The sequence below is a fragment of the Girardinichthys multiradiatus genome, chromosome 3 (assembly GCF_021462225.1).
Source record: "Girardinichthys multiradiatus isolate DD_20200921_A chromosome 3, DD_fGirMul_XY1, whole genome shotgun sequence".
NCBI classification, from domain to species: Eukaryota; Metazoa; Chordata; class Actinopteri; order Cyprinodontiformes; family Goodeidae; genus Girardinichthys; species Girardinichthys multiradiatus.
The window spans coordinates 45,878,102-45,936,193 of NC_061796.1; the positions used below are offsets into that span (position 1 = coordinate 45,878,102).

The 58,092-nt window shown below is 42.4% G+C and overlaps 4 protein-coding genes and 1 long non-coding RNA gene across 11 annotated transcripts in view; 4 read left to right on the forward strand and 1 right to left on the reverse strand.

Moving 5' to 3' along the window:
• The window catches only part of LOC124866287 (interleukin-2 receptor subunit beta-like), a 5,072-nt gene extending 3,348 nt beyond the window's left edge, over positions 1-1,724 (forward strand). Inside the window, exon 9 of the mRNA XM_047362001.1 lies at positions 313-1,724. Coding sequence (XP_047217957.1) covers positions 313-843 — 531 coding nt within the window. The 3' untranslated portion in view covers positions 844-1,724. The remainder of the gene's footprint in view (positions 1-312) is intronic.
• A 10,854-nt stretch (positions 1,725-12,578) lies between these two features.
• LOC124865121 lies at positions 12,579-15,441 on the forward strand. Its single transcript, XM_047360096.1, has 4 exons — positions 12,579-13,264; positions 13,973-14,284; positions 14,388-14,478; positions 14,839-15,441. The coding sequence occupies exons 1-4, from the start codon at positions 12,892-12,894 to the stop codon at positions 15,254-15,256; spliced, it is 1,194 nt and encodes a 397-aa protein (XP_047216052.1). The 5' UTR covers positions 12,579-12,891; the 3' UTR covers positions 15,257-15,441.
• Positions 15,442-18,837: 3,396 nt separating this feature from the next.
• On the reverse strand, positions 18,838-34,018 carry LOC124865531. 2 transcript variants are annotated; one of them, XR_007037621.1, is made up of 4 exons: positions 33,765-34,018; positions 33,173-33,264; positions 22,179-22,246; positions 18,838-19,281 (listed from the first exon to the last, which is right to left on the reverse strand). It is a non-coding gene; the product is annotated as an uncharacterized LOC124865531 (long non-coding RNA). The 2 variants fall into 2 exon arrangements; XR_007037620.1 differs by lacking the exon at positions 18,838-19,281 and having other exon boundaries at positions 21,030-22,246.
• Positions 20,937-28,383, forward strand: LOC124865530 (protein rapunzel-like). The gene is made up of 2 exons (XM_047360686.1): positions 20,937-21,023; positions 26,573-28,383. Exon 2 carries the CDS (start codon positions 26,585-26,587, stop codon positions 27,266-27,268), a length of 684 nt encoding a protein of 227 aa, XP_047216642.1. The 5' UTR covers positions 20,937-21,023; positions 26,573-26,584; the 3' UTR covers positions 27,269-28,383.
• On the forward strand, positions 32,912-43,708 carry LOC124865529 (protein rapunzel-like). 6 transcript variants are annotated; one of them, XR_007037619.1, is made up of 6 exons: positions 32,912-33,049; positions 34,045-34,137; positions 39,569-40,089; positions 40,194-40,928; positions 41,050-41,122; positions 43,106-43,708. XR_007037619.1 is itself a non-coding variant. In XM_047360683.1 (5 exons), the coding sequence occupies exons 1-4, from the start codon at positions 33,023-33,025 to the stop codon at positions 40,885-40,887; spliced, it is 1,335 nt and encodes a 444-aa protein (XP_047216639.1). In that variant the 5' UTR covers positions 32,912-33,022; the 3' UTR covers positions 40,888-40,928; positions 41,050-43,708. The 6 variants fall into 6 exon arrangements, 3 of the variants coding, with proteins under 3 accessions (XP_047216639.1, XP_047216638.1, XP_047216640.1); XR_007037618.1 differs by having other exon boundaries at positions 40,194-43,391; positions 43,470-43,708; XR_007037617.1 differs by having other exon boundaries at positions 40,194-41,122.
• The last annotated feature ends 14,384 nt before the right edge of the window (positions 43,709-58,092 follow it).

Genomic DNA, 58,092 nt, shown 5'->3' on the forward strand with positions numbered 1-58,092 from the left:
ATGATTACCTGAGGTGAATGGGGTTAGAGACACTTCTGACCTCTACTGTGAATGTACACATTTTAGTTTGTCTTATTGGCTGCTACTTTCATTAAATGCTGTTCTTTTTCTGACCTTTACTGAAGTTCTTCAGTCCAAACTGAATGTTGGTAACTTCTAGGGTTCTATAAAGACAGTGTTCTTTTATTTACCTTTGAGAATAAAGTGGGACTTTTGACAGGCGCGCTACATTAGCTCAGATGAGCAAACAGAACAATCTTCATCACTTAAAGAGAGCTTATCACACTCATGTCTCTTTTGTTGACTTTCTAGGAATGGCTTTCACCTCACCACAAGCATGTCCTGACGTACAAAACTGAGGAGGACCTGATAGCCAATGCTGTGACTATTGTGCCAAAAGCCAGCCCAAAAGATTTAGAGGAGAACCAAGTCTTCCTTACCACTCCTGCAATACAACTGACCTTCCCCCCGAGTCTCACCTCCTATGTTGGCTTACCAGGGATGGACAAGCCTCCTATCCCGGGGGTCTGTCCAGGAGAAACTCCATACACTCAGCTCCCCTTCTCCATATGGGGTTTCAGCATCCAGGAAGTAGAGGTTGTTTCCTCTGAACCAAATGATTTCCTAGAGATCAGCCATTCTGATTCTGGTTGCAACTGCGAGGACCTGACCCAGAGCCCGCAGTGCAGTTTACCATGCAGTCCAGTCAGTGAGATCCCGACACCCAGTCACCGTAGCGATTACTGCATCCTAAATAAGACAGCCGAGGGAGTTGTTCCTGTCTTACTGTCCAAAGATCATGCCAGAGATGTTCTGTCCGGTTCCCTGAAGTCAGAGGGCTGAGAAATTGTTCTGTTTGTTCATTTAGAGGGAAATGGTTTTCATCTGCACTGCGCATTGGCTCAATGCATATAAACAAACCTGCCATGTTTTTTGTCGCTGGTGAAATGTATCAGTCGAAGCCCTCAAATCAGAGGCTGAATTACTTTAACTAATTAAAGCAAAATTACTTTCTGTTTGTCGTAGACCTGCAGGGTATCTGTGAACTATCTGGGTTGTATGCAACCTTTTCCTGGGGCACAAAACAGGGAAACCCTTTATGCACATGTTGAAGCCTCTGTGATACAAGTTATTTATAAGAATGTTTGAACATTTGTAGGTTCGGCGCTGGGCAAAGGATTGCTTTTGTTTCTGCATTTTTTTTAATTCAACTCAAGATAAACCATTTAAAGGATAAAAAGCTTTCCCCAATATAATAAGAGCTTATAGTCAACAACAGCCCTAGGATTGTTTTGATGTTTTGTGATGCATTATTTTCAGTATCTTTCCGCCACTGTTATATTTTTGTAACGTTTATTTGTGCCATTCAGTGCAATTGTTGGGTTTACACTGACCCCATTTAAGTTTCAATTTCATGTCAGCCAGTCCCATGTCAGTCAGAGAAGTCTCAACAACACAGATAAAGAAAGGTGTTGGAATTTTTCTCTGTTTTATATTTGATATAAAAAGGCTGAGATAAGATGATGTACTAAAAAATCTCTGGTGCTTCATGTTTAACTTTTAAATTCAGAGAGAAAATAGTTTCTGACTCATCTTTTTTTCCATGAATTTATTTGCACAGATTCCTGGTCTTCTTAAAAACGGGGGATGTAGTAGTTGAATTATGCCTCACTTAATTTCAATAAGGGACTTTAAACTTTGAACTGCAAAGCATCACTGAAAATGTCTTCATCTTTACAGTATATCATGTTGCTTCTATCAGGTACTTTCAAATAAATTTACTGAATTTATCTGTAGCTAAACAGTTATATGTCTGTTTGCAGCGTATGCCCATTTGAATCACCTGTTTAAATAAAGATTCAATTAGATTCAATTTTAAGATTTAATCTATTCTTACTCTTGTTTACAGCAGAAATAGGGGAATGATGGCTGCTGAAATTAAGGAGAAGCAATAACCCCATATATCTCCATTATGCTCATTTTCATGTACCAAAAAATAGCCTAATATTCAGTAAAGTATGGAAGAACAATTTTTCTTCTCTTCTTTTATGGCATTTTCTGCAGATTTCAGCACCATCAGCCAGGCTTTTCAAATCAGTTCAGGTTCTCATAGAGCAACTTCGAAACTATCCATCAAAGACCGAAAAAGCAAATAGTTGGAATTTAAATTAAAATTAAAACAATATAGTTCACTTCTGTACAGACATATTTGGATTATTAGTGAAGGTAAACTGGCAATTTGTGAGCAAATGGATCAATCTGCATCAAGTCTTCACTTCGACCCATTCTTCTGCTCTTAGCAGGCACCAGGTGGTGGCTGGAGTTAGAGAGGAGAACGTTGTTTTATGGGAAAATACCTTAAACAGAACCAAAACAGTCAACATCTGCATCAACCCGTTGAAGGTAATGAGAACCGAATTAGGCACAAAGAAACACTGCTGGTATTAGAAAAACAATAATAAAGGTTCTCTTACTCTGAGTAGTTTTAGATTTTATTTATTTGTCTGTGTAACACCTGCCCTCCATCATTTGATGACCTTGCAAAACACATCATCACAAAGTATTAAATACATACGGATTCTCGGTTCCACTAAACTAAAAGATTCATCATGCACTTGTGCTGCATGTGTGCATATACACACACACATGCAAATCTTGAGTCATTTCTCATATAGTGAACTAAACTTCCATTGTCCCCACAGGGCACAAGTGTCAGACTGCAACTTTTAGACATGTCTCTGCCTCATGACACCTGAATCACATGATTATTCAAGTGGTTTTGAACTTGGGACACATCCACATGTTGCAAGAGTATGTTCCTTAACGACTGGAGTTTGAGTTTAAGCGTGGAATTGCCCCCCCTGCAGTGTAGTACTTCTGCTGACCAAAGCAACACTTATGAGTTTGTCCCATATCTGAGTTTAGAGGAGAAATGGAACCCATTGGTTTTTGTGGAGGAGAAGCTGAACTGTGAACATGGAGGTAATACTTTGAACCCAGAGGTGTGAGCACTGACAGTTGGGATGAATTTGCCGTCTGTTGCACAGATCTGAAAGGCTGCCTTCTTGAGAATCTATTAGTTTACCACTAATCATCACAATTTCAGAGATTGCAGATTTGTGGAACTGTTCTGTTAAACACTAAAATTATCCATTTCAATCATATTTTGGAACATAAACACAGCAATTATTGATGCCCTCATGAAATCCTGCAGAAAATATGTACTTTATATATCAGTTTATTATTCAAGTTGGTTTTAAGTTTTCTATCAAAGAAAACCCAGTAGATTGCATTGAGTCAGTGACTTGCAGCATTCAGTCCTCCTGGGTGAGCATGTAACTACAGTGGACAGAACTTGCTTTATGCCGTTGATTTTGCAGCAATCCCTCATACTGAGCAAGCATGTGTGACTGTGGAAAAAAAAACTCCCCTTGAACAGGAAGAAAGATATATGAAAAAGACTTTAACTTTAACAGGTAGATAAAATGATTTTAACTCTAACATGATTCCCAAAGGGCTATAAGCTGAAAACTAATTATTTTTAGCACACATTGGACAATTTACCATAATAGTGAAATTAAATCAAGACTTATTAAAATATAGTGCAAGAAAAGTGAAAGTAAGATGAAGCTGCTAGGTGTGAACATGGGCAGGATGTTGTCACCACAGGACGAACTTTCATGCTCAGCTGTAACGGAAAAAAAAAAAATAGTTCAAAGTCACAAGAATCAGCTGGAAAACCAGGTTACGTTTTAATCCTGCGGTAGGATTTATAAAAAAACTGTTTTTTATAAATAAAAGGGTGAAGGGTTGGCGTCAAACCCCACAACTAATTTTTCTGCCTTTTTATCTATTTATCAGGTGGCACCCACATAAGTTTCCCCAACGTGTGGTGAAGTAGAGGCTTTTCCCCACCAACATGTGCACACCAACACGTTTTAGGGAGAGTCAAGGACTTTGGATTAACACAGACATTGCATTGGAAACATGTTAGGGTTTCACATTTCCAGTCAAGATTTAATTTATTATTCATTATAACATTAGGAATTAAATGAAAGCTCAGCAAATAAACATTGCTGACTATATCTCTATCTGCAAGATAAAATCAAGGCGCAAAGAGCAAAGGCATGACACTGTCTCTGCAGAGACATTATGACGTTGATGAAGCTATTATCAGTCCCCTAATTTCTGTCCCCAAGTGCAGTAACATTTCCAAATGAGATTGCAGGTGGTACTATTTTCTTCCCACACAGATTCAGCTATTAGTCACACATGCCTGAACGATGATAAATGTGCCCCATAACATGAAGAATAACCTGGGGGGGAAAGGTAAGCTGTAGTGACTGTTGCTGTTTGCAAAGCTGCACTGAGGGCTTGATGCAACCTTCAATTATGGATTTTCACACACCAGTTCATTGGTTGGGTACAGAATCATAGGTGTTGATTTGCATGGACCATCTTTTACAATGGAAAACAATATTCTATTAGCAGCAGCAAATACAAGCAGAGCTTTATTAATCATTTCGAAACTATGATAAACTGATTCTTCCAATTCCTGTTTGTATGATATTCTGACAGCGATTGGTGCACTATGTTAAATATTTCATTGTACATAAACAATCAATATCATTCAGATGGATCATCAGTCAGTCTAATGATCCATCTGAAAATTAGTCTAAATTGTGTCCGACGGGTGAAATCTTCATTTATCACATCAAACAACTTCATCCCACATTTAAAGAAGTTAGAAAATCTTGTATTGATCCCATATTAAGATTTGTTCATTTTCACTAAAATAATTAATCCAAGAGTACATTTATTGTTAAATACACTGAGATGTATTTCCTTATGATTTAAATACCAAGAACTGCAAAGTAAACCGATGGAAAAAAGAGGCTTACACTAATTCCACAGTCTACTTCTACAGGAGAACATTTTCTAAATAAGAAATAAAATTTTAAATTATAGCACTGTTGCCTTGCAGCAAGAAGGTTTTGGGTTCGATTCCCGGCCGGGGGTCTTTCTGCATGGAGTTTGCATGTTCTCCCCGTGCATGCGTGGGTTCTCACCGGGTACTCCGGCTTCCTCCAACAGTCCAAAGACATGCCTGTTAGGTTAATTGGTAACTCTAAATCCCCCTTAGGTGTATGAATGTGTGCATGGTTGTTTGTGTGTTGCCCTGTGATGGACTGGCAACCTGTCCAGGGTGTAATCCGCCTCCCGCCCATAGACTGCTGGAGATAGGCACCAGCTCCCCCGTGACCCACTATGGAATAAGCGGTAGAAAATGACTGACTGACTGACTTTTAAATTATCTAACCAAGCTAGCTAGTCTCTCTCAGAGGTTTAATAGGTTAAGGAATTTTACAGTCTAATTTGGATTTCTAACATGTTATATAAATTTGAGGGAAAGCAGTTTTGCAGATGAGAAACAAAGAAAAGAAATCTAAAGTTTCCAAACATCCTTGACACATCAAAATCTGCCTTAGCAGAAAAAGCTGAACAGCTTACTGTGGATATTGTCTCACCTTTCAGTGAACCAGACATAGTTCTGGGCCAGCGATTCTCCCTGTCCTGTTTTCCACTTTAGCTGACATCCCTGCACAACAGCCCAGACTAGGATGCAGGACACTGTGGCTGGTTTGTTAGATGTTTGTTTGGTTTCCCATTTTAGATCAGTCCAGAACTGAATTAGACATGGATATAAAACATCCATGATGAAAGCAATGTGAGCACACTGTAAACTTCACACAGAGACTAGATGAAAGTAACAAAGTTTGCAGTTTCATTACAAATCTTTTTTACAAATAATTGTGGCAACTTGATCAGGCTTAGTTCTGACTTGGTTGGGTGTCTTATTGCTGATCTTGATCAACCATCAGAATAGAGACGCACAGTAATATGTTGGAGAAAACAAAACACAGCATATCAACACAAACCCTTTTTACCATGGGTGAAATATGGCAGTGGAAGGCTGATGATTTGATGTTTTGCAGCCAGAGGACCAGAGCACCTTGTAGTCAGCGAGTCGACCTTGAACTCCTCTGTATACCAAAGTTTTCTAAAGTCAAATATGGTGGTTCCTTGAATCTCCACCCCACATTTCTAATAGCAGTTGTCCTGATTTTTCTCTTCTCACTGCACAAATAGTTGTGTCAAATTTTGTCATATAAGCTCAAATTTGAGCTGCATACTTCCATATCACTGCTGTCTTCATTGTTTGCATTTGCTCACAGCACTGATCCCAAGTTCAAGGTCCCCAGTACTCCATTTTCTGTTTTAGGCTCTTGACGTGAGACATGGAAATGACTATTAGCCTACCATGGTGATCAATGACACCAAAAACCCAACAAAAGGAGATGTGTAAAAACTGCCATCCTTGGACTTTAAATATTTTTAGAACCTAGCAAAGAGCTGGCCAGCTTCATAATGGAAGTATGGATACATAAGATCAAAACACTAATTTTAACCTAAATAAAAGACTTGGAAAATGAATAATTACAAACTAGTAAATGAACATTCATTCAACGACCATAATTAAACAGATTAAACACCTACGACTGAGCAGGAAGCTTAATTGGTTGTTAGATTTTATGGCCTAATTCTAAATTATAATACCTAACTTTGCTCTAAGATGAAAAAGTAGAGACAGAGATAAAATGAAAGTGTTAGAATGTTTGTAATCAGTACCAGACAGTTGCCACAAAATAGAATGCCTTACTTGAGGTCCAACTCGTAGCTGTTTCAGGTCTAATGGAAGCAGACTGGGGCTCTTTGGACATGCAGTTCCAGTACCTGTCTTTTTCCTGCCACCTGTCTGGTAGATGGTGGAATTTCAGCACAATGTCAAGGTTGGCGGGTGGTGCTGTTCCTTTGGGTACAGGACGTGGGATTTTGGAATGGTCCCAGCTTTGAATTAAAAAGGAACTGGGTGGCAAGTATAATGGAGAATGCAACAGTACTCACATTCAAGGTTTGACAGATTTAGCAATCATTATTTGAATTTACTGTTAATTTATCTTATTTAACCATTATTCACCAGGTAAGACGATTGAGTAATTAACTGCTGACTTTTTTAAACTTTCCTGGATTTCTAAATAAAAAACAATATTGACCTATTGACCTTAAAGCTTTTGCTCAGCCTCGTATCTGAGAATCTTTCACATCCTCTTTCTTTTTCTCTTTCCTTTTTTTCATATCTTCTATTAATATTTCTCCTATTTTAGCTTCCCTTCATTGGCTCCCTGTTAAATTTAGAATAGAATTTAAAATTCTCCTCCTCACATATAAAGCCCTTAATGATCTAGCTCCATCATACATCAGAGATCTGATTGTTCCATATGTTCCTAACAGGGCACTTCGTTCTCAGACTGCAGGTTTACTGGTGGTTCCTAGAGTCTCTAGAAGTAGAATGGGAGGCAGATACTTTAGTTATCAGGCTCCTCTCCTGTGGAACCAGCTCCCAGTTTTAGCCCGTGAGGCAGACACCCTGTCTACTTTTAAGGCTAGGCTTAAAACTTTCCTTTTTGATAAAGCTTATAGTTAGAGTGGCTTAATTTACCAGGGAGGGAGCCTTCTTCCCTCCCTGTTGGATGGAGTAAGGGGGAGTCAGGTTTAGCCTAAACCGGCTCAGTTATGGTTGAGGTGCAAACACACCCTCCATTTCTGCTACCTGTATGACCCCTTCTCTTTTCCAATTGTTATAATCAGTCTGACAGAGAGAGGTATCCCAATCCTTGTGGTTTTTAGTAACAATGGCCACCAGTGGGACCCTTTGTGGGGTTCCTTGAGACGACATTGTTGTAAATAAGCGCCGTTTAACTAAATAATCTGAACATGAAAAAAAAGCTCTCTCCTTCTCTCTTTCCTACTTCTTGGCAATTTTTCAGCATGTTAATGTTATGACCCAGTCAAGCCAAAGGGCAACAAACAACAACCAGAATGAAGTTAACAATATTTATTGTTACACAGATAAGAGGGTTTCACGTTACTTTTACCCATTCGTTGTCAATCCGATGATATTCAACCCAAATTTAAACACCACTTCAGGCGGACAAACCCGCATAAACCACTACAATGCTCACTGCAAACTTAAGATGCAGGGCAGGGCTGCCCTTTGTCACCGGTCTTGTTCATAACTTTTATGGACAGAATTTCTAGGTGCAGCCAAGGGCCGGAGGGGGTCTGGTTTGGGGACCAGAGGATTTTGTTTCTTGTTTTTGCAGATGACGTGGTCCTGCTGGCCCCCTCTAGCCAAGACCTACAGCATGTGCTGGGGCGGTGCGCAGCCGAGTGTGAAGCGGCTGGGATGAAGATCAGCTCCTCCAAGTCCGAGGCCATGGTTCTCGACCGGAAAAGGGTGGCTTATCCTCCTCAGGTTGGAGGGGAGTTCCTGCCTCAAGTGGAGGAGTTTAAGTATCTCGGGGTCTTGTTCACGAGTGAGGGAAGAATGGAGCGGGAGATCGACAGACGGATCGGTGCGGCTGCCGCAGTAATGGCGGCGCTGTGCCGGTCCGTTGTGGTGAAGAGAGAGCTGAGCCAAAAAGCGAAGCTCTCAATTTACTGGTCGGTCTACGTTCCTACCCTCACCTATGGCCATGAACTTTGGGTCATGACCGAAAGAACGAGATCCCGGATATAAGCAGCTGAAATGAGCTTCCTCCGTAGGGTGGCCGGGCACTCCCTTAGAGATAGGGTGAGGAGCCCGGCCATCCGGGAGGGGCTCGGGGTAGAGCCGCTGCTCCTCCACATCGAGAGGAGCCAGTTGAGGTGGCTCGGGCATCTATACCGGATGCCTCCTGGACGCCTTCCTCGGGAGGTGTTCCAGGCACGTCCCACCGGGTGGAGGCCCAGGACACGCTGGAGGGACTATGTCTCTCGGCTTGCCTGGGAACGTCTTGGGCTCCCCCCGGAGGAGCTGGAGGAGGTGTCTAGGGAGAGGGTCGTCTAGGTGTTTCTGCTGAGTCTGCTGCCCCCGCTATGCGGTCCCGGATAAAGCGGAAGACGACGAGTACGAGTACGAGTACGAGTACGTCTAAATGACAGAGCAGGCTCAGCAGAAAGAAAAATAAATTAAAACAATGAAGCTTGTGCACAAACAAAAGTCTCACTATAACATAAACTGAAAGTGTGGTGCATTTTGGTTAAACATGCTTGTTCTCCATTCAGGCCTGGAAGGAACTAAAGGTGGGTAGAGTAGCCAGTAGCCAGTAGCCTCTAATAAGAGTAACATTATTCCAAAATAATATTACTTAAGAAGAGTAAAAAGTGTGTTGAAGGAAAACTACTCCCAAAAGTACTTTTTTTTTTTTTTTAAAGTTACTTATGTAAATGTAACTGAGTAAATGTAAGTAGTTACTATCCATCTCTGCCAATAAGATATAGGCCATTTAGGTGCAAAAATATGAATAGTTGTGGTAGATTTAGAATTCTAATTATTTGTAACTAAAAAGTTTGTTTCTGACAAAAAATGAGACAGAAATCTCACAAAACAATGAAGATAATTACCAGTTTCATTTAAGTTTTTTTATTAATTCAAAAAATATCAATACCAACCTGAGTAATCAGTAGAATTTTCTTCAGCATTATGGAAACCAAACCCTTCCTTGTACTGCTGGGCAGCTTTTTGCACATTTCCACTTTGATGATTTATCGTGGTCGATGAGCTCAAAGTCTTTGACTCCAAAATATTTAGATTACCTACAGTTAGAAGAAACATGTTGGTGAAATTAATACATTTACTTTTTAAACCTAAATCACCAGGAGTGCGGAGGAACTGTGTCCCTCTCTCCAATAGAGATCAATTTTCTAGTGTTGATGACACTAGCACTGCGCCCTCAAGTGGTGGAAAACCAGTTACTAAAAGATTGAATCAGATTTTTCCTGCAGTAAAATGTGACGTCATCCCTTGTGGAAAGAAGCTTGTTTACTGTTCTTTATCAAAAGGAGGAAGTGACTGAGCTAAAGTTAAAATGTTAGTGGCACTATAATAACCTGTGGGAAAATCCGACAGTTTTAGTACGTCATAGAAAAGGATAACGTCAGAGATGTTTTGGAGCAATAGCGCCTCCTCTTGTGGCTGTCAGTGGTATTGCATGTCAACATATTTTTGTTCTGGCTGACTTCTTACTGCAGATTTAATCAGAATCAGAATCAGAATCAGAAAAGCTTTATTGCCAAGTACGTTTTTGGACATACAAGGAATTTGTTTTGGCGTAGTCGGTGCAATACAATACAAATTAAACAGTATAAACATATCTACAATATAATATAAATATATGTGCACAGTTTTAAGTGAGTGAGAGTAAGTATAGAGCAGTATAAGATGCAAGAGCAATACAACAGTGCAGGTGATCATTGTGCAAGTAAAGCAGGAGTCCATGCTGAGCGTTAATGAAACACATAGAGTTACAGGTTACAGGTGTCCTGTCAGCAAAAACAGGGGGGGTGTGGGGGAAAGGGAGAGTGTCAGGGTGGTTTCCGGGCTTTGTTAACCATTTCCGGGCTTTGTTAACCAATAATAGGATTAATTTGAGATTTCCACGTCTTGGTGGCTCCTCGGGTTTTCGGTTAAAAGTTGCTGTTGCACAACTGATGGCTTAATTTTACAAATAACAGAACAAAAAATATCAATCTAAACAAAAACAGAACAAATCTGCCTACAAGTACAAATAAAGTGACCTTGATCCTTGATCTCAGATCAAGGTTTATACAGAAATTAATTGTTAAACAAAGGCTATTTGAAATTTTTCCTACATAAGAGCATTTTTCAAACAAATTAAACTGCCTTACTAGTATTCTTTAGTGCAGATCTTGTACCTCAGTTTCTGTGGAAGTCTAATGACTGAAATCTCACTCTAGCCTGTTAGTCCTTGGCTCCTTAGATAACTGATAATTATAAATTAGTTTAGTTTTTATACCTTAGAACCCAGTGTACAACTGTTTCTCAATGTATTAGAATATAACAAATTATAATTTTGTCAACAATTCCCTCTAAAAATGAAGCTTGTCTAGTGTATTTTCTTTCAAATTATATTGATTTATTTAAGTATTTTTATTTATTAATTTTGATGATTATGGCTGGTAATAAAAACCCAAAAATCTATTTCTAAGAAAATTGAAATACTTCATAAGACCAATAACAAATGTTTGCTAGAAACAGAACTGTAGTGCTGCTGGAAGGTATAAACATGTACTGTACAGTATTTTTATTATTATTTATTTTTTTATAGTTTGCTGGAGTTCCTTTACATGAATTACTGCATCAGTGGGTAAAGCATGGAGGCGAGCTTGAGGTTTGGTTTCGGCTGAGGGGTTCAGAAAGCCCAGCTTGCTTTAATAGCGGCCCTCGGTTTGTCTCCATAGTTGGTTCTGGTGTCTCTAATCTTCCTCATAAGAACAACACATAGACTGTCAGTGGGATGTAGGTCAGACCAGTTTATTGGCCAATCAAGCACAGTGATAACGCAGGAATTAAAACCGTTATTGGTACATTTGGCAGAGTGGACAGGTACTAACAAGTCCTGCTGGAAAATGAAATCAGCATCTCCATAAAGCTTGCGTGCAGAAGGAAGCTTGGAGTGCTCTAAAATGTTCTGGTGAATGGCTGCTCTGACTGTGGACTTGATACAACACAGTGGACTAACACCAGCAGATGACATGGCTTGTTAGATCATCACTGACTGTGGAAACTGACTTCTAGCAAGATGGATTCGGCTCAGGGCCCTTGTACCATCATAATCAACCCCCTCAAGCATGCTATGAGCCTACTTAACTGTAAGTGGGCCCCCTGATGAAATTCTGCTTAGGGCCTCATTCCGCCTTGGGCCAGCTCTACTCCAGACTGTGGGGCCTTGATTTTCATCTGAAACGTAGACTTTAGACCACTGAGCAGCAGTCCAGTCACTTTCCTTCTTAGCTCAAATAAGATGTAAATAAATATTTGTAATATATCTCTATGTGTAGCTTCTCAATGTACACATAGAGATATGTATATAATAAATTACTTTAACTTTTTGAACTCAATTACTGAAATACATGAAGTTTTTTATTTTATTCTAATGTATTGATAAATTGAGCTTGAGACACATTGGAGTTCAGAGAAAAGAAACAGCAGATAGGGAGGAGAAAGGGGCCACAACAGTAAAAGAAAACTTAACAGTAACCACGAGCAAATCAGAAGCAAGAAAAATAAACAAAAACTGAAGGAAAAGTGGCAGAATGGAATTATGAAAACACAGTTAGATTGTATCATAAGTTTCAAGGGAAGGTTGGAGGAATGAGAACAGGAAAGAGACAAATAAGTATGGAGATATTAACAGTAGTAAGATTTGGACACACTGGACTCAACAATACACTATTCAGAATATGTCAACACGATACAGGAAACTGTCAGCGTTGTGGTGAGAGTAGAACAATTGAACATGTAATTTTACTTTGTAAGATTTGACAGATAAGATGTATCACGGAAGATCTTAGAAAGGTTAAAGAAAAATACACAAAATAAAGTACACATTTTGTCCAGTAGGTGGCGGTAATGCACACAACATGAGTTTTGCCAAACCCCCAAATTAATCCAAGAACAAAATAAGAATTGAGCTTGAGTTCCAGAAGGAGGCGCTGTGGCTTTTTAAAAGCTGTTCGTGTTTAAACGAAGAAGTGAGGGACTGTTGTTAACCGAGCTGTTCTTCGGAAGCAGTTTGAGCTGAATACCAGAAACTCCTACATCTCTGTGTAACGTAGTTTTACACCACAAAATAAGCTTGAATTCGACAGTTTTTCGTGACTTCAGGGGACAGTGGGGGGCTCAGCTGGTGGCCGCTCCGTCCCTGCTCTTGTTTCTGCTGGAGCTCCTCCCGCTGCTGTGCTCGCCTCCTCAGGTCGCCTTTCAGGATGAATTTGGTCGAAAACAAAACTCTGCACTCGCAGCTTCGCGACGAGGAGACCGTGGTGGTGGAGAACGCTGTCAGGTTAGCGATAGACTCGGTGCTGAACGTACTATACGGTGTGAACGGCGCCAAGACCCGGGAGTACCAGCGGATGGTGGCCGACAAGGACAAAGAGATCCAGCGGCTCGAGGGAAGGCTCGCGGAGATCGAGCGCGAGCTGCAGGTGCTGCGCCGACACGGCTGCACGTGCGAGTTGTTCGAAGCCCGGACTCGGATCTCCGGTAACCGGCAGACATTAGAGCAGGTCCGGTCTGAACCAGGAGGGGTGTACCCTGAGGTGACCGCAGGACCACAGGAGTGTGACATGAACCTATCCTGTAAGTGCAGAGGGACATGCTTCATCGAAACATGGTTTAAAAACCACCCAAACACGCAGTTAAGATAATGTAATCACTAAGTAAAAACACAAATATTGTGGAAAGCCATGGGGATTAAGGATTCAGGTGTGCCTTAACCCAATGCCAGTGCAGAAAGACATCAGCAATGACCGTGAAGAGTCAAGCTTGGGAAATATTGGAAGAGTTGAAAGGTGAATTCTGTGAAGTCCATTGTTCAACAGTGACAGAAATTATGAAACATTTATGGAACCTGCCGATGGTCCACCAAATGTAGTTCAGTTCAGTTTGCCAAGTTTTACCTTTTTGTGATGGGAAGTCCACCAGTTCAGTGTCTTTGAGTCCTTGGTGTCTGTGATTTTTTTTGATTTAACTCATCCATTTTCTACATTTCTCTTCAGTTTGAGTTTTCTGTAGTCCTATGCATGTCCATTTTTAATCAATTTAAATTTAAATCCACGTCTCCAGAGTTGGTGGGATCTTTTTATCTAGCATTGCTTTCTTGGAAGACACCATCAGGAGTTCAAATGTCTGCAAACCTCAATGAATGGAATGAACTTGGTTTTCCACACGTTGCTGTAGTTTTTTTTCTTCATTATTGGCAGATAAATCTTAATGCAGAGTATTATGTGACGTACTTATTGTCTTATCCCTAAATAATAATTATTCACTGTACTATTTCTTCCACAGTGAGCGTTTATGCTCAACCCTCCTCTCATTTCCCCTCCCAGTACCACGGGTCGATTCTCGCATCATCCCCCAGCTGCCTGGGGCTAAACTCCAGCTGCACACCCTGCTCATCAGAGGCTTCAGGGGTCACAGAAGATTCCAGAAATCTGCCTACATCTCCCAGCAGCCTTGTTGTGAAAGAGGAGCCTAGTGATGTTGATGCTGTCCTCATTGAATGGGAGCTGAGTGAGGAGAGAGCTGCAGACGCTCAGGAGCAAGCTGGCAGTCCGTGTCTGAATGAGCAGAGTTCTGATGTCAAACACAATTCAGCAGGTTCTTGTACTCCAACTGCATGCACACTTATTTCCTAAATACAATTTTGTTTTTGTTTTTTGAAAAAAAAAAACATCTATCCCTCCTCTCTCGATCCCTACAGAACATCCAGAGACAGATGAGAGTCGGTTGCTGAGGGAGAAAACTCCAGTAAAACCACCTAGTTTTCAAACCGCTGCTGGAGATCAACTGAAGTGAGTTGTAGTTTGTTATAGATACAAATAAAAACATATAAAAGGTTTACATATTATGAAATGGATTCACTAAACCTCTGAAATCCTTTTTTATTTTTAGAATAATTGACAGAATAACTCTTGATGTTCTATTGTTTATTAACTTATTAATACTCAATCAATTTATATTAAGCACTTATGCTTTGGGTTGTGTCTACAGGCTGATCCCTTGAGTTAACCCTAAATGATTCATAGATCCATAAAACATTCTTGGACTCAACTGGGCCAGTCCAAAGGAATGCTTTATAAGACATCCAGAAATTCAGAAGTGTTATTAATCAAGACCAAACTTGATCTTTTCATACCTGCTGTCCTTCTCAGGAACAAAAAGGACGTTCCAACATCGCAGCTGACGGAGGAAGCTCAGAGACTGAAGAGGGCAGCTTGGAGAGCAGCTTCCAAACGATACTACGCCCGAAAAATCGCCCGTCAGCAGGCAAACCTCCAGCACATTGGCCCCGTTGTTCACGCAACAAACTCTCAGCGCGGCTGTTTCGTTGGCAAGAGAAAAAGGCTGATTTCAGATTTACCAGAGGAGTCACAGATACTGCGGAGGGAGGCGTGGAGGGCCGCCTCCAGGAGGTACTACAACAGGAAAACGTCTCGCCACCAGACTGAGAGCTTACAGTACGGACACGTGATGCAGAACTTGAACCCTGCTGGAGCCACAAAGGGGCCAAACGAAGAAGGGCCCCAAGTTATCATTGGAGGGATTTTTAGAAATGTTATTTATGATTAGATTTCAGGGTTTGTTGGACGTAGGGTGCCCAGGTTTTCTTCTTGTGTTTGTTTATGGTCTCTAAAACAATCTGAAGAGAAACGGAAGTAAAAATCACAAACCTTTGACCCAACGTGTTCAGATTCTGTAGCAACATCATAAAAACTCAAATAAAGAGAACATAATCTCTTCCTTCCTTTATCATACTTCCCCAACTTTTGTTTGATTTTTACTAAACTTGAGTCGAAGTCCATCTGACTGCCGTTTGATGCCATATGCTGGCTCCGGAGGAGGGATTGCCTCGAAGGTGACAACTGAATGAAATCTGCTGGGATAAGTTTTACCATTTGGCAGTATATGAACATATAAAGTGGCTTTCAGATGATGCTTGTTTTGAATTGGAATTGTAAGGAAATTTCAAATTGATCAGAACTCCATAATAACTACCAGACAGATAAAATAGCAGCATGCACAAAACTGTTCTAATGCTGCATAAAGTTATTTATTTTTCAGATTTGGACAAAGAATAAGTAAAAGGAAATCAGGAGTTTAAGACCATTAGAGATGCAGAATTGCTATTCGATAAAATATATGTATTGTTTTGCTAAATTAAAACATGTTTATATTTACCCCTCCTTGAACCACTACCTTACCGTGGTGGAGGAGTTTGAGTGCTGAAATGATCCTAGAGGCTATGTTGTCTGGGGCTTAAATGCCTCTGGTAGGGTCTCCCATGGCAAACAGGTTCTGGGTGATGGGTCAGACAAAGAGCGGTTCAAGACACCTCCATGAGGACCACAAAATCGAGGCACGTGACGTCGCTGGGGTGGGGACCTGTTGGAGAGCGCCTGGTGGCCCGGTTGCTCTCAACAAGAGATGCGAGGCCATCCCCCAGTGGGCCGACCACCTGCAGGGGGAAACATGAGGGACCGGTGCAAAAAGGATTGGGCAGCGGACGAAGGTGGTTTTGGACACTCGGGTGAAGAGAAGGGCTGAGCTGTCTACTGATCACCACCTGGTGGTGAGTTGGATCCGCTGGGGGAGGAGAAAGCCGGACAGACTTGGCAGGCCCAAGTGCATAGTGAGGGTCTGCTGGGAATGTCTGGTGGAGCCCTCGGCCAGGGATGTATTCAACTCCCACCTCCAGAGGAGCTTTGACCTGATTCGGGGGGATGTTGGAGACATAGAGTCCGAATGGACCATGTTCTCCACACCTTTGTCGATGCTGCTGCCCGTAGCTGCGGCCGTAAGGTCTGCGGTGCCTGTCGCAGCTGCAATCTCCGAACCCGGTGGTGGATACCGGCAGTAAGGGATGCTGTCAAGCTGAAGGAGTCCTATCGGCTGTGGTTGGCTTGTAGGACTCCTGAGGCGGCTGACTGGTACTGTGAGGCTAAGTGTGCCACAGCCCGGGCTGTGGCAGAGGCAAAAACCTGGGCCTGGGAGGACTTTGGTGAGGCCATGGAGAAGGACTACCGGTTGGCATCGAAGCGATTCTGGCTACCGTCCGGCGCACCATGTTGTGGGGCTGTCATGGTCTATACACCTCTTCAACATTGCATGGCGGTCGGGGACAGCGCCTCTGGACTGGCAGACTGGGGTGGTGGTTCCCCTTCATAAGAAGGGTGACCGGAGGGTGTGTTCCAGCTACAGGGGGATCACACTCCTCAACCTCCCTGGTAAGGTCTACGCCAGGGTATTGGAGAGGAGAGTCCGGCCATTTAACACTGGACCAGCTCTACACCCTCTGCAGGGTATTCGAGGGGTTCATGGGAGTTTGCCTAACTGGTCCCGGTGTGTTTGTTGGACCTGGTGAAGGCATTTGACTGTGTCCCTCATGGTGCCCTGTGGGGGGTGCCCCAGGAGTACGGAATCGGGGCCCTTTATTAGTCTCTGTACAAGCGGAGCAGGAGTTTGGTCCGCATTGACAGCACTAACATTCTCTTCCGAGAAGCTACACCTGGCCTGGCTCTGTGTCTACCTGTGACACCTTTCTGGAGAGGGGCATCGTCCGAGCTTCTGCTGGCAACAACTTAATGCTCACCTTCTACAGATGATCCATATAGTTCTGTCTTTTAGTGTTTAACCCTTTCTCTCTCCTAGACATGGAAATTGACTGAGCTTCTACTGTGAATAACTCTATGTTCTCTCTTTCAGACTCTAACCTTGAAAACTGGCTCAGAGTTTATCTGTTCTTTCTTTCTAGGTGAAACGACTAAAGGAGCTACATCCATTAACATTTACTTTTCCTTCCCATAGAAAGTACTCCTGGATCAGTGCTTCTTTGTTCTCTTTGTGTCTCTGTTCTGTTCTCTCAAACCCTCAGTCGGTCGTGGCAGATGGCCGCTCACACTGAGCCTGGTTCTGGTTCTGCTGGAGGTTTCTTCCTGTTAAAAGGGAGTTTTTCCTCTCCACTGTCGCTACATGCATGCTCAGTATGAGGGATTGCTGCAAAGTCAACACCAGTGACTGTCCACTGTCTCTACATGCTCATCCAGGAGGAGTGAATGCTGCAAGTCACTGACTGGATGCAATCTGCTGGGTTTCCTTAGATAGAAAAACTTTTTATCCAATTTGAATAAATAACTGAATCTGACTGAACTGTTCAATGGTTACGATTAATTGCAATGTACCTGACTTTTGTGAAGTGCCTTGAGACGATACGTGTTGTGAATTGGCGCTATATAAATAAACTGAATTGAATTGAACTAAGTCGGACCTGTTCCCGGTGCATGTTGGACTCCAGCAGGGCTGCCCTTTGTTACCGGTCTTGTTCATAACTTTTATGGACAGGATTTCTAGGTGCAGCCAAGGGCCGCAAGGGGTCTGGTTTGGGGACCAGAGGATTTTGTCTTTTCTTTTTGTAGATGACGTGGTCCTGCTGGCCCCCTCTAGCCAAGTAGAGCTGCTGCTCCTCCACATCGAGAGGAGCCAGTTGAGGTGGCTCGGGGCTCTACACTGGATGCCTCCTGGGGAGGTGTTCCAGGCACATACCACTGGGAGGAGGCCCAGGGGATGGCCCAGTACACGCTGGAAGGACTATGTCTCTTGGTTGACCTGGAAACGCCATGGGCTCCGCTGGAGGAGGCGTCTCTATTGAGTCTGCTGCCCCTGTGACCCGGTCCCGGACGAAGCGGAAGACTACGAGTACGAGATGTTTATAGTTGTAGATAATTTTGGTCACATCCGAATCATTAAGATGTTAACTGGAGGATGTGGAACCCTGCACTAAATGAATTGGTTGTTTTCCCCCTTAATTCAACTCAGATCGTTTCCATCTCTGTCTTAATTTCAGCCTCAGTTTTATAGATTGAAGTATCTTCATGGTTTCCACATTATTCCCGGATGTTGTACCTGTGCAGCGCCCCTGGAGTCCAATATTTGTTACTACAGTTATCAACAGGAGTCAAGTTTCCTTGTTTTATGTTTTTAAGAACTAAAATGAAATAAATATTTTCATGTTTTGTATCTCTGTCTATTTTCTAGATGTTAAATAATAAAACATTTAAATGTGACCATGAAAGATGAACTTGTCTCGGGCATATTTATTCATATAAGCTCATAAAATGTGTGCGAAGGCAAAATGAATAATTTTCTTACATAAAGAAAGGAACACAGTGGATTTAACCTTTATTATTACTAAGACATCGTAATGAACATACAAGCCACTTGCTTAGATCTAATGTCAACAAGCTACATTTTATGTAAATACATAGAAATAAAATAGACAAAAAAAAAAAACGTTTAGAATAAAAGGGAATCATTAAAATTGATTTTATACCCTAATATTGCACTTTTAAAAACAGATTAAGAGATTTTCTTATTAACCAATTTCCTTGTCTCTTGAAACATACTTCAAAAAAAGTCTTACTTAATTTCAATTAAGTAATCTTAAAAAACGAAACAATAAATATAGGCTACAATAAATCAGTAAAACCCCGTTCCTGCTGGTTTCTACCTGGATCTTGTCCCTTTGTAGTGATTACCTGCCATCACAGCTCCTTATTTGTGGCTTTCCGTCCCCCAGCAGAGCGGTGATCCGACCCCTGCTTTTAAAACAAAATGAGTTCAAAATAAATTAGATGCATCTTGCTAAACAGACTGTTTGTCACCCTGAAGCATGCGCATTACGCATTCTGACCGCAGCCCAACGCACAGCTCCTCATGTTGCACAAGTGTGGTCCTAAGCTATAGACTCATATATGACTGAAGGCTTCTCCCACCGTGACTGCTGCCAGAAATGTGAGACGCTCCTCAGCTGCTGCTGTCGCTGCGCACATGCGCAAAGACAACGGGCTGTGGGAGCTCTGGTTGCGCTCCTGGCGCTGATAAAGGCTCTATGCGCGGATGTTTGCAGCAGCAGTGAGATGTGAGGCGTGATTCTCTGAGTCATATCCGAAAATATAATGAAAGCTTTGTCGTTTCTAAAGGACAGAGCTCTGTTTATTCCTGTTTCGTGAGCAAAATGAAGCAGATGGAGAACAGCGCCGCTGTTGTGCTGGTGTGTTCCCAGGGTTGGTGTTTCAGAGAGTGGGGAGGCTTTGCGGTGTGTATAGCCGGTCTGGAGACCTAATCGTGTTTAGAAGCTCCTGTAATGAAGGATGTGTTGGAGGCTGACAGGTGGAGGCAGGGCTGTTTTTAGCGTTCTGCTGCAGCATCATTTGCATGAGGTTTGGTTTGGGGAAACATTCTCAACGGTCGGAGCAATGATCTCTCCCGAGGCTTCACTGGCCTTATCTGGGTGGTTATTCTGTGTTGCAGAAATGAATTTAAGCCTCATGAAGCCTGGATGGAGGCGCAGATGACGAGTGCTCACAGGACCCTGCGCACTGAATGGATGCGTTCACAGCTCAGCTTTGTTTTCCACTTGTTCGCTTCTCTGCTCTGTAAATTGACGTATTAATGTATGATCCAGAGCTATTGGCTCACATTTATAGGATATTTAGGCCAAATATATGTATAAATTGTGAAAATAATACGCTGAATTTTCTGTAAAGCCAGTGCGCCATTTGGAACATTGTATTCGCTTTACTTTGCGCTCTTTTGGACTTTGACATTGACTTTATTCGAGTGGAGCTTTAAATTTTCTCACCCACATTTGAATATTTAGATTGAATTGGAACTTTTACCTTTTAACGTTGATGAACTTCTATTTTTTTTCCTTCCTGGAGCCTTCTAAGACTTCTCTGTGTCTTTGGATCCTCCTGTTCAGGTTTGGAGAGGTCCAGTTTGGATTTGTTGCGCTCTTTGGGTATCTCTGGATTCTACACGGGATTTTAAACTTTTCGCCACCCTTTCAAATCTCTTTCACAAGAAAAACAGCCCGTTTAACCAACAAACCCCATCAGTTGTTATTTTCAGCCTGCCAGAGATGCTCCGGGGTTTGGAAACGCACTGAAGTCAGCTGGTCGTCTCCTAGACTTCAGCTGCGCACTCGGCGACAATTGCTCCTCAGTAACAACTGTTTGACTACTGGATGGAGCGCAAGAAGTCTAAGATTTAGGGGGTGGGACAATGCATTTCCGAGGTAGGGGTATTTATTATTTAACCCAATTCAAATGCCATTTTTGGTGCCATATTGGAGCTATTAGATTTGTAAGGTCTAAATATCTTATTTCTTTATTTTGGGGGGCTAATTTAAGTTTCAAAAATGGTTTTGTCCCATTTGATCACCCCCACATATTCAACATACATGGAAGTGTCCTTTTTGCAGTGATTGCTGGGAAGAAGAAGGAGGGTGTCGAGGTTGAGACTTTGGAAAGGCAGTTTTAGGCAGAGCCAGTCTGAAAAGGTAAGAAATCCTCTGTTCTGCTGAGGCCAATGGTGCCCATTGTTGGCTGGGAGGCAAATAGAGACTCTTTACTCGGGATATATAGAGAAAAATGTAACTTTTCAGCTGTATTTTAATGTATTTAGTGTGTTTCATAGACAGGGAGGGTCAGGCTCAGGGAGTGCACTAACAAGGAAATATGGAGAGGTAGCTAGGGGGAGCCATAGCTGGGCAGGAAGGCAGCTCTCTGGGCCCTGGGCTTCTGCAGAGGGGATGTCCTATTTATTATAGTACTCACAAACAAAGAACCCCGGATAACACTTCATTGTTGGATATTTGAGATATTAGTGCAGTTATTGTTTGAAGATTTTCATCTCCTGGGACCTTTGAGAAGTATTTTTAACAACAGGAAGAGCTCTGTAGAGGAATTAAAGCAGACAATATAATGAAATGCCAGAAAATAATCCAAAACCAGGCATTAAAATGTAACTTGTAAGCTTTTGGAACAATTTTAGTGATGGATTAAAGGTTATTTAGTGTTAGCCTAGCGTTGCTGTCCTGATTGAAAACATTCAAGATGGCCTCTGTGCTGCATGGAAACAGGTGAGAGGAGCCTGGCACTTCCTGGTCAGACAGAGCTTTAACTCACAAATATGTTTACACTGCTTTTAAAGCTCCAACACACACATTATTTTCTCCTGGCTCCAAATAATTCATAAAAAGTCATTATTGCAGAAAAAACGGAGCCTCAGGTCTGTTCTCTTTGATTAGGGGTGCTGAGTCCCCGTCTGTAAAGGCTGAGCAGTGATTGGCTGGCTTACTTAATAGTTTTTAAACAAATTGGCTGTGATTGGTTTGTTAAATAAAAACTAATTAACATTTTAATAGAGTTTTATACAGAGTATCTGCTTTTAATTTCAAAGTTATTGTTAAATTCTTCTTAAAATAATACCAATATCTCACAGTGATATGCAATGAATATTAGATCACGTAAATTAGCACAAAGGGTTAATGTGGAGCTAGAAACGGCCATAAGTGGGAATTTAACCTGTCAAATTCATATAAATTACAAAAAGAACACTTTGGATTTTCATTATTTTTGTAAGGAGTTTTTACTAATATGTTCTTTAAATGGTCTCCTTTTAAAAAGGACACGTGGATTAATTCTTTATTTACCTGCACTGGCTGTTGGAGTTTGTTGGATTATGTTACGGAATGAAGCGCTTCCTCTTGCCAGTGAGAATCTGAAAGAATAATGACACAAACATACAGAATGTAATCTAATAACTGTCTTTAAACAGCAACTATTAAGCCAAGTTTTCTATTGAAATCAACTACATCATGAACAATGGCCCCTGAAAGCAGCCTCTTTTTCACAGAATAAATGCTTCTCTGCACAAAAACTGTAATAACTTTAAGTGGCTGATTTTCAGTATGATTTCATAAATACCATTCATAGATTTAAGTTTGTGTTACTAAAGTTTCTGAAAGATACTTCCCTAAAGGTTAAAATAATTCAGTTTTTTAGCTCTTTCTACTGCTTAAATCCATTTAAAGTCCATAATTGCAAGGTTTTTTTTTTTTTTTAAGGGTTAACCTGAGGCACTTCTTTCAGTCCACAGCTGTGGTGCTGAAATCAGATGGATGTTGTGGGTGTTTCTGTAAAAGTGGGTAAATTATCGCCCCCTTGTGGTGGTAATAGGAAGAGAAAGTAAGAGACCCAATGTTAAAGTCCCTGTCCACTCAGGCCTGTGGTCTTCAGCCGTCTGAGGCCTCAGTGTCATTAAACCAGTGGGGAGTTGATCATATCAGAGCCGTGGTTGTAATCTGACTGGTTTGTGTCTGTAGACTCCTTCCACTCCTGATGACAGCGTGCTAATAGTTACAGGAGGTGTGCAGGATGTTGACTCCTGTCTGCAGTAACTTTACGAGTCTTAAACAAACCTTAGATGTCAAATATTTTGCAGCTCCTTCCTCAAACGGTTTCAATAAGCCTGGGATCATATAGCAGTGTGAGCTGCTGTTACATAATAAACACGTTTTGCAGCCTAGTTGGCCGAGGCGTATTTGCTCTCAGTGCAAACAGGCTTCAGTTTCTTCGACCCGCCCACAAGCTGCATGTCGTGCCTCAGAAAGGAGCTATCGGCTCGGTCCATAGAAACACGCTGAGAGCAGCCTGGTGCTGAAAAGCTGTGTCATGGACAAACATGGAGGCTGTTAACTCCTTCATGGCTGACACCTGCACCCAACAAGGGACAAAAATCTGCTCACCTTCCTGATTCAGACCTAAAATGCTCCAGAAAAGTCTAACATCCAACTTCATCCAGCTGTTTTAGTGAGCATGTTTAACAGAACCTGCATTCCTTTTTTCAGTGTTCTGATGCAGAGAGAAATGTTAATGGAGGTCCAAACACTGCAGCAGTTTTCAGTTCATCTCCTTGGTGATGGAGTTCAGCTAAGCTCCCATAAAATTCCGGTTTTCCACAGGTTTAGAAAAAGCTCAGGGTGCTAAAATGTGACACAGTTTGATGACCAGCTGGAGTCACAAGTGTCAGTGTGATCCTGTCCATGGAAAAGGTTTTACTTGTGTAAGAACTTAGCAACAGTGCCTGCTTTACTCCTTATGTCATATTGAAAGGTTTTAATTTTAACGTTTGCATAATCATAAAAAACATAAAAAAAAACCTCGTTCAGACTGTTTCTGAGATTGAAAATCAGTTTCTAGTTGGACAGCAAATGTGTCATGAAGACATTACTGTATTTGTCATTAAACACCGGTAATACCTCAGAAAGGTGGGCTGAATGAGCTTGAGCTAGTTTCCATAGCAACATGCAGGAGATGCGATGTAAGCTAGCAGTCAGGAGTTTTAACGGGAACAAACGAATAAACCGCCAAAACCACACTGAGGCCTGGAAGATAGATTAAATCTGTGTTCGTTCCCAGCCTGTAAGCAACCAGAAGTCCCAGTAAACACATGCTCCTATTGTTTGATTTATCAGGTAGACCAAAGACTTTGCACAAAAAGCTAAAATCAGCATTAATAATGGAAATAATCTCATTGAAAATGTACAGGGGTTGGACAATGAAACTGAAACACCTGGTTTTAGACCACAATCATTTATTAGTATGGTGTAGGGCCTCCTTTCGCGGCCAATACAGCATCAATTCATCTTGGGAATGACACATACAAGTCCTGCACAGTGGTCAGAGGGATTTTAAGCCATTCTTCTTGCAGGATAGTGGCCAGGTCACTACGTGATACTGGTGGAAGAAAACGTTTCCTGACTCGCTCCTCCAAAACACCCCAAAGTGGCTCAATAATATTTAGATCTGGTGACTGTGCAGGCCATGGGAGATGTTCAACTTCACTTTCATGTTCATCAAACCAATCTTTCACCAGTCTTGCTGTGTGTATTGGTGCATTGTCATCCTGATACATGGCACCGCCTTCAGGATACAATGTTTGTACCATTGGATGCACATGGTCCTCAAGAATGGTTCGGTAGTCCTTGGCAGTGAAGAGCCCATCTAGCACAAGTATTGGGCCAAGGGAATGCCATGATATGGCAGCCCAAACCATCACTGATCCACCCCCATGCTTCACTCTGGGCATGCAACAGTCTGGGTGGTACGCTTCTTTGGGGCTTCTCCACACCGTAACTCTCTTGGATGTGGGGAAAACAGTAAAGGTGGACTCATCAGAGAACAATACATGTTTCACATTGTCCACAGCCCAAGATTTGCGCTCCTTGCACCATTGAAACCGATGTTTGGCGTTGGCTTGAGTGACCAAAGGTTTGGCTATAGCAGCCCGGCCGTGTATATTGATCCTGTGGAGCTCCCGACGGACAGTTCTGGTGGAAACAGGAGAGTTGAGGTGCACATTTAATTCTGCCGTGATTTGGGCAGCCGTGGTTTTATGTTTTTTGGATACAATCCGGGTTAGCACCCGAACATCCCTTTCAGACAGCTTCCTCTTGCGTCCACAGTTAATCCTGTTGGATGTGGTTCGTCCTTCTTGGTGGTATGCTGACATTACCCTGGATACCGTGGCTCTTGATACATCACAAAGACTTGCTGTCTTGGTCAAAGATGCGCCAGCAAAACGTGCACCAACAATTTGTCCTCTCTTGAACTCTGGGATGTCACCCATAATGTTGTGTGCATTTCAATATTTTGAGCAAAACTGTGCTCTTACCCTGATAATTGAACCTTCACACTCTGCTCTTACTGGTGCAATGTGCAATCAATGAAGACTGGCTACCAGGCTGGTCCAATTTAGCCATGAAACCTCCCACACTAAAATGACAGGTGTTTCAGTTTCATTGTCCAACCCCTGTAGGTTGGTAATATATGTGGCACGTTAGCCAAACCGTGAAGCTGCATTTGTTGAAGCCACTTTTTAAAGACGCGGCCTAATTGATGAGTCTGATGATGTTAACTAATTAACATCATCAGACTCATCAATCAGGAAAAGCACAGTTTCATGAAATGGGAAATTAACCTGGAGTAGAAGAGTCATTTTTACTCACTAGTTTAATTGGGAAATTGTGCATTTTCGATATACTTCAATCTGATTGGTCAATATGAAAATATTCCCATCACTGACCTGATGGGATAGCAAAGCATGTTTTCATTCTAACAAAGCAATAAGACTGAATGAAATATTCTGATTATCATTAGATCTGTGCTGTAACCTGAAAGCATGCAGTTGAAACGATTTTTCTGAATATTTCTGTAAATATTTCAGCTCATCTATCTTGTCTCTCATTTCTGTCATATCTGCACCACTCTCTGTAAGCTTCAACATCTCAGTCAACACTGTTTTAGGCATCAAGGGCAGCTAAAATCCATCCAACCAGCCAATATAGTATTTGCATGGAAAACATTTGATCCATGCCACTTAAAACACAGAATATCACTAAATATTTCATCACTTGATGTTCCAATGTTGTTGAAATAAATATTGCAATAACAATAATTTGGTCTACTTCCACCCAGAATGACTGGATAGTATAAAATGCCCTTATGTAATTGCCTCATCATACTTCCTAACACACATAAAAATTCTGTAGCTTTTTCTAAGCACATAATTATCAAACATCAGATGTGTAGGAATAAAAATGGCATCAGATTTTACAATTAAATTTTCTGGAGCATATTTCAATTAGTAGCAAACACTCTGATACAATGTTCCCAACAAATTGCTGGAGTTGTGTTGTATGGGGAAACCCTGCCCTCTAGTGGTTAAAGATGAGTGCAGCATTATGGAGATGTCCACCAGCAGGGCTTGGTCCTTCAGCTTTCTGCTTAAATTCTTTTTTATTTTTTTTTATTTTCACTCTTTCAACACAAATTCCAAAACGGAAATGTTTTAAGAGGGTTTTTTTTTCCAGCCTGGTCCCCAAAAAGTGATCATTTTTAGTCTACAACATGGATGAGTTCATTTTGAACATTTATCAGTAAGCAGATAATGTACAAATAATGTTATCTGCTCTATTAATCTTCTGGTTCGTGTGTTTGTGAGAACCTGCTTTGACAACCGACTAATCTCCGTTCTCTACTGTAGATTATTGTCACCATGATGGACGAGGAAATCAATGAGGACCGCACCAAGCTGAAGCAGGGCCTAGTCAAAGTTCTCCAGTGTGTGGCCAGCATCTCCTCCGCGGCAGCTGTGGTCAACCCCATATTCGGCGTGGCTGGCTCCTTGATCAGGGTTGTGCTGCATCACATCGACGACGAGGACATCTGCACCCTAAAACGCGAATTCGGATCAGTCAATCTGAAGCTAGACGAGCTCTCACAGCAGAACCGCAGAACGCTGGTGCAGATCGAGAAGGAGACACTGGACGGCCAATACTGCAAGGTGGAGGAGAACCTGAAGAATCAGTTCAGGAAGTTCATGGCGATGGTGGAGGCACGGCCAGAGCACCGTGAGGGCAAGAAGGACGACTTCGAGGAGAGCTATGCCAACGATTTGGGTGACCAGAACCTGCATACTCTGTACGAGGGCGTGGTGGGCAAACGGAAGCTCTTCAGCAGGCCTATTCTGGAGGTTTACCTGAAGCACTCACAGGGCGACCGGCCAACCATGGAGCGGCTCTGCACGCGCCTCACCTACCTGTTCTGCATCGGCCTCATCGCCCTCATGGGCTACGCAGCCATCATCGGGGATGACGAGGAAGGCCTGAGCGAGGAGTGGGTCGAGAAGATGGAGCATGTCCAGGAGCAGATGCAGGAGGCTCTGCGCAGGTGCAAATGAAGAGAAGAAGGTTCTTTTTGGACTTGTGTCCACATTTCTGCTTTAACTAGAGCTCTGTCTTTTCCTTACGTGAACGTGAAGACAACACCACATCTGTCAGATCCTACTGCATGTAAACTGGCTTTCGCATAGAAATATCGACAGATTGGGTGGTTTCACATCACAGCCGAGTAAAACATATAGACATAAATTCAGCCGTTAATATCATGGTGATAAAATGAAAGCACTAATTTGGAGAAAAATGAAAAAGAAGAAAAATACAGTGAACATTGCATCAGATTTAAATCACATTCCCTTTTATGCTTTAATGCAAACTATTTATGAATATAAATGAGCCCATTTATCATGAAACTGCTTCAAAAGCTGGATTAAATCAATTGTATTAAGAATATCTGGACAGATTGTTTTATTTCTTAATGAAGCATCTGTATAGAGTCAGTTTAGTCCAGCTTCATAATATAAAATCACGTTTATGCACTTTGTGAAATATTCGCCCTTTATTGGGAAGCTTCCAGGGAAGCCTGAATCGCCTTGTGAGAGAAATGTGTTGGAGCGTGGAAGCTAGCTGTTTGCCAAAGTATCGAACAAACATCTGCAGAATGATGAACCGAAAAGACCCTGGAATGACCCTATGGTTTGGTTTTCTGTCTGCAGCTTTTTCATGACCAGAGGAGAGGAACCACGTGTTGAGCATCTAATATCTGATTAATCATTAGAGATGTTTCTGAACCTGTAAGTCTGTCACATAATCGTCTTTTCATACTTTTCACATGCAATCCTTTGCCTTTCCCTTCTGTGTGTGTTTTTTAGTGGCTGAGTACGCCAGTACCCACTGTTATTTTATTTTGATATATTTTACATGGTTTTGGGGGAGAGTGTTTTGGTTTTTGGTATCATATTCTAAACTAATCGGGTTTATGGTTCTGTGTCATGTTACTTTTAATTACAACACTAATGACGTCCAAGTGCTCTTCACATGGAGGAAAACTGGAGCGCTGATGGTTTCCTGAAATGTCAGATATGTGAATATGTTCATGTTTTTTGTTATGGATGTTTTATGTTTGAGTTTATGAATATATGCATCAATACCAATAAAGAAGTGAGGAAAAAAGTCACTGAGTTATTGAATTATTCCTCAAATACTGATCACATGTGATGTTGAATTATAGCTTCTTTAGCTACAATAAATAAAACCTCATTTTCCTCCAACATTATGGATGTATTATTCTATATTCTCTATTGAGGAATTAATTTTCCTACTGATTCGGTTTCATGTTGCTTTCATATGTTTTTCAGATTCTTAAGTTCAGTTTAGGCCGTAATTGCAAGAAAGTGTTTTGTTGTGAGATTCAAGACTTAAAGTCATGCTAATTTTATTTTATTAATTTACAATCCCTTCCATTATGGGGTGCCGTTTGTAAAATTACAGTCAAACATTTTGAGTTATTTAGCCTCATAAGACGAAAGAAATGGGGTTGATTTTTTGAAATCATATCACCTTTTCATTCATACATTTAGAAATGTCACAGTTCCAAACTAAATATTTCATTAGCATGTTGAATATTTATTTACAAACTAAATGACTGAGCTAAACCTGAACCATTTCAAGCCACCCCTCATTTCTTTACTCTCTGCTCCAAAAAATTAAAGGAACCCTTTAAAATCAGATCTTATTGTGAAAAAACAAAAACCTGCCGGATGTCCATTGTGATATGGAATGGGTAACGTGTCAGGAACAACAGGATGCCACATCATTTGATGAAAATGAAAATGATCACCCCACAGAGGGCTTAATCCGAAGTCACCGGGAAATTTAAACTGAAAAACTGATGCAGCAGGTTAATCCAATCTGCTGAAATGTCATTGCAGCGATCCAACTTGGTCCTCAATGGTTTGTATGGCCCCCACATGTGTGTATCCACGGTGCCGGGCAGTGAGCACACGGCCTATTAGAGGGCGTTGGGTCCTCAGGCCACCCTCAGGAAGTCCATTTCCAAAGGTTTGGTCAGAGACATTCATGCCAGCTGGAGGTCACTTTGTACGACTCTGCCAGTACTCATCCTCTTCTTCCTTGCATAACGAAGCAGATATCGGTCCTGCTGATGGGTTAAGGACCTCCAATGGCTTTGTCCAGGTTTCTTAGAGTAACTGTCTGTCCCCTGGAATCTCCTCCATGCTCTTGAGAGGATGCTGGGAGGCACAGAAAAACTTTGGGCAGTGGTACGTGTTGATGTGCCATCCTGGTGGACTTGGACTGCCTCTGTAAGGTCCAGGTATCGCCTTCTGTTATCAGTAGTGATACTGATCCTGGTCAAATGCTAAACTACTGAAAAGCAGTCAAAAAAATGAGGAGGGAGAAAATGTCTGTGTCCTCCACCTGCAAAACCTTTTCTGTTTTTTGGGGTCATCTCCTTGTTGCCCCTTTACTGCACCTGTTTTTCATTTCATTAACACCAAACAGCTGACACTACTCTCAGCCCAGAGAGCGAGAAAAAGCAGCCAAAGTCCAAATATAAATGCCTCGAGAAAGCCTGAATAACTCTAAATACCGCTTAAAAACAGCTGCAGGAAAATCTGGCTTCTTGGAAGGAAAATGAATTAATTAAAGCTTTTGTATATAACTAGGTAAAAATGAAAAAAATTAATGTCCGTGGATTTTCCTTTAATGTGTTTCATGTGTTTGTGGAGCTTAGATACTTGTATTCTAAATGAATCAGGAAGATCTTTACCATATTAAAATTGATTCTATATTTATTCTACTGTTTTATTCCAGAACCTTTCTCCTAATGTGGATGGAAATAAAGCCCTGAAAGTCCTAAAGACATCCAGGAATTTAGGGGGACATGGAGGGCATAAAGGATCAATGTTATGCAGGCCTGTAGACCTTTAGACACAAAACAGAAAGCATCCCATCCTGCAGAAAGGTTCAAGCTGTTTTTTGCACACAAAGCCCGTTTTCACATTTTTTTTATTACTGTGGGGACACAGTTTTTGAACATCATGCAGATTAGTTAGGGTGAGTCTAAGGAAGCTGGCTCTGGGGTTTGAGTCAAACACACTAAAACTGGACCATGGGGCATCCTACAGCTTAATTTAGCTTATTTTGTTGTTTTTAATTTAAATAAAAAAATCTGTTAACATTGTATAAAACAATAGAGCTTGGATTCAAAGTTGATAATGTTGTAAGAAATGTCCAATTTTACTGCAGAATAATAACCTAGTATGCAGGTTTAAGAAGGCTGGAATCTTATTTCACTCAGAGAAGAATTCCCTGCAGAAGCTGCAGCAGGTTAGAGTTCAGATCCATAGACCTTAAATTATTAAACAATTCTCCGTTTTTCAACGCTGATGTCACTTTACTTACTGTCTGTCTGTCTGTCTGTCTGCCTGCCTGCCTGACTGTCTGTCTGCCTGACTGTCTGTCTGTCTGCCTGCCTGCCTGCCTGCCTGCCTGTCTGTCTGTCTGTCTGTCTGTCTGTCTGTCTGTCTGTCTGTCTGCCTGCCTGCCTGCCTGTCTGTCTGTCTGTCTGTCTGTCTGTCTGTCTGACTGTCTGTCTGTCTGTCTGCCTGCCTGCCTGCCTGCCTGCCTGCCTGCCTGCCTGCCTGTCTGTCTGTCTGTCTGTCTGCCTGCCTGCCTGCCTGCCTGCCTGTCTGTCTGTCTGTCTGACTGTCTGTCTGTCTGCCTGCCTGCCTGCCTGCCTGCCTGCCTGCCTGCCTGCCTGTCTGTCTGTCTGTCTGCCTGCCTGCCTGCCTGCCTGCCTGACTGTCTGTCTGTCTGCCTGCCTGCCTGCCTGCCTGCCTGCCTGTCTGTCTGCCTGACTGTCTGCCTGCCTGCCTGCCTGCCTGCCTGCCTGCCTGTCTGTCTGTCTGTCTGTCTGTCTGTCTGCCTGCCTGCCTGCCTGCCTGTCTGTCTGTCTGTCTGTCTGTCTGTCTGTCTGTCTGTCTGCCTGCCTGCCTGCCTGCCTGCCTGACTGTCTGTCTGTCTGTCTGCCTGCCTGCCTGCCTGTCTGTCTGTCTGTCTGCCTGACTGTCTGTCTGTCTGTCTGCCTGCCTGCCTGCCTGCCTGCCTGCCTGTCTGTCTGTCTGTCTGTCTGTCTGTCTGCCTGCCTGCCTGCCTGCCTGTCTGTCTGTCTGTCTGCCTGACTGTCTGTCTGTCTGCCTGCCTGCCTGCCTGCCTGCCTGCCTGCCTGCCTGCCTGCCTGCCTGCCTGCCTGTCTGTCTGTCTGTCTGCCTGCCTGCCTGCCTGCCTGTCTGCCTGCCTGCCTGCCTGCCTGTCTGCCTGACTGTCTGTCTGTCTGCCTGCCTGCCTGCCTGCCTGCCTGCCTGCCTGCCTGCCTGCCTGTCTGTCTGTCTGTCTGTCTGTCTGCCTGCCTGCCTGCCTGCCTGTCTGCCTGACTGTCTGTCTGTCTGTCTGCCTGCCTGCCTGCCTGCCTGCCTGCCTGCCTGCCTGCCTGCCTGCCTGCCTGCCTGCCTGTCTGTCTGTCTGTCTGTCTGTCTGCCTGCCTGCCTGCCTGTCTGTCTGTCTGCCTGACTGTCTGTCTGTCTGCCTGCCTGCCTGCCTGCCTGCCTGCCTGCCTGCCTGCCTGCCTGCCTGCCTGCCTGCCTGTCTGTCTGTCTGTCTGTCTGTCTGCCTGCCTGCCTGCCTGTCTGTCTGCCTGCCTGCCTGCCTGCCTGTCTGTCTGCCTGCCTGCCTGCCTGTCTGTCTGTCTGTCTGCCTGCCTGCCTGCCTGCCTGCCTGCCTGTCTGTCTGTCTGTCTGTCTGCCTGCCTGCCTGCCTGTCTGTCTGTCTGTCTGTCTGTCTGCCTGCCTGCCTGCCTGCCTGCCTGTCTGTCTGTCTGTCTGTCTGCCTGCCTGTCTGTCTGTCTGCCTGTCTGTCTGTAATTTGAAAGGATGGGTGGCTGAGTCCGTTTTAATGTCCACAATGCCTTCTCATATTAATAAAACTATGAGCTTCTGCCATGAGGTACTGTAAAGATCTCTTACCTTATATTTTATTTTGTACAATCAGTACAAGCACAGCAGATAAGACACAGCTTTTATCTAACCACTGCCACATTTATAGAAATGTCTAACATTCACTGTTATGGTCAATATGATCTTAGTTTTCTAAATGATTTCGTTTTGATTTCGTTGATTTTTCTCATTTAGTCAGATTTATCTGATTTTCAGTCCGAGTCCCTGAAGTGACGCTTGAACAATCTCCATTCAGCCCTTCATTGTTTAGTCTGTAATAAAGCCATGAAAACTGTTTCAGAGTATCTATGTTTAAAGGTTTTCCAATACAACAGGTGAAAGGTTTGATTCCCAAAACTGTGATTTCAGAGTGTGCACTTGAAGAACCAATTGGATGAAACATAAGAAGAACAAATAAGAAACATACAACTTAAAACCTTGTGTTGGAAATATAGTTATTTGTCATAACTGTCAGTCCTCAGAAAATGTGTAAATTATGAGCTGAATGTAAAATTAATTTATATTTCTCTGTGTGGAAACATGAGATCACTTATATTACAGCAGAATGACTGAAATGCGCTGGACTAAATGCGTCAAGGGGAAGGCAAATTAAGTTGCATTTCCCTCATTTCTCCACAATAGGGCGATAACACCTCGCTTGATTAACGATTAAACCTGTTTTTTGAGCTCCAGGGACCTCCGAACTAAAAGCATCACATCGGCGTCCCTAAATAAGAAGCAGTAAATAAGGTGTGCTCAGATAGCGGCTGTTTTTGGAGACATAATCTAAAGGGAGGACAGATGATTCACCTCAGGACGCATGAAAAGGTTAAGTCCCTCTGGAATGACCCTCATATATCCAGATGAACACATCGCTCAGAGTTGAGGAACCAAACTGCAGGAATATGTTGAACAAACCACACAGACGTTATAAAGACTTATGAATCTTACCTGCGCTGCGGATTAATGGGGATTTTTGCGCCACATCATCATCATGTGATCAAGCTTTTTTTCTTAGCTCCTTTCGAAGAATCGTTTTTTACCTAAAGAAAATATGAATATTTTATAAATTATTAACTGCTTTAAACTCCTGGTTACGACACGATGGACATATACACACTGATGTCAAATAATAATGAAATATTTAATGATTTAGAGGATAAATCATTTGTGTAATTTGTATTTCTGTGAAGAGGGGCTTTCAGATGTGCAGCTTCGGTGTTTTTACGGCGCGTCATGCGCACACAGCAGTGGGAACATTTTGTATATTTTACCCTTAAATCATCTGAATAATAATAAATAATAAAACTCAATGAAATTCAAGCTTCTGGACTGCCTCTGACCCCGTGGTGGAATAAGTATTAACGGATCTGGGTGACAGACGTCGGTCCAGTGGTTATAAATAATACATGTGCGGTTTCCAGATCCGAACATATTTAAAATCGCTGTTACTCTCGTTTTAAATTCTGAAATACACTTCAACATTCACAGTATCGCATAAAAGCTTCACTGGAATCCGAAAGCAGATATTTTAAGGTCTTACCTCCTATTTGGATCCGTTTAAAATGGTGAGGCATTTGCGCCACAAAATGGATTCAAATTTACCACAATGCTGAAAAAAATCATAAATATGTGTGGAAACTAATCTTATATAACAAAAATATGTTCTGTTAAGCTTTTTGTTGAAGAAAACCAAATACTGCTCCAGTGATGGGTGGAAAGAAAATGGACCCTCCGCAGATTTTTGCGCTCTTTCTGACCTTGTCCCTCCTTTTCCCTCTCACTCTCTGCCGTCTCTGCCTACCTCTCTCTCCCTTTTGCAGATATTGAGTGCGCACCTTCTCTGGCTCCGTCCTTGGACCCCTGTCAACTCAACAGTCGACTTGCAAGCAGTGGGAAGATTATTCTTTCTAACTGTAAGTGGAATAAAACATCATCTTGTTTTTAACAGTCGGAATTGATCGGCGTGAAGGAGCCGCAAATCCACTTTGTTCAGGTACAGAAAAACAAGCACTGTTTTTGCAGGAATGCATTGAATGTGTTTATCTTCAAGCTAAAGGGGCAAAACACTAAGGGGTGTGTCTGAAGCTGCCAGGGGATTTGTGCGTAAAAAAGGCTTCCGTTGCGCATTTGTTCTGGGTACGCATGACAGTTAAAGATGCAGTTTGCACACAGAGAAAAAAAAAATGCTTGTTTTTGTCACTGTTATTGTTCCTCGTATTTGTGTAATTACTGAGACTTGGTCTCGTTTTCTATGTCATCTTCATAAATGATAAGTATCATTTAATAAATATGTTTAGCTTGATTGTGTGAATCTTTAGGACAGAATGAGAAGAAGGGCTAATTTTGCAGGCTTTGTCAGGTTGAAACCATGTATGAGAAAGGAGTTTTAAACTTGCTCCGATCTTCCTCTCTAAGATGAGTCACTAAAGATCCAAGAGCAAGTGCGTCATTTTCTCCTCTAAGCATCTCAGCCTCCCATTTTGTTCGGATGGCATTGTTACGTGCATCATTTGGATGTTTTTATCGTGTAGTTCCTCATTCTGACTGACCACAAATGTCTGATGAGGCAGATAGAAATGATAAAATCACTGTTTTCAGATCCAGCTTCACGCTGTAGCCTTCCAAACCACGATGAGCTGAAGAGACAGTTTTTGACCTCCATCCTGGTTCAGAGCAGACTTATTCTAACCTTGAGGAGAGCACACAGCCTTCCATGTTTGCTATATGTTTTTGTTCAGGGAGAGCTAACGTTGTGGTAGAACTGCTTATCTCCCCCATTTCTCACCATGTTTGGACTATTTTGAGCCACTCAATGAGACACGGTGTAAGCACCAGACTCCACAGCTGAACTGAAAAAGTAGCTTTTTCTCTGGGATTATTTATTGTCCGATTCAGTTATACTGCAAAAATGCACTGTTTAAATATGACAAATAATTAACCTCCTTGACACAAGAGGATATAAACTCAAATAGGTTACTTTATCTCCCAGTGGAGGAAGAATACTTAACTTCATGTGCTCCTTTGAATAAGAAAAACTACCAAACTTCTGGAATGTGAGAAATCTCCTAAAATGGGCTAAACATTATTAAGTCTCACCTGGGATGTGTGCTTTAGCAGATAGATGAGAAACGGAAAATTAAACCAAATAAAACTTGGTGTTTGCAGCTATGATAACCCAGTGGCAGGTTCTCTTAAAGGACGTTCTGACCAAAAGAAAGGACCAAATGTAGCCAGAAAAGCTCCACTAATTTAGCTTGAAGTGGACTAAAAAATAGTGAATTAGGAATTTTAAACTGAGAGTGATTCCGAAACTTCGTTCGTTCGTCGTCTTCCGCTTATCCAGGACCGGGTCGCGGGGGCAGCAGACTCAGCAGAGACGCCCAGACGTCCCTCTCTCCAGACACCTCCTCCAGTTCCTCCAGGGGGAGCCCAAGGCCTTCCCAGGCCAGCCGAGAGACATAGTCCCTCCAGCGTGTCCTGGGCCGTCCCCTGGGCCTCCTCCCGGTGGGACGTGCCTGGAACACCTCCCGAGGAAGGCGTCCAGGAGGCATCCGGTATAGATGCCCGAGCCACCTCAACTGGCTCCTCTCGATGTGGAGGAGCAGCGGCTCTACTCCGAGCCCCTCCCGGATGGCCGAGCTCCTCACCCTATCTCTAAGGGAGTGCCCGGCCACCCTACGGAGGAAGCTCATTTCAGCCGCTTGTATCCGTGATCTCGTTCTTTCGGTCATGACCCAAAGTTCATGGCCATAGGTGAGGGTAGGAACGTAGACCGACCAGTAAATTGAGAGCTTTGCTTTTCGGCTCAGCTCTCTCTTCACCACAACGGACCGGCACAGCGCCCCCATTACTGTGGCAGCTGCACCGATCCGTCTGTCAATCTCCCGCTCCATTCTTCCCTCACTCGTGAACAAGACCCCGAGATACTTAAACTCCTCCACTTGAGGCAGGAACTCCCCTCCAACCTGAAGAGGACAAGCCACCCTTTTCCGGTCGAGTACCATGGCCTCGGACTTGGAGGAGCTGATCCTCATCCCAGCCGCTTCACACTCGGCTGCGAACCGCCACAGCGCATGCTGTAGGTCTTGGCTAGAGGGGGCCAGCAGGACCACGTCATCCGCAAAAAGAAGAGACGAAATCCACTGGTCCCCAAACCAGACCCCCTCCGGCCCTTGGCTGCGTCTAGAAATCCTGTCCATAAAAGTTATGAACAGGACCGGCGACAAAGGGCAGCCCTGCCGGAGTCCAACATGCACTGGGAACAGGTCCGACTTAGTGCCGGCAATGCGGACCAAACTCCTGCTCCGCTCATACAGGGACCGGATGGCCCCTAATAAAGGGCCCCCGATTCCATACTCCTGGAGCACCCCCCACAGGGCATCACGAGGGACACAGTCGAATGCCTTCTCCAGGTCCACAAAACACATGTGAACCGGTTGGGCAAACTCCCATGAACCCTCGAGCACCCTGTAGAGGGTATAGAGCTGGTCCAGTGTTCCACGGCTGGGACGAAAACCACACTGTTCCTCCTGAAGCCGAGGTTCGACTATCGGTCGGACTCTCCTCTCCAATACCCTGGCGTAGGCCTTACCAGGGAGGCTGAGGAGTGTGATCCCCCTGTAGTTGGAACACACCCTCCGGTCCCCCTTTATAAGAAGGGGGACCGGAGGGTGTGTTCCAACCCTAACCACCACCCCAGTCTGCCAGTCTAGAGGCACTGTCCCCGACCGCCACGCAATGTTGAAGAGGCGTGTCAACCATGACAGCCCTACAACATCCAGAGACTTGAGGTACTCAGGGCGGATCTCATCCACCCCCGAAGCCTTGCCACCGCGGAGCTTTTTAACCACCTCGGTGACTTCAGCCTGGGTGATGAAAGAGTCCAACCCCGAGTCCCCAGCCTCTGTTTCCACCACGGAATGCGTGATGGCAGGATTGAGGAGATCCTCGAAGTACTCCTTCCACCGCCCGATAATGTCCTCAGTCGAGGTCAGCAGTCTCCCGCCCCCACTATAAACAGTGTTGGCAGAGCACTGCTTCCCCCTCCTGAGGCGTCGGACGGTTTGCCAGAATCGCTTTGAGGCCAACCGGTAGTCCTTCTCCATGGCCTCACCGAACTCTTCCCAGGCCTGAGTTTTTGCCTCTGCCACAGCCCGGGCCGCAGCACGCTTGGCCTCACGGTACCCGTCAGCCGCCTCAGGAGTCCCACAAGCCAACCACAGCCGATAGGACTCCTTCTTCAGCTTAACAGCATCCCTTACTGCCGGTGTCCACCACCGGGTTCTGGGATTGCCGCCACGACAGGCACCGCAGACCTTACGGCCGCAGCTATGGGCAGCAGCATCGACAATAGATGCAGAGAACATGGTCCACTCTGAGTCTATGTCTCCAACATCCCCCGGGATCTGGTCGAAGCTCTCCCGGAGGTGGGAGTTGAATACATCCCTGGCCGAGGGCTCCGCCAGGCGTTCCCAGCAGACCCTCACTATGCGCTTGGGCCTGCCGAGTCTGTCCGGCTTTCTCCTCCTCCAGCGGATCCAACTCACCACCAGGTGATGATCAGTGGACAGCTCAGCCCCTCTCTTCACCCGAGTGTCCAAAACATGCGGCCGAAGGTCTGATGATACGACAACAAAGTCGATCATCGACCTCCTGCCTAGGGTGTCCTGGTGCCAAGTGCACTGATGGACACCCTTATGTTTGAACATGGTGTTCGTTATGGACAATCCGTGACTAGCGCAGAAGTCCAATAACAAAACACCACTCGGATTCAGATCGGGGAGGCCATTCCTCCCGATCACGCCTCTCCAGGTGTCACTGTCGTTCCCCACGTGGGCGTTGAAGTCCCCCAGCAGAATAATGGAGTCCCCGGGAGGGGCACTATCCAGCACCCCCGACAGGGACGCCAAGAAGGCAGGGTACTCTGCACTACCACTCGGCCCGTAGGCTGAAATGATAGTCAGAGACCTCTCCCCAACCCGAAGGCGCAGGGATACAACCCTCTCATCCACTGGGGTAAACCCCAACATGAGACGGCTGAGCTGGGGGGCAACAAGCAAACCCACACCAGCCCGCCGCCTCTCCCCGTGGGCCACTCCAGAGTAGAAGAGAGTCCAACCCCTCTCAAGGAGATGGGTTCCAGAGCCCACGCTGTGCGTGGAGGCGAGCCCGACTATTTCTAGTCGATATCTCACGACCTCCCGCACAAGCTCAGACTCCTTCCCCCCCAGCGAGGTGACATTCCACGTCCCTAGAGCCAGCCTAAGCATCCGGGGATCTGCCGTTGAGGTCTCCACCTTCGTCCGCCACCCAATCCTCTTTGCACCGGTCCCTCACGGTTCCCCCTGCAGGTGGTGGGCCCACTGGAGGATGGCCTCGCGTCTCTCGTTCGGGCTTGGCCCGGCCGGGTCCCGCGAGGAGCAACCCGGCCACCAGGCGCTCTCCGACGAGTCCCGACCCCAGGCCTGGCTCCAGGGTGGGACCCCGGCTCCGCCGTACCGGGCGACGTCACGTGCCTCGATATTGTGTTCTTCATGAGGGGTTCTTGAACCATTCTTTGTCTGACCCATCACCTAGAACCTGTTTGCCATGGGAGACCCTACCAGGGGATTTAGGCCCCAGACAACATAGCCTCTAGGATCATTTGAGCACTCAAATGATCCTTGAACCGTCACCTTAACGTGGTGGAGGGGTTTGAGTGATTCCGAAACTATTTAATCAAATTCTTGCATAATTTGCTCTAAAAATTATTCTGCAAAAAAAAAAAAAAACTCAACCAGGATTCATGTCTCAGCATACGATGACATGTCTCCATTAGAACTGGAGCTTTTACATTCTGATCAGAATGTTTATGAGATACAATAAAAAGGAAAGATGAACACTGTTCTACAGTTTTAAAGCACAGAAGAAGAGTGACAATCTGTTTTTACAGCAAAACTGGATGTTAGGAGGTGATTGTTGCAAAGAAAGAGGTGCAAAGAATTGGCTGCTGATGTCTTTAGAGATTTTAACTAGAGCTCCTCCACTGATCAGCTCATTCATCTCAGAAGAGCTTGAGTGGATTGGAATCAAAGGAGGTTTATTAGTCTGAAATGAATCTTTCTGGGGTCTTTGGAGATGTTTAAAGCAAGTTCAGTCATGAGAGGTAGCAGTCACAAATAGAAGACGTTGCTGTTTAATTCATCATTAGGACACTACAAAGGTCGATTTCCTGGCAAGTTATTTAAATGAAACAAGACACTTGTTAAAAATGTCTTTAAGATCAATTTATCTAATGATAAATGAGAACCTTGGCTGTTCTTCTTACATTTGTCTTCTTCTCCTAATTCGTCTTGTCTTGAACAGGAGATTTTGTCCCTTGGGTCCCAGAAAATGACAAGCTCTCTGGAGAAAGTCGTAGCTCAGAAGAAGGAGGCCATCGAGGCACTGATGGATATGTTTGAGAAGGGGTCCGAGGTGTTGGCGAGCGCCGTGGGTGAACTCTTTCCCCTCTGTGAGGCTGCTGCTCCGGTTCTGAGGCTAGCCTTGGACAACGTCCAGAGCAAAGAGGTGTTTTATGTCAAAGAGCAGTTCCTGACGGTGAGGAACAAGCTGGACGTGCTCTCCAGCCAGCTTGAAGACATTGACTCGGAGATCAAGAAGGGAAAGTTGGACCTCAACTACTTCTCCGTGGAAGAGAACATCAGGAACCAGTTTCGGAAGTACATTGATATCTTGGAGACGAAGCAGCAGTTCAGGAGTGTGAAGACTAGGCTGTTTTTGGAGCACTTTGCCAGAACTGGTGGAGAGAAGAACCTTTATGTGCTCTATGATGCTCTGATGGGAACGAACAGTTTTGGAGAACCGATTTTAGAGATAGTAGAGAGGTAAATTAATTGTTTTTATGCTTTTCTTTAACTGTACTGATTACATGTATCTCTTGATAGGCCATGAACTAGAACTAAACTGAAGACCTGGTTCTGTTTGTCAGGTATGTGGTGAGGAACCGCCGGCTCCTGGAAGATTTCTGTGTTCGGATGAAGGAGCTCTTCTGCCTGGGCTTGATTGCTCTGCTGGGCCACTGCGCCCTCACCTTGCAGAGCCAAGAGGAAGAGCAGGACAAGATCCAAGAGTGGAGCACCAAAATTGAAGAGGTGGAGTCCAAGATGAAGACCACCATTGAGTCCTGCATCACTGCATTTCCAGAGCAAGCAAAATTAGACATGGAACGCCTCCTGCAAGAAGAAGAAGATGAAAATCTTCAGGATGCAGCACAGCGGCTTCTGGCGTTCCTGGTGAAAAAGTATGATTGGGTTTCCTGGTCTGTGCGGCTGATTAACCATTCAGGCAGCACCTTCAAGAACCTGCGAGCAGGAAAGCACTTTTACCATGTGGCAGGACAGAACTGGTTCGAGGTGCTTCAAGTGAACAACATCAACCTGGTGGTCTCGTTCAGCACAAAACCCCAGCCGGTTCCCCGCGACTGCATCCGGCAGCTGATGGAGGGTCCGGGGAAGAAGGGAAACGCTCCAGAGGTGGTGGAGGTGTTGGAGAAACAACTGTGCGGGTTCATCGTTCATGCTGTTAGTCGTCACAAAGAGTCTGCAGCTGCGTGGAGCTTTCCGGATGATTTCCACTACTGGGAACATCACAAGAACGTGGTGGTGTGTGTGCACTCAGAATGAAGCTGAAGTGAAGGATTTAGGGTTTATTCTGCCATTCAGATGTAGGTACCTCTGTCCTGCTGCAACACAGTGGCATAAATCATCAGTATTTATGGTAAATGCAAAACTGTATTTATAACTATAGTAGTTTTTCTCTTTAATCTCGCTTTTCATACTCCGTAGCTACTTTAACGGCATCAAGACCCAAAGTACTGCGTGGATTTTCCATAAATTCAGCAAAGTCAAAATCCCAAAGGTATTCATATTACATGCTTATTATTATCAGCAACTCATTAACTCATGTCATTCATACATTTGATTGTTACTGATGCATTTCAGTTGCAGGATATGTAAAAGAAGCGATCTTCCAAAGTAGTTTCCAACCGGCGGAAGTTTTAAGGATTTCAGGAAAGATTTTTTCTTTTTTTTTTTGATGGATAAGAAAGAAAATTTTATGAAAACCAAGTCAGCGTTTGTAGGCAGCAGGAGTTCATTAAGGGTTTCAAACATTCAGGAAACTTAAGTAAAATTAAAACATTACGTTTTGAATTTGCTTCCATTTAAAATATTTCTCTTTTAAATTTCAAACAGATATTTCAGATATTTTGTTCAACGTTTAACTGACTGCAGACATCTAATTTTGTTCTTAAAATTTGTCCCAGGCCACTTCTAAAAGGCAGAGACTTGGTAATAATAGAAAATAAACCTCCTAAGTAAAAACTCTGCTGGGAAAACAAATAGTCTCCATTTTATTAGAAGACCGGGTCCTAAGGCTGAACCATGAAACAAACACATATAAACACATGCACTCTTATTTTGCACTTTGCTAAACATGTAAGAACATACATGTGATTAGTGCTTAGAATTGGATTTTACATACACTACATATTACATATAAAGCAAAAAATAAACTTATTTTATTCTGAAAACGTTGCAGATATTTTTGGCTTCGACCACATAAGAAAATATAAAAACTTTATTGTTCAACTTCCTCTGACCTTTCTTTCTGAACAAGCATACATGGACAAATGTGCAAAACACTTCATTAAACCACTTTAATATAAAAAAAAACCATTACACTGTCTATTTGATTTGGTTTTTGTTCAAGGACATAACTGTAGATGGTACAAATGAGTTCTTCTAAATGTTCTTCCGGGCCAGCGGGTCTTTGTAACGATTCATGGCAGCATCTGAAAGTTGTTGTGTTGTGGATGTGAAAGGTCCTCAGTTGTCAGGGTGGCTTTCCTGGTCAATGAGCGACTATAACGATCTGATAAAGAGGGTCGAAGTGAACCATTTATTGCTCCAGATTATTTAATTATTCTGTTATGTTGATTGTTGTTTTACTTTAAGAACATTGAACCAGGATGTAATGTTGAAGATTAAAATAGAGCCGATCAAGGATTTGTGGATCAAGATCAATGTGTTCCTGCTGCATTAAAAAGTCTTCAGTTTCCTCAGCTGGTAGAGATGTTGTTGGGTCTTCTAAATGGAGTCAGTGTGATGTGAGAAAGACAAGTTTGTGTCCAAATCTGTGCTCCACCTGCTGGCTCTGAAGGATCAGGGACTTAAACAGATGCTCTGGGGTTTTGCTTCAGCCTGCACAACACAGCTCCTTTGTTTCCGTTCAGTTCCGGGGAGTTCTGAGAGAACATCTGGAGAAGACTGTGGACCATTTTTTCATAGTGGGAGAGAGCGCCAGGTCCGGTCAGGTGTGCCATCAGAGCCATGTCATTTGCATATTTAAAATGGATTCATTCCTTCACTGCTGGAGTCTAATATTTAAAACAAATGAACTCAATTTAAAACCATTTAAAAGCACCTGTTCCCATCTGTTCAATAGAAAACGCTGAGTCCATAAGATTAGACTCGAGTGAACCTGTAAATCAGACAGATATTATAACAGGTTGTTAATGTTAACTGTTTTAAAAGCAGAGGAGAAGTCCACACACCAAACGTAGTGTAAGGAAGTCCAGGTTCCTTGTGTCTAGGAGTACGAGGCTTGCATCTTCCACACCACGCCTTGGTTTGTAGGCGATCTATAATGGATCCAGTTAGTCGGCCATTCTGTCAGTCATCCTCTCCATACATTTACTCAGAGCATAAGCACCTTTATTAGTTACAGCTGTTAACTGTCAAGAACAAAATGGAAACCACAGATAATTGATGTTTTTACCTTACTAACCACATGCCTTTTAAACAGAAATGTGCACTAGCTTTGTGACCTTCATTACCTCAGGCGCCTGCTGTAACGCTGCAGACAACAGCTTCGCCGCCTTTAGCTCCACAGAAAAGGCTTGACTGAGTCTACATCTACATCCCAGAGCTCCAGTTTGGTTTCCCAGCAGGCTGACCCACATAACTCTGACAGGGAACAGAGAGGCTGCTTTTTCAGGCGTGAACAAAACACCATGCTGAGTTCTCAGATGTGACAATGGGCCTAAAGTTTTAAAGAGAGCGAGCTCTAAAATGAAGAAACTCACCACTGTGCTTACAGCTGCAGGGTTGGTTTAAATTACTGGCAGGTAAGAAATATTCTGCATCAGTGCATTTTTGTAACATTCCAAACGATTTTTGTGTTAATTTAAGCTTTCTGTCCAAAGGTGATGGATAAATACTGGATCTACAAACTCTTTATGCTGCTGTTTTTCCTCTCTGTTCACACTCAGCGTTCCAAATACATTTTTCTTTCTGTATTTCAGATGAACAGAAGTGAATTTTGCCTGAAAATTAATGACAGTAAAATGTTTTCCCATGTATCTACTATGCATGAATAATATTCGGAGCAGGAATGTTTTACTTTATTTTTTCATTTACAATAAAAACCAGTGCTTGATCAGTGTTCGATGTGACTGTGATGCTTTTTGACAATTACTGACAAAACACAACCTGTGAATGAGTGTAAACACGTCTAATCCGATATCTGTGTCTGTTGGACAAATGAGATTAATGCACTGTGCTGTTAGTGCTGGTGCAGTATTAGAATTAGGTGGTGCAAACTCAGCAACAGGGACTCCAGCTAATTTAATTGAAATTTACACTTAAGTCAGCGTTTCTCTGACCACAGCGTGATGCTGAGAATAATCTTGCAGGCAAGCAGGAAACTGCTTTGTCTAGCAGGATGCTATCAGTCATAATGTGCTGTGTAGGTGCAGAGCATGTGGTCGACATTTCATATCTCTGTAGATCTGCAGGGTTTTTAGCTGCTATGCTGTAAATCAGCCCTGTCAGAATACATCCAGCGTTATCAGAAATAAGCAGCACAGAGCAGTTGTTTCTTATTGTTCTGAGATCAGTGGCAGCTGCTATCATTCAATAGAGGGGTACAAAAACATTGCATGGCAATTAGTGCTGTAACAGTACACAAACATTACAGTTCGATACATTTCAATCAGTTTAATGCTCTACCATTTCAACAAGTGGCCAGTGTAAAAACGACTGGAGATTTGGGTTTATTTAACTCATTATACATCAATAAAGCACCTTGAAAATGGTCAAGGTGATTGAATTTTTGAATAAGACTGTGCCAACATTAAAAATAAAACCAATGTAAAATAATTTTGAACTTGTTTTGATGGAGAGACTGTACAACGGATGAACTGTACTGTATATGGTGGGAAAACCTCGTCTCAACACAGAACCGGTGGTTGCTCCTACAAATACTACCAAGGCATTTGGGGCTGTTTAAATGCTACTGGTTCTCATCTTTTCATCGGTTAACTGTCTTCCTGTCTGGTTGGAAGAATTTATTGCTTCATTTTAAAACTTTAACTGCATTACCCCCATCTTTTTTGACTGGTGCAAACCAACCCACACCAGTAAGAGAATTACAATCAATCCAGTCAGTTACCATAAGAAAGTCCAGGATTCATCTGTTGTTTTCACACACGTGTTGCTGCATGGTTGTTTCACATTCCAGGAGTAACAAAGAGGAAACTATGTCACTGTCGGACTGCACTGTGATGTTGGACTCCACACCTGCTACCTTGTTGGCACAAAGCCCTTCCTAAAGTCAGAAAACCCACACAGGTGACTAATGTTTTACCACCTTTGATGCATCAAGACTTTAAGCCTTGGGGGAAAAAAGCTGAAACTGTGAAGCAGTCAGACGGACGGGTGTGTCAGGCAGGGAAACCAGAAAGCAGACCAGTGAAATGTCACAAGACAATGACACAAGGAAACTCCAAGAGGATCTGCATATAGTAACCTAAAAATACATTGGACACATATAAAATTCACATAACCAAATGCAAATAAGTTATTATGTTTGTTTAGAACTGCTTTAAATCTGTGTTTTAAAACCAGTAGCAGCAACACTTCTCCCCCTTGCCTTATATAACCATGAGAACAGTGGTTTGCTGCAAAGAGAGCCAGAGGATTCATTAGTGGTTGTGTGGGCTTTGCCTGGGTAACAACTATTGATCCAAGAAGCGCTTCTCCTGCATAAAAAGCTCTCACTGTGGTAACCCGTCAATCCTGACTGTCATTAAGACTAAAGACTAAAGCATCTGTATACTGAGACGGATCTCCTGCAGTCGTCTGCAACAGCAGTTTCACTGCTCTCAGGTTAAAAAGGGTCCTCAAAACAAGGAACTGGAGTTGAGATGGTGATGGCTGTGGTTTGCAGACAGAGGGCGCTATCAGCACACATTAAGACCAAACGGGCTGCTGCTTGTTGAGGAAGCACTTATATTAATTATTATTTGCTGTTTTGAAAGTGATTTAATGTGAATTGTAGCAAAATTTGTAAATATCTCATGGAGTAATTTAGAATAAAGTGGAAGCAGGTTCAGAAACCCAGAAATAAAATTATCTCCCTGCAAGTTAAAACACTTTCCATCACGCTGAGTCTCTAAGAGGAGATAGCAGCCAATATCAATATTTCATAAACAACAGAGAGGCTGAATGGAGGCTGAACATCAGAGAGACCCTGGATGGGAAAGTCAATCAATGGTAGGATGGCTCTATCCGCCACCGCCTGCCAATCTTGGCTGCTGCTGGATAACCCATTTACCCATCAGTCCAAGTGGGCCGATCGACCCGCCTGCTGCTCTTTGAGTGGATTAATCCAATAAAAAGCTTTAAAACATTTGTTCAGTGACACTGGATGCAGATTGGAACCCAGAACCCAGTTTTCTCGCGTCCTGCTGGTTGAAAATACAGAACATTAAAGTACTGGAAATATGACATACGTTTTAAAAATGTATTGAAAATTTGAAAGCTATGAACAATAAAGCAGTAATTGCAGTGAAAGGTGGTTCTATAAAGTACTGACTCAGGATCAGAGTTAGTATAGTTAATAAATTAAAATACAGTATTTGATCTGCAGATGACATCAAAGGCCTAACTGTTGATGGCACTAAAATTAAAGCATAAAAATATCTTATCCTAGATCATTAGTTTGTATTTATTTGCCAGTTATAAAATGTATGAGTCTGAATTTGGTTTTCAAAGACTTGAATTAGAACCACCCTCATGTTTCCCTCCTGATGTCCTCTGCTTGCCTGTCTGTCTTCCCTCCTTGGGGCCTCATGCTGTCCCACTTAGACGCATTTCCTTGCTGAAGTTGGACTTCTGCACACACTCTTTCATTCATCTGTAGGAGAACGTTGGGTCTGTCAATATTTATACAAGGTCAGCTGCTCTTTGGCAGCAAACCTTAATGTGATTTCCAACATATTGTCCTCAGCTTTTTGCTTCTTTCATGCTATCATTCTACCCAAACATATCAACTCTTGGAATTCTGCAAAGAAAAGGAAACATTCAGCAGGAATCAATTAGTGCAATTTAGCAGCCAGTAGAGGCGTTTTTGGATTATTCACATTGAATGGATTTGTTATGATGACTGAAAGCAAAAATGCTTTAATGTTCCAAAGGAAACAACAATTCCTGGGAAGAAAATCCCCTGATTTTTGGATAAATTGGAGGGAGTCCAAAGATGACTGTGACTGAACAACATGAACGCCATGGGAGAGATGTAGTTGTGCTTGATGATCCCAAGGGAGTGGGAGGTAAATGAGTAAAAGCATGAGAAAGAGGAAATGAAGGAGGGTAAAACCAGGAAATGCCACGTCACAGGGAGTCCTTCCCTACAGCTGTGTGATCCCTCCTGGTCCAACACAAATCCTCACTATAACATCAACAAATACCTGAGCCTGCTTCAAAGCATTGTTGCTGCATGCAACAATTTCACGCAGTTTATGAAGATGTTGCATGCAACAGATATACTGGTCCTTCTCAAAATATTAGCATATTGTGATAAAGTTCATTATTTTCCATAATGTCATGATGAAAATTTAACATTCATATATTTTAGATTCATTGCACACTAACTGAAGTATTTCAGGTCTTTTATTGTCTTAATACGGTTGATTTTGGCATACAGCTCATGAAAACCCAAAATTCCTATCTCACAAAATTAGCATATTTCATCCGACCAATAAAAGAAAAGTATTTTTAATACAAAAAACGTCAACCTTCAAATAATCATGTACAGTTATGCACTCAATACTTGGTCGGGAATCCTTTGGCAGAAATGACTGCTTCAATGCGGCGTGGCATGGAGGCAATCAGCCTGTGGCATTGCTGAGGTCTTATGGAGGCCCAGGATGCTTCGATAGCGGCCTTTAGCTCATCCAGAGTGTTGGGTCTTGAGTCTCTCAACGTTCTCTTCACAATATCCCACAGATTCTCTATGGGGTTCAGGTCAGGAGAGTTGGCAGGCCAATTGAGCACAATGATACCATGGTCAGTAAACCATTTACCAGTGGTTTTGGCACTGTGAGCAGGTGCCAGGTCGTGCTGAAAAATGAAATCTTCATCTCCATAAAGCTTTTCAGCAGATGGAAGCATGAAGTGCTCCAAAATCTCCTGATAGCTAGCTGCATTGACCCTGCCCTTGATAAAACACAGTGGACCAACACCAGCAGCTGACACGGCACCCCAGACCATCACTGACTGTGGGTACTTGACACTGGACTTCTGGCATTTTGGCATTTCCTTCTCCCCAGTCTTCCTCCAGACTCTGGCACCTTGATTTCCGAATGACACGCAGAATTTGCTTTCATCCGAAAAAAGTACTTTGGACCACTGAGCAACAGTCCAGTGCTGCTTCTCTGTAGCCCAGGTCAGGCGCTTCTGCCGCTGTTTCTGGTTCAAAAGTGGCTTGACCTGGGGAATGCGGCACCTGTAGCCCATTTCCTGCACACGCCTGTGCACGGTGGCTCTGGATGTTTCTACTCCAGACTCAGTCCACTGCTTCCGCAGGTCCCCCAAGGTCTGGAATCGGCCCTTCTCCACAATCTTTCTCAGGGTCCGGTCACCTCTTCTCGTTGTGCAGCGTTTTCTGCCACACTTTTTCCTTCCCACAGACTTCCCACTGAGGTGCCTTGATACAGCACTCTGGGAACAGCCTATTCGTTCAGAAATGTCTTTCTGTGTCTTACCCTCTTGCTTGAGGGTGTCAATAGTGGCCTTCTGGACAGCAGTCAGGTCGGCAGTCTTACCCATGATTGGGGTTTTGAGTGATGAACCAGGCTGGGAGTTTTAAAGGCCTCAGGAATCTTTTGCAGGTGTTTAGAGTTAACTCGTTGATTCAGATGATTAGGTTCATAGCTCGTTTAGAGACCCTTTTAATGATATGCTAATTTTGTGAGATAGGAATTTTGGGTTTCCATGAGCTGTATGCCAAAATCATCCGTATTAAGACAATAAAAGACCTGAAATATTTCAGTTAGTGTGCAATGAATCTAAAATATATGAATGTTAAATTTTCATCATGACATTATGGAAAATTATGAACCTTATCACAATATGCTAATATTTTGAGAAGGACCTGTAAAGATGCCTCCTTTAACCTCTGCATGGTTGGAACCATTGAACTGTGATAAATTTAGAAAAAGGTTTTCTCTTTCTTTATTAAACTGTGATAAAAATGGCGCCAAAGTTGTGTCTTAGGTTCCCATGGGTGGGGGGGTTGATGGGTGTGCACTGGGGCTGTTCAGTTTCAGTCACAAGGTTCTGGGTTTTGCATCTTTTCTCTAATATGTGCTGGTTTTCTAGGAAGACCGGCTCTTCTCTGAACAGTTTAAACTTAGTTATTTATATTTTGTTTCACAGAAGGAAAAAAAAAAACATCCATCCATCTTTATTGCTTGCTTGGTCCTGGTAGCGGTCACTTCTGGTGTCTACGCCAATAGGCATGAAGAGGGGTGTAGCCTCGCTGGTCTTCAGTCTAAAACAGAAAACAAGTTAACCAAAGAAAATTCATTTAAACATGTTGGACTTTAACACAAAGCAAATATTTTCAGCTTGTTACCACAGTTGATTTCAACAAACAGAACATTAAAAAACCCAGTCCCAGTTTTCTTGCTAAACTTTTCACTTTAAAATAAAAAAATGCATATTTACAGTACATATAATGTGCAAAACAAAATGTAGCTTCACTAAGATAGCTGGTATCATTGAGCGCCATCTGCTGGGGGACAAATTTGTAGCAAATAAATTTATGTTCACAAAATTCTGAAGTTAACAATTTAACTTTGTTAGCATTAAAATAAAAAGCTGCAAGGTGCACGGAAGTTTTTCCTGCCTATTCCACATATAACCACATATTATATCAGGTTTTCTACTTTGTTTACCTGACAGAGAGCATGTGAGCATGTTTTCCATCTTATTTTATACTAGTCTAGACATAATTGAAACCCATTACTCTAAAAGTAAGAAAAACAAATTCCCGTATTTCATTGTTATAAGAGGCATTTTTTAATCAAAGTGGCAGAAATATGCTTTCCTATGAGAATTTACATTGGGAAAAATAAAAAGTATTTTATTTTTCTATTTGTCAAACATTGTATTCTAATTTATTTTCTGTAATACAAAAAAAAACTGTCTCTTTTATTGGGTTATTTAGTTGCCTTTTTTTTACATTTAACTATTTTTATCCAGCAATTCAGATTTTCAGACAGATAACATTAAAACATATTTTCTTTTGTATTTAACCTCTATTATTAAAATTCAACAGCCAAATGAGGAGGTATGTAAGGTGGTTTTTAATGACTGCTAATTCTACAACATTCTTCCAGTTTTAGGAGTTATTTTCTCAGTTTTAATGCTTTAACTGCAGGTTTCTGTCATTATTCCCACTTCTTTATATTGTTTCAGATCCAGTAATAATGTTCTGTGATCCTGTTGGCTTCACATTGACTTCCACCTCAGATGGAACACAATTATTAAAATCTACCAAAAACAATCGGCCTTAGGTTTTTTTTTTCCAAATCCTTAAATAAAATAAATACATTTTTTTTTTCATTAGACATCTATTTGCTCTTTGGCCATAAAAACTAAACAATATAAACTTCCCTTTAATTTTCCGTGTTGATCTTGTACTCAAGCTATTCAACCAAGCTGACATTTGGTTGGTAAGAGAATATTTTATAGCAGGTCATTCAAATAAATGAAGGTTGGATTAGCTATTTAAAAAACTTATCTGTGTTGAGTAGCAAAGATATGTTGTTATAGACCCGCCTACTGCCTCCATTAACTCTTTATTTCCTGCAGGAGTCTGCTGCATGGTGTCCAAAGCAGAGGTATTATATCTGTGGCAGTTTAAGGATTTCAGTGAGTAACCTCAAAATTTAGGGAGCTTCTGTGAATTTCCCTTTCCAGCCGAGACATAAATCGTGTCCATCCAAAGGCTTGGAGCATCTGTCCTCACAGCCATTAGAAAAATTATTGTAGTAATTGCTTTATTGATCTGGTTTTGAAAGCAATTCTATTTACCATTGTTTTGTTACTGTCAAAACTATTCTGTGAATATTTACAGAAATATTCCAGAGGTAGTTCTGAATTTATGTTGTAGAATTAGTTTTTTCCTTTGACTTCGTTGAGAAAGGTGCTAAAAATCTGAAAACCATTCCTTTCTGTGCAGATTCACAGTAATGCAACGTCTTCAACATAGTTTTAGTTGCTGATATATAATTACCTCGTCTTAAAATTTCTGATAACTAAAGCTTTTTTAAAGCTTTTACTGAATGATAATTAATATGGTGTGATTAAACAAAATCTCCGCCCCATTGAGTAATTAGATTTCCAATTTACATGCAGGTTAAAGTGGTTTGACCCGCTTATTTAAAGGCAAAGATGGACTCAGGGTGAATAAGTCTGCAATCAATACAGCCTCCGAGCCTTTATCTGTTTCTCCAGATTTAACCCGGGTTTGTATTGATCTGTCTGAGTGACAGATGAGCTCAAATCGAAGCTGACAGTCGGCCTTTTACTGCTGCAGTCACCACTGTGCATGCAGAAAACATCGCTGCCTCAAACTGGACAAAGTTCAACTGTGTTACTGTAAGAATCATCAGTGGGACTCAGTAAAAAGAAAGTTAAAAGACAACCGGCTGGATTATAAAGTGAAATATGGTGTCATTTAAGGAAGGACTTTACACCCAATGTTCAAGTAACCGCATCAGATAAATAATCAAGAAGCAAAACAGATAAGAGTTCTCCCAGTTTTGTTTCAAAGGAACCTCTCTTACAATAAACTGAGGAAGCATTTTCCATTTGTCCTTTAACATCTTCAGCCCAACTGGTGCTGTGATCTCCATTCAGATGTCCTGTTCTCTGTGACCTGGAAACATCTGGAGAGGAGAGGGAGGCGAAAAGCCAGTGTTACGCAGCGCTCAAACACCGCCTCCAAAACCCAAACTGCAGATGCTCCTGATTCAGCGCGCGGGTCGACTTTGTTGACTTCATCTTTAAAACATCCCTGAAGGACAGTTTAAACGCAAACAGACTGCATTTCTGAAATATCATCTCCGTTATGGGGAATACATGTGTGTGCACATATGTTTTGTTGAGCCACAGAAGCTGCCAGGTTGGGCCAGACTGACATATCTATGGATTAACGTGGAATTTTCTACTCATGCTCAAGAAACCTCCTGAACGTTGAAGCTTTTAACTGGCTGTAGGCCCTTACTGTGGGATAATAAACATGTCTGTTATTGTTAAGTCCTTAATGTTTTTATCTAACTCTAAAGTCTTCCAGATAGCCAGATGAACTGAAGCATGCATGGTCGTCTGTGAAAGCACAATTACATCTGTTCTTGTAGTGATTTAGTGATGACTGGTCCAGCTAACACTCACACATGAGTTGCAAATGGGTTTATAATGGACTCCAGTAGGAATGTCCACAGGTTATATGATGAACCACAGGCATTAATTGCCTTTTGCTGTCATGTAAAAAATTAGGACACCCTATGACATCCTCTGTGCTTTCCTAACATATGAATGGAGTATCAATTTTAATAGTGCTAAGAGATTAAAGTAATTTAATAAAACAATAAAAACATAATAAAATTTTTATTTTTTGTTTAAAACATGATTGAAAAATCCAAATTCTGATGAGGTAAAAAAATAGGGAAACACCACATTTATTCAAACTTAAAATGGCTAAAAGCCATATCACATCATCCTCAAAGCAGACAGCAAGATGGTAAAAGAAGTCTCCAAAAACCCTAAAAAGTCATCATCACCTACAGCAGACTCTTTCTACTGCTGATATAAAAGTGCATGCCACCAGAAAGAGACTGCACACGTTTGCCTTTCATGGGAGGAAAACGTTCCTCTTAAAAAAAAACAATCAAGACCAAACTGACGTTTTCCAGAGAGAACAAAGAGAGCCGGAGGTTTTGAATAATATTTGTTTCTAAAACAGACTCCTCAGTTCTGGACACCAGAAGTGAGGAGTTTGCACATTATGTGAACTTGCTGTTGTTTTGTTCCTTGATGAGGGGCTCAGCTCATGGTGACTAATGACTAAAATGCAGGTTTGTTTAGTTTTTATTCTGTTAAAGTCATGGTAAAATAAAAACAAGGAAAATTGAATTAGTTCTGATAACATGCCAAAATTATTCTGGTTTAAATGACAATTGCCACCAGAAGATGACTAATTTCCTACATGGTGCACTATAGTAGCCTGAAGGAATATTTGAAAGACTGAGATGAAGGAGTACCAGGAACTATAAGAGATGTGACACCTAAATGACCTGAAACAAAAAACATTTAACAGCAAAATGGTTCAACTGCCAACCCCTACAGCCACATCCTCCTCTCTGGACACAAGCCTAAATCCAATCATAGCTGAACAAGAGGTCCCAAGGCTGATTAAACATAAGTGATGAAAACTCAAGCATATGAATGTTCCCCTGATCAAACACTCAGGCTCCCCCATGGCTTGTTGCATATCATTATTGGTAAATGTTTAGGTAAAAAAGCTTGCAAATTGGACTGACTGATAATAATGACTAGGAACCGATCCACTGACTGTGGGCAATTTAAAAATAATGGTAAAAATAAAACTGAACTTAAAAGCAGAAGCAGTGTTTGTGTCGAATGAGCCAACTTTTCCAGCCATTCTCACCGATGTAAGACGATTACTCAGTATTCCACTGAGACATTTTTGAATGAAACAAATCCAAGTCTGCACTGTAATCTAAACAAGGTGGAAAAACACAGTGAAAAATCACAGCAGAAGCAATATTTCAGTTTCAGAACAGAAGAAAATGATCATAGAGATGTATAAAATCTAGGCAGAAATAGTTGGAAAATATCCATCCATTTATTGTCTTCTGCTTTTTTGAGATCATGTTATCAGATCCAGCAGGGAAATTTAGAAATCCCTCTGCCCAGGGGAACTCTCCAGCTCATTCTGGGGGATCCCAAGGTGTTCCCAGGCAAAAAGGGATATTTAGTCCCTGCAGTGAGTTTTGGGTCTACTGTCAGAAGTAGGCAACAAGTGGGGCATCATGATCAGCTCCCAAAACAACCTCATAGGACGTCTTTTGATGCAAAGCAACCCCGGCTCTTTTCGGAGCTCTCCACAGATGATGGATTTCACTCTGTCTCTAAGGCTGAGCCTGGGCACATCATGCAGAAAGCTCATTTCAGTCACTTGTACACGGGTTCCTGTTTTTTTGTTTTTGTCATGGTCCAAAGGTGAAAAATCCACAGAATAGTAAATCAGAAGCTTTACTTTTTGGCTCAGCTCTTTCTTCAACACAACAGACCAGTGTAATGCTCGTAATATGGCAGAAGATGTCCCATTCTGTCTATCCATCTCCTAATACATCAGGCTATAACTCATCAACAAGTCACAAAAATATCTAAATTCCTGTTTGACTTGAGGCAGCTCTTTGTTTGTGAAAGGATCAGAAAGCTCTCAAAAGCATCACTCTGAATAGAATAGAATAGAAATAACCTTTATTGACCCTCAGTGGGGACATTTGGGTGTATCAGCAGCAAAGTGAAAGGCAAGTGAAAGCATGCAGATTCACACAAGAGTAAAAATATAAAGGCAGACAATACAAATAAGAGGCTGTACATGTACAGAAAGAGCAAATTAGCAGAAACACACGTTGCTTTATTTGAAATAGCATTCTCAGATTCAAAGAAATGTGCAACTCAGTGGGATCATTTCAAAGAAGTACAGCACATTTACTGTATTTACGCATAAAAGACAACAAAAATTATTTACAAGAGTTGAACAAATGTGCAAATAACAGCAGGGACGTAACAGCTGCCGGGAGGAAGGATCTGTGATATTGCTAGATTGTGCAGCAAACAGCTCTATGCATGGGGAGGGAGATATTGTCCAACAGTGATGTTATTTTGCTAGAGTCCTTCTGTCTCCCAGCACCTGCACTGTGTCCAGGGGTGCATCCTAGAACACTGCTTGGCCAATTTGGCAAGATTTAAATAACATTATTTACATAGAATTCAATCCAGTTATACTACGATGCAGTCAGATTCAGTAGATCATAAAATGTCAGCAGGAACAGGCTGTTTTACTAAGGTAAGCATCAGCAGAATCTATCATGTAATGATGACTGTCGAAGGAGCAAAATGCAGCTAGGAAAGCAGGATGTATAAATCCTTTAATGATAATAACAGCTATAAAAGCTATGAAAAACTAACTGAAAACAGTGTTCACACACATCAGTTACTAGATTAAATTTGCTGATCAACCCTGCAAAGCGGTGAATAATATTATTTTTCAGTCCTGCAGCATCTTACTGTTCCATACTCGAAGATTTTTGTTTTTATTCGTCTTAAAGTGAAACAGATCGTTTAATGTTTGATTTTACTGAATTAAAATAAGGGTTGCTGATTCATTTCTGTTTCCAGCATCTTCTCTCCCCTCCTGAATTCTGTCTGAACATTCAGCTAACATGAGGCCGAAGGCTGGAAAAGTCTGCTCAGCTGACTAAATTAGTTCTGCATTTTAGTTCAGTCAATTTATGATAAGAACAGAGTCAGCGGGACAAATTTAACCTCAGTTAGTACAGACACCTGTGTTCTGTAAATCCAGTGTTTTTATCTGCAGGAAGTCTTCATTTGGATTCTTGGTTTTAACTTTTAAAATGACTTTGTCAGCAACACATTTGTTTGTTTCTTCTTGTTGCCTTTTGGCCTCTGGTAACACCCCACAGTGGAGGATATGTTACTCCTGGAACAGGTTTTTCTTTTTAACGCCTCAGCTGTATTTTAAAGCCTTTACAAATCCCGCCCATATTTATTTTCCCATGGGAGTCCATCAAATCCTACATGGCAGTTACTAAATCCCTCCTTTGCCACAAAGAACTTTCTAACATGAAGCAATACTGATGCAATCCCGCAACATGGATGGGAGGAAAAACATCTGTCAAACTAATCTAATCTGAGATTTGTTTCTGTGATGGCAGAAGTTTAATTGGTAGATTTTAATCAAAATATTTCATTCATGTGCAACACTTTAAAGATGCATCATGGTTAGCAGTCCCAGGACATTTTCTAAGCCTGTGTTATACTTGAGTCCTTTAAGATTGTGTTTGCATCTTTTTTTCTTTTTTAGTTTAGTATACATCAAATGAATCCCATGAAAGCAAAGGGGATTTATCAGGTCTTGTAATTGATGATGTTGCTTCTTCTAATATGCAATGATCCAGCAAAGGGAGTTTCCTGTTAGCTCAGGGGACATCTTGTGGTGAAGAAACAAAAACCAATGACCAAGGTCAATTTGATAAAACCCGGCCAACAGCTTCTCTGCAGAAGGAAGTCATTTATCATTCCAGCTTTCAGACACAAACAGGGATTTTGATGTTGGAGTTATTTCCAGTTCAGAGTAGTGACCTTGACGTTAAACTGCATCAACCATCCTAATACAATCAATCAAATGTTCTAATTTCCTTTTGTTGCAAGTGCAAATGATAAAGCATAAAAATGAGACATTCTTCAATATTTAGAATTCTGATTTCTCTAAAATTCAACACATTGATACTCAGTGGGGTTTAGGCCCGACTAGGCCGATACCACATTGATTAAAGCAGGTATTGGTACCTTTGGTAGTGTGGATCATGCTGGAAAATAAAATCAGCAACTCTATAAAGCATAGAAGCAGAATGAAGCAGGAAGTGCTCTAAAATGTCCTAGTAGATGGCTGCTCTGACTCTGGACTTGACACAACCCAGTGGACCAACACCAGCAGATGGCATAGCTTCACACTGAACTTTGAACTGTTTGGATTCTGTGCCCCTGCATTTTTCTTCCAGACAAGAGCCGGCCCAAGGCAGAAGCAAACTAAGCAGCTGCTTAGGACCCTGTAATGAATGCTATGAAAGGAAAAATTCTTTCATCTGAGAAGAGGACTTCGGAACACTGCAAAAGTCCAGTCCTTTGTCTCCTTAGCCCAGGACTTTGTCTCTGGTTCAGGAGTGGCTTAACCCAAGGACTGTGACAGTTGTAGCCCAGGTCCTGGATACGTCTGTTTGTGGGCGACTCTGATTCTGACTCAGCTGCAGTTTATACCTTGAAAATCTCCCCTTTTCTCATCCATGTGCTTTGCTTCACAATCTTTTCAAGGCTTCGGATCTCTGTTTTGCTTGTGAACCTTTCTATACCACACTTTTTCCTTCCACTCAACTTTCCATTAATTTTCAATCAAATTGAAAAATACTTTAGTAATCCCAAAAGGAAATTGAATGTTGTTGTTACTCATTATGAAGGTTTCTTCAGAGTTATTGTTGATGCTGATGGCTGTGGGCAGGAAGGATCTCCTGTAGCGGTTTGTCTTACAGCAGATCTGAAGAAGCCTCTGAATGAAGACACTCTGTTGTTGTACAACAGTCTCATGAAGAGGATGCTCAGGGCTCTCCATAATGTTACATAAGACCACTTGGATACAGCACAACCAGGTTCCTTTCCAATGAGTTTTGTGGCTTACCCTCCACGTGGAAGTTTTCAGTGATTATGCTGCACTTTCAAGTCCATCTGTCAAGTTCTCATAACGAAACATCTGATATTGAAACATCTGATAAACAGATGTTTGTGTATATTTTTGCAACAAAAAAAAACAACTTTTATATGATATTTTAATTGTTTAGATGCAGCTGTAATATAATTATCTTTTGATCAGTTTTATGGCTGTAGCCAGCAGAGCTATCTGCCTCCTTCTCGTCAGCTGGGTATCATTATCTCAAGTATTTTAACCATGTTTACACCTGATGGTCTGAAAACCACAAACAACAAAGGCCCAGATTTTCTGACAAACTCAGCTTTCCACTAATGCTGGAATCACAGTGTGTTTAATGGGCTGCATTGTTGGATCAAAGCTCCAAATGTCAGAGCGTCTGGTGTTTTCTTTCCTTTCTTTCAAAGAAAACAAGCTCACAGCAGAACACCTTTTCAAAAACAAGTGAGGCCTTTCAGCCGAGTGACGTCACACTCAGGCCTCTGCTGCAGCACCACCCATCACACCAATATACTGTTGAGTCCCTGCGAAAGCTGCCGTCCGCTTTCTGATGCTCGAGTTGAGTGCGAGATCTGACAGCAAGACGACACAGGAACAAGGCGGTGGGGGACATGATCTGCTGACCAGCTTCAATTTGCTACGGACGGCGTTTCCTTGGTTTCCCGTGTACAATCCATTAAATGCCGCAGCTGACTATAAAGCACAGAGGGCCGAGAGTGAGCTCTGCCTGTCATGGTGGATACTCAGAGACAGAGACTGTCTTTCACCAGTCTGTGCTGTGACTCAAGGACGCTTTGCAATGCTCAAATCCGTCACAACTGAGCAGATTCAAGGGGAATTAGGTCAAGATTTCCACATATTTTCTGGGAGATAAAAAAATGGGCAGGAATTTTGTCTCTTTGCAGATCCACTGTATTTTTTTTTTTTTTTTTTGATGCAATCTA

Coding starts and splice junctions, on each gene's coding strand:
- LOC124865530 (XM_047360686.1), top strand. CDS start 26,585: ATGATGGACGAGGAAATCAATGAGGACCGCACCAAGCTGAAGCAGGGC.
- LOC124865121 (XM_047360096.1), top strand. CDS start 12,892: ATGAATTTGGTCGAAAACAAAACTCTGCACTCGCAGCTTCGCGACGAG. Junction 14,285..14,387: donor TGTCAAACACAATTCAGCAG/GTTCTTGTACTC, acceptor CGATCCCTACAG/AACATCCAGAGACAGATGAG. Junction 14,479..14,838: donor GCTGCTGGAGATCAACTGAA/GTGAGTTGTAGT, acceptor TGTCCTTCTCAG/GAACAAAAAGGACGTTCCAA.
- LOC124865529 (XM_047360682.1), top strand. CDS start 33,023: ATGATTCACCTCAGGACGCATGAAAAG. Junction 33,050..34,044: donor ACCTCAGGACGCATGAAAAG/GTTAAGTCCCTC, acceptor TCCCTTTTGCAG/ATATTGAGTGCGCACCTTCT. Junction 40,090..40,193: donor ATTTTAGAGATAGTAGAGAG/GTAAATTAATTG, acceptor TCTGTTTGTCAG/GTATGTGGTGAGGAACCGCC.